The sequence below is a fragment of the Martes martes genome (assembly GCF_963455335.1).
Source record: "Martes martes genome assembly, chromosome: 11".
Lineage (NCBI taxonomy): Eukaryota > Metazoa > Chordata > Mammalia > Carnivora > Mustelidae > Martes > Martes martes.
In genome coordinates this window covers 39,429,734-39,501,822 of record NC_137899.1, presented here as the reverse complement: position 1 = coordinate 39,501,822, position 72,089 = coordinate 39,429,734, and the positions used below count along the sequence as shown (strand labels likewise).

The 72,089-nt window shown below is 39.1% G+C and overlaps 3 protein-coding genes across 3 annotated transcripts; 1 reads left to right on the top strand and 2 right to left on the bottom strand.

Annotated features, from left to right (window-relative positions):
* Nucleotides 1-40,906: 40,906 nt before the first annotated feature.
* Nucleotides 40,907-45,585, bottom strand: GNG11 (G protein subunit gamma 11). Its single transcript, XM_080818857.1, has 2 exons — nucleotides 45,072-45,585; nucleotides 40,907-41,327 (listed from the first exon to the last, which is right to left on the bottom strand). The coding sequence occupies exons 1-2, from the start codon at nucleotides 45,165-45,167 to the stop codon at nucleotides 41,202-41,204; spliced, it is 222 nt and encodes a 73-aa protein (XP_080674983.1). The 5' UTR covers nucleotides 45,168-45,585; the 3' UTR covers nucleotides 40,907-41,201.
* Nucleotides 45,586-51,729: 6,144 nt separating this feature from the next.
* GNGT1 (G protein subunit gamma transducin 1) lies at nucleotides 51,730-55,182 on the bottom strand (the record flags this gene model as incomplete). The annotated part of the gene is made up of 2 exons (XM_080818671.1): nucleotides 55,081-55,182; nucleotides 51,730-51,858 (listed from the first exon to the last, which is right to left on the bottom strand). The coding sequence occupies exons 1-2, from the start codon at nucleotides 55,174-55,176 to the stop codon at nucleotides 51,730-51,732; spliced, it is 225 nt and encodes a 74-aa protein (XP_080674797.1). The 5' UTR covers nucleotides 55,177-55,182.
* Nucleotides 55,183-66,828: 11,646 nt separating this feature from the next.
* On the top strand, nucleotides 66,829-71,430 carry TFPI2 (tissue factor pathway inhibitor 2; the record flags this gene model as incomplete). Its single annotated transcript, XM_080818717.1, has 5 exons — nucleotides 66,829-67,108; nucleotides 67,395-67,598; nucleotides 68,552-68,731; nucleotides 70,266-70,436; nucleotides 70,798-71,430. 5 exons carry the CDS (start codon nucleotides 66,829-66,831, stop codon nucleotides 70,857-70,859), a joined length of 897 nt encoding a protein of 298 aa, XP_080674843.1. The 3' UTR covers nucleotides 70,860-71,430.
* Between the last annotated feature and the right edge of the window lie 659 nt (nucleotides 71,431-72,089).

The following is a 72,089-nucleotide window of genomic DNA, read 5'->3' as shown; positions in this document are numbered from 1 at the left end:
AACTTTCCAGTTTTGAAGTTGAAAAGACTGAAGAACGTAGCCAGTTTGCAGCTTCAAAAAAATAAATGAAATGGAGAAGACAAGGCTGTCTCGAGGCGGTACAGTCATAGAGCGTCTTCCCGCTGAAATGTACAATTGCCTTTAAAAAATTGTTAAGGGCAGATGGAAGAAGAAAAAAAAAGATAAGGATGATGCCATCTGCCCACTTTTTTTTTTCTAAAGCAAGTGATGAAGATTTCTCAAGTAAAATAAGAATATTCAATTTTACCTCCATGCAGGGATTCTTGTTTTTTTTTTTTTTTAAAGATTTTATTTATTTATTTGACAGACAGAGATCACAAATAAGCAGAGAGGCAGGCAGAGAGAGAGGGGGGTGGAACAGCCTCCCCAATGAGCAGAGAGCCCTACCCGGGGCTCAATCCCAGGACCCTGAGATCATGACCCTCAAAGGCAGAGGCTTTAACCCACTGAGCCACCCAGGTGCCCTCCACGCAGGGAATCTTATTTCAGTCCAGTAGGAAATGGTTTTCTACCCATGTGAAAATGCTCTTCTCAGCCAGAGATCCAAGACTGGAGCTAGAGATGTGAGCAGGGGTGGGGCAGAAAGAGCACCCAGGCTGAATCAGGCAGTCAGGATTTGAATCAGCCCTCCATGACCATGGTCCCTCCATGACCAGCTTAGTGACTTTAAGGAAGTCACCTAATCTCGCCAGCTCTCTATTTTCCTACCTGTAAAGTAACACAGAGCTCACGGATTGTTATAAAGTTCAAATAAAACATTTGTGCCTGGGTCTAGGTTTTCTAGAAATGTTAAGTGAACCAGAAAATAACCAGTTATATGTGGTTCAATATCCTTTGCCTTTAAGGCAACGCCCATGATCGCCCTTCATGCATGTTGGTTTTTGTTTCCTGGCTACTTGACACTAAGGTGGACATCATAACTCAGGAGAAAGGAAATTTGTCTCCCATGGATGGCACCTCGTGCCCTAGAGCTGATGCTTTACAGCCAATCACATATGAATAGGAAGATACACTAATTTCTACAGCAGAATTATGGCCAAAGACTGGATGTAGAGAATGTCATTCTCTGGGTGGGAAAGAATACAACCATAGTCTGATGCCTCAGATTAAGCCCTATTAAACAAACAAACAAACAAACAAAACCACAACAAAGCCTGAGCCCTGGGTGTTTTATATATATAATCAATCCCTGAACTTTACTTCGGAAACTAGTAATACCCTATATGTTAGTTAATTGAAGTTAAATTTAAAACATGTGACAAAAAAATTTAAAAATAAAATAAATAAAAACCAAAGTCTCTTTAGGGAACTTTCTCAAGACTACTTTTTTTTAAAAAATTACAATTGGACTTAAAAAAAAATTGAAGCTGTTGAAAAGAGCTGCAAAATATAAAAAAGAATTTTGTTTAAGAGAACATTTTCTTGCCCCTTTAAAAGTTAGCTGACTTCATGGAAACTTACTGTTTAATTGAAATTTTCTTAGTTAAATCTCATTAGCAACAAACCCATATCATTAATAAAATTTCCTATTTGTTGCCTTAACTAAAATAGGATAACTATATAATTTATTATCCAGATTGAAGTGCTTTGGGGAGGAAAAGTGGGCTTCATTAACAATTACGCTGGGACCATAAAACATATTTAGAGATGGTTTTGGGAAAACGTGGACAGAGGGCTACTCTAACTTTCCAGAAAGGTCAACTCGCCTGATTCCTAATGTCTAAAAGGATTGCACAAGTGTGCTGTGAGAGGAAGTGCGGCTGTTCACAAACACACTGTGATTCTTTTTCTCCTTGAACTAGAAGATTTGCATGGAATTTCTAACTGTTATTCTAAGAAAAACTCTTCAGACCGAAAATGTCCCTAGATTTCAAAGCAGGAGCGGATTTCTCATACTGATGGCCTACACTTTGATTTACTGTTTGCTAATGCCTTAGAGACAGCCTGCCAATTTTGTGATGATTAGATTTGAACCTCATCATAACGGCACCCTCATCCCCTGGGAAGGGACACATTATTTTCAAAAGATCTGAGAGTACATGTTTAAAAGACAAATGTGAGCTTTCAGATCATGTGTAAAGGGAAATAGAGTGTCTATGTATATATTATATTATATAGATATTTCTGTTTAAATATTACAGTGTATACAGTATATATTTGAGTCTGTTAGATTTATCAGTTAGGTACGGTGGACTTGTCTTGATATTGTACAGTATTCCTTTTGTCAAATAATTTGCTTAATAACATAATAACATAAATATCCTCAGTAATTGTTATTATATGTAACTCACAGTTATTTAAAATGTTCTGCTAATGGCCTGTCCCCTTTTCCAGGATTCAGAAAAGGCCTATTCAAGCTTCCTATGTTCACTTTGAAAATTGACCACTTAGCTATACCTTCTAATTAGTTATATTATTGGAGACACTAAAAGATCAAAAAAAAAAAAAGACAAAAAAAGAAACGATCACATTTTAAAATCCTTGATTTATAAGTTTTTTGTCAAAAGCCACATACTGTATATTGAACTTGTTTATCCCCAGTTGCACTTCTAAATTCAATTTTCCCTTCTTTTTTATATGATTCACTCATTTTATAATCCAAGTAATATTTTTGAACTACCTTCTATGTCCTGAGCATGATTATCGGGGCGAGATGACAAAGGAAATAAGACATGGGTCCAGTGTCAAGGGGCTCACTACTCATTTCTGTTCTTTAGAATAAGGTAACAGGGTAAGGAATATGACTGTGTTTCATATGTGCTCAGGATTCAGGAAAAAAAACCTTGCAAAATATGCAAATTTTGAGCTACTTTTGAAGTCTAGCTATTTAAAAGGTCAAAAAAAGTGTTTTCCCCTCCAGAGCTAATAGAAATGGAGGGATATCTGCCAAGCAAAGAGCTTCAATTCGACCATGTATTCATCAGCTTCTCCATATCCTGCCACTCTCCTTAGACAAGAGGAGCTACGTACTGAATGTTCTGGGGGCGGTCAGGCTGAATGAATGCATTTCCCAAAGGAGAAATCCCATTTTTCACTGATATTTAATTATGTCTTTTATTTTTTTTCCCTCTGTTAAACAAAGGTCTTGATAAATGGTCTTTGCAAAACCCACCTGTTTACCTCCTTCATGAATGTTAGATTATACAAAATTTCATTTCAGAGTAAAATATCTTTAATGCAAATGTTCTTGTATAACTCCAATTTTGTCTAAGAGATGGGTTGTGAATTTAGATATTTCATTAACAAAGAACCACTGACTGAGCATAATTGGTCATTTATACTCTCCCTGTGAGGACAAAACGACTGGCCAAAATTCACCGAATTAATAAACATTTGGGTAAATATGACTTACCTAAGTTTGATTTAAAATATCGTATATTAAATTTCCTGTAGTTCAAAGTTGAAATTCAAAGCTAAACTCTGAGAAGCTGGCCAGAACATTTAAGAACAAACTGACATTTCCAAAATTATAAAGAGGCAAGGTCAGAAAGAAACAATATGAAAAATCAGCGCATAAATAATTTAAATAACCCCAAAACTAAAATACAGAGAGATAGGTTGTATGAGATTTCAGTAACCGATATAAACAGACAGAAATGGGAAAATCTCTCCATGAAGAGAGCATACCCTTAGGAGATTGTCTCGAGTATTATGGCTTGGGATTTTTCTGCTTCCCAGACAAAAGCAGGTCATAAATGGATCTTTATCCAAGGGGCAAAGTGGCCCAGCACCCATGTCTCCTTGCTGGTCATTCATATCCATCAACATTATACCAGACAAATCTATGAGCTGACTTGTTATATTGACGGTCGGAGAGTGACTACCAAGTGACGGTAATTTACAAGAGAGAGGGCATTCTTCAGCAGAGCTAGGACTTTCTCCAGGGAAGACAGAGCCTTCCTAAAGCTGTTCGATGTTAGGAGTCCCTTGTTACCAAATAATCACGCACTTCTCCTGTCTGAGTTTTGAACAAATTGAGAAGAGGGCTCGAGAGTCAGATAGTGATCAAACCATCTACTGAAATTTCATTAAAGCTGGATTAGAGCATTCCCTTGGACCCAAGAACAAAAATATGCCTCTAATTCTTTCTCCTCTGCACTCCCAGCTACTCACCCAGTCGGGGGCAAAGAAACTGGGCAGGAGGGCCGGCTTTCTTCTCATCAGGAAAGAGAGACATGTGAGGCTCCTAAAGAGAGACAGAAAGATAAGTGACACATAAGCTGGGCATTTTGCACCTTAATTTTGCCTAACATGACCCACTGGTTAGATAAATCACCTTCTTAGAGAAAAGGAGCTGTTCCTACCTCAACCTTTACAGAGGGCTGAAGTCCCTGGTCAGTGGGTGGGGGAGAATGTGAGAAGGTTACATAGAGGTTGAGGGAAAAAATGCAGATTCTCTAAACCAAATGCAATAAGAAAAAAAAACCTCTTCAATAGGTTGTACTTTCTCTATCTATATAAACTCTAACTACATACACACACACACACACACACACACACACAATGAATTCTGGTACAAAACATTTGGTTTCTCATTATTAAATGTTTCACATGTGTGTCTTTCTTCCCTGATTATAAATTATAAATACATAATTTATATATTATAGATTGTAAATATATAATTTTCAAAAGGAAGACAGTAAAGTGCAGCAAAAGCATCTGGGCTTCAGGTTCCCAGAGAACTGGGTGCACATTCCAGTTCTACCATTTGCCAGGTGTGTGAACTTGGATGAGTTATTTAACTCTGCAGAGGCAAAATCTCCTCATCTATTAAATGGGTTAACTCCTAGGACTGTTATGGGGCATACAAACAGTAATGAGTATAAAAAATCTACTGAATGTGCATTAGTCATACTGACGCTCGTATTTTTCCCCCACAGAAGGCATTAGCTATCTCTTTTGAATTCTGTGCATTGTCAAAAGTGTCAAATGATTTAATGAATAGCGAGCTCCCTTGTCCCTGCCTAGGAGCCAGTGCTGAGCAGATACCACTTTCGCGTGTATGGCTTTGGAATACTTGTATATCTTTAGTGTTTGAGTATTCTTGTCTGGTCAATTAGAAATAATCTGCTTTCCAAATCAGATATATTTTGTGAAACTATGCCAGTACATTTGCAGTTAATTGTTTCTAAGAACAATTGAAGGCTTATTACGAGGGTACAAATTTTCAGTTACACAAGATGACTACATTCAAGAGATCTAAGGTACAACCTGGTGACTATAGTTAACAATATTGTACTGTACCCTTGAAATTTGCTAAGCGGGTAGATCTTAAGTGCTCTCATGGTAGCTATGGCTACATTAGCTTCTTTCTGGTGGTCATTTCACAATGTGTATATTTATCAAAACATCAAACTGTACACATTCAATATATGAAATTTTGTCAGTTATAGCTCAGTAAAGCTAAAAAAATAGTTGTTTAATTATGTTGGCCAATATCTATAGATTTGATGAGCCACCAAGAGGGGAAGTAGAGGTGGTGGGAGTAGTATGGAGGAAATAGATTATGACTTAACTGAAATGGATACAAACTGAATGTGTCTGTTATTAAGTTAAGAAAATAGAAAGATCAAAGAAAATGGCATTTTACTGTGTCATGTAAAGCAGACTACTCTCAAGTAATATGTTCTGGTCAGTATGTGTCAAATGAGTTTCTCCCAGGAATAAATTTTGTTGTCCTTCATGGGTAAAGGAATTCTCAGTGGAAATGCTCCTCAGCAGTCTGGTTTTTCAAATACTCATGGAATCTGGTGATAATTTTGCAGAGGTTTCACAAGTAGATCTAAATATGTGATAATTCTGTGGAATGAAATATATTAAACTAAAAAAAATGCAGCTCTTAATCATCTATGAATAACAGCATTTTTGGTCCTCTAATGTGAGAGGATACAGTAGAGACTATTAAAAATTTGTAAAGAAACAGAAATTTTGAGTTATGAATAGACTTTTTAAAAAGATGTATTTATTTATGTGAGAGAGAGAGAGAGAAAGAGAGAGAGAGTATGAGTGGGGCGGGGGGAGGGCTGTGAGGCCGCATGAGAGGGAGAGAGAGAATCTCAAGCAGACTCCATGCCCAACACAGAGCCCAACACATGAGCTGAGAGGAAACCAAGATGCTCAACTGACTGAGCCACCCAGGCACCCAGAGTTAGGAATAGACTTTCTCATGCAAAATTCAATTCCGCTTTTAAAAATAGATATAAAATCTAGTTTCAGTTTCTCCTAAATACATGATTTTCAAACAAACAAAACTTCTCTTGCCATCGCTACTGCTATTACCAGCATTATTAATACTTTTACACATACATGTTGTATGTGTAAAATGTAAATGTAAAATGTAAATGAAGCCACGGGAAGTTGAAAGTCAGCAGTAGATGGAATGGGAAGAGTGACATTAAGGGTAAACTTGCACACCTGTGATTGCCTCCTAACTCGCTCTCCTTTTCACTTCTGTGTCAGGTGCAAGGAGCAGCATACTTCTGGAGGACCTACTCTGCCTTCCGTTTCACACTTAGAGAGCATAAATGAAATTAGGTACTTGTCTATATTTACTACATCTGTCATTTTTCAGGTAAGGTTTTCTTTTTTCTTTTTTAAGATTTTATTTATTTATTTCACAGAGAGAGAGATCACAAGTAGGCAGAGAGGCAGGCAGAGAGAAAGGGGGAAGCAGGCTCCCTGCTGAGCGGAGAGCCCGATGCCGGGCTCGATCCCACGATGCTGGGATCATGACCTGAGCCGAAGGCAGAGGCTTAACCCACTGAGCCACCCCGGTGCCCCCAGAAAGGGTTTTCTTTACATTTAAACAAACTTACAGCTTTTTTCTAGGGTGAGTCCTGACTTGATTTATGAAATATATTATTATTATTATTATTTTTGAAGTAGAAAAATTATATGTACTGAACTACCTAAGGGATGTTGAGATATATTTATTCTTAATTATCTTAGAAAAACTTTGAGAGAATTAACATTGACAAACAAGATACAGAGCCGGTTTCCCGATCGACCGCCTTTGGTGGCTCAGATTCATGTTCCTCCCCCGTCATTTAGCAGCGTGCCTCCTGGCAGCCATGTTGGTCTTGAGGCTATCTTGAAGACCAGGACTAAAGTTAACAAGTAACCCCAAATAAACCAACTGGATTGTGCCAAAATTAAGGCAGGCTCTCCTTCTCCCTCCCTCCCTCCCTCTTCCTCCCTCCCTCCTCACCTCCCCCCTACACAAAGACACACACACACACACACACACACACTTTTTCTCTAGCTGGAATGTGATCCATGGAACAGTTTCCATCACTTAGATGGAAAAGCCGCAGGGAACGCTGGCCTGCAAGTGGGGGGTGGGCTGGGGGACAAACAACAAAACAGCAGAATAGGGGGAAAACGTGGGCAAGACTATCTGGAGCCCATTTTAGTTCTCAGTTTTAGTCCTTATGTGTCTTTGGCATTCTTAGGACATTTCTGTTTAATGATTTTCTTTTTAGCTCAAGCTTTTTCAAGTTTCTTTCTCTCACTTGTAATTAAAACAGTCCCTACTAATAATCCTCCAGTCATACCCACTGGCACAAGATAACATGGATTGGTTGCCAGGATTTAGCTCCTACTCAGAGACTGGTATAGGTAACTGCCGTTTCCCCTAGAGAGCCTCAGATTATATCTCTGTGAGTAAATGAACAACACGGGGGTTCTGTCATTTGCTTTCTGCTTCAACTTTCTTAGGAGTCACTGTGGCAATACTAGATCCTCTGGGCCTGTTCTGTTCTGCAGTCACCTCAGGCTTGGCTCATTTATCAAAACTGTCTGGTTTTCTGTCCCCTGCCTGACCAAAGTCTTTTTTTTTTTTTTTTTTTTTTTTGCAACTTTGGCGAGAGGAAGGTGGAAAGGAACTAATGGGCAGAAAATTAGGAAAAGTTGAAAAGTGTGGAGAATGAGAGACGAAAGGAAAACAAACAATAAAAGGGAAGGAATGTCAACACCAGAGACAGTGGGCTTGGTTAGAAATAATGGAAAACAGGTGGACATAATAAGAAAAGGGAGTAAGGGGTGCCTGGGTGGCTCAGTGGGTTAAAGCCTCTGCCTTCGGCCCAGGTCATGATCCCAGGGTCCTGGGATCGAGCCCCGCATCAGCTCTCTGCTCAGCGGGGAGCCTGCTTCCCCCCTCTCTGCCTGCCTCTCTGCCTACTTGTCATCTCTGTCTGTCAAATAAATAAATAAAATCTTAAAAAAAAAAAAAGAAAGGGGAGTAAAATAAATAAGGGGAGAGAGTAATGCAAATGACCGCATCTATCACATAGACAGTAAGTTGCATATTCATTGTCCTTTTTTTTCTCACTTCTACCGTTTCCTGATTTTCAGTGAAAAGATGTTATTCCTTAATGAGTCTCTAATCTTAGCAGGTGTTCAAACCTTCTCTACCTTCTCTACCTTCTGTATATATGGCCACCCTAGACCTTCTCTCTAGTCCATGGTTCTCAACCCTGGCTGAACATTAGAATCACCTGGGAAATATTTAGAAATACTGATACCTGGGCTCCACATCAGACCACATATGTCAGAATCTCTGGAAATGTAATCCAGCATTGATACTATAATGAGCTTCCCAGACTGCTCACTTCCTACTTCTTGTGATCGGAAGCATATGATACATCGGGCTCTTTGCTCAGCAGGGAGCCTGCTTCCCCCCCGCCTCTGCCTGCTTCTCTGCCTACTTGTGATCTCTGTCAAATAAATAAATAAAATCTTAAAAAAAAAAAAGCATATGATAAAAACTCTCTTATTGTCGTCATCGTTGTTGTTGTTGTTTTGCCTCAAATTTCTTCAGCTAGCGTCACTCATACATCCTTTCTTCTCTGAGACCTTAGAGCTTACCCATGCCCTTTCCAAGATCATGCCTCTCTGTGTCCTGACCCCACCGTCTATTCTCTATTACACTAACTTCCTTTACTGTTACTTCGCTTCCTCATTTTAACTTCTATTTTTTCTGAACCTAAAAAGAAACTGCCTCCAACAGCTTCTCCTTAAGGAATCTTCTATTTACCTTACTACCTCATTTCATTCTCTTCACCATCTTTCCAGATGTTTCAGTTAGGTTTCATGTTCAACTCCAGTGGCATTGTTCAAAGGCCACTGGTGACTCCTTGGTGCCCAGATCCCATGCCCTCCCTCCAGCCTCATTCCACCCCAGCTTCCTCACCATTTGAAGTGCTGGTTCTTTTAGTCCTCGGGATGCTCTGCTCTATCTATCTCTCTGGCCTTCAGTTAACGTGTTCTGTCTGCCTCCCCATATCAGTCCCCCAAATTCTCACTCATCTTTAACCCTCATTTCAATCTTTCCCCCAACCATAAAACTTTTATGTCATTGAATTCTTACAACATAGAATTATCCTCTACCACTGTTAACAGTAACCCCCTCCCCGCCCTTTTATAATTCATCATTTAAGGCTTTTTTAAATGCTATCTTAGCAAAACATATCTATTTTTTTTTGCAATAAAACTTTTAAAAATTTTATAAAGAAATACCAACAGGTCTAGGGGGAACTATTTGGATGTGAGGAGAAAAGAAAGTGTAAGGGTCAAAGTTGGTTTCCAGTATTTGGGTTAAGCAAATGGCCTCTGACAAGGAACATGTTAAAAGAGTGAGAGACATGGGGGCACCTGGGTGGCTCAGTTGTTAAGCGTCTGCCTTTGGCTTGGGTCAGGATACGAGGGTCCTGGGACCAAGCCCCTGTATTGGGCTCCCTGCTCATTGGGGGAACTGCTTCTCCCTCTCGCACTCCCCCTGCTTGTGTTCCCTCTCTTGCTGTGTCTCTCTCTGTCACATAATAAATAAAATCTTAAAAAAAAAAGAGCGAGACACAAAAATTATTACATTTTAGAGTGTGTTGTATGCAAAATGCCTGTGGGCCTTTGATACAGACTCATAAGCAAGACAAAGACGTGTATTTTTGTTGGAGTTGGGTCCATGGAAGTAAATCTGTTTCTTTGTTAAAAGGATTTAAGTGAGAAGAGGTGAAGGATGAAAGCCTGGAGATGCCAATATTTGAGAATCAAACAAAGGAAGAGATTCAAGCTTCCTATTTAGATAAAACGCAAATACTGTGAAATGTTTAATAATATGTAGACATACTGCAACTTTCTTCATATTCATCTTGTACCCAAAACAAGGTACTGTACCATAAAGGAAATTATATCAATCTAGCAGAAGCTGTGTCTTCATGAACTCACTCTAGTTTTTAATCACCCCCTCCTACCCTTCCGCTGCCACTAAATTTTTGCTGGTGGCTCTGCCTATGACACTTGAAGTTCTCTGTCTCCCAACAGAAGCCAGCATTCCCAAAGTATGTGGTCCCGTCTTTTAGAACAGTCATTGTTCCTACAGACACCTAGGGATGGCGAGCAAGCCCTAAAGTACCTGTTGGAATGTGGTTCTGTGTTTGCTAGAGAATTTTTCCAAGCTAACAACCACAGCAAATGCTGCAGGAAAACATGGAAGAAGACAGTACGTGGGGAATAAAATATCTGAGCAAGTATGACTGCATCTTTTTCGTTTTAAAGTTTTCTCTGATATTTCATTACCATTCATCCTCCTCCCCAATATTTTGGAACATCATGTGTGCTAAGTGCCTTTTCTCCTTACAACAACTCAATTATGATCATCTTAAAAAGCAGAAACAGAGGTTTAGAACAAGTTGCCCGAGGTCCCATAATTAATTATTAAATGCAACGATCATCATCACAGGTCAATGTATCGCAAGGGCTCCACCACCACGACCACAGGAACATCCCCTTTTGGACTACCGCCAGAACTGGACACTTATTAAGAGCTCTCTTAACCAACTTCCACTTAACAAGTGGACCAATGCTCTCTGTCTCCTCAACAGCGCAAGCTAACTGATACCCAAGGTGCACAGCACCACGTGGACAGGACATCCCTGCACTTCTGTTCCCACAAGCTAAAGCTATAGGGTCACCAAGAGTCAGTTTGTGGGTCTTCTCCAGGCGGTTTATGCCATTTGTATATGCCATTTTAATGATGTGACTTAAATAAACATGGCGTAAATCAAGGATAAAGGAGGGTTAAAGAAAGGAGGTTGTTGTATAAGGAAAACGAAATTGAAAACATTTACAAATACTTTTGAAGAAGATGAATTGTCTCATAATGCTATTAAGTTAGGGATGGGTAAGACATCAATAAAATTTCTAAAATTTCATTCAGCATTCAAATTGCTTTTCAAGCCTCTGAACTCTTGTTTCATTTCTCTTAAAAGCTAGAATGGGTCACAAGACATTGTATATGGTTGTTGTTTATGAGAGAAAAAAAAAAAAAAAAGTAGGCACTCCAGTCAGCAGAAATTCATCCAAACATCAAATGAATATACCTTTGTAAGCTTTAAATTTAAATAAAATATTTATAAAATACATGTATCAGTTTTATGACTTATAGCCTTAATCAACTTTTTTGATTACCTGACCAACTGCGGGTCCCATCTGCATCAGATAGCAGGGTTTCAACCAAATATCTAATACCACACTTTTCACAATGTATTGTTTGCTAACATGTTTGTCTTCTTACTAGCTTGCGAACTCCTTGATTGTAGCATTAGTGATGTCCCAGTTGTTACATATGACCTTGAAATATATCTTTGTACTTAATACTTTAATAAAAAATAAGTCTGATAATCTGATAACTTGCAATAGCACAAAGATAAAATCAAGCCATTTTAATCTTGATCCCAAGGAAACAGGCATTTATATAAAGAAACATTACAAATATTACCTAAAACACAGTTGCTCTTCTCTTTTTAAATAATATTTTTCATCTGTCTTGACATGGTAAATAATTAGTTCAATCTAATACCTCCACCCCATTTAAAATCCTTCCTAGGTGACACAGGGAAGGGATCTAGTATTTATTATACACCTACGATGTGGTAAAAATGGGCTAGGTACTTTACATGACATTTAATTGTTATAGCAACCCTGCGTGGTAGAAATTATTACTCTCATTTTACGGATGAGAAAATTAAAACTCCAAGGAGAGAAGTATTGTTCAGTGTCACACAGGAAATAAGGATTCTAACACAAGTGTGCCTAATTTCAGATTCTACAATTGTTCTGATGCACCATGGTATTTGCGTCACCAAAGAATAATCACATAATGCCAGTAAATAGCAATAAGAATTTGAAGGAAATAAGAGTTTTGTACAACCTGCTTGTTATTTGTTTGTTTGTCACTTAAAGATCTCATGCTGTTGTTTAAATAGGCCTCTGAAGGCTAATGCTTTAAAGAGGAATGATTTACTTATTCTGAGACTAGAAGTATCTTCATCCACAAATGCTGTGATTGTGAAATCCTTGACTAAAAAAAAGAGATAGATTAAGTAGATGGACAGGTAGAAGGAGAGAAGAAAGGGAGGAGGGAAGGAAGGAAGGAAGGATTTGCAGGCCATTAATAATGGATATGTAATATACATACAAACATATATATGTGTGTGTTTATACATAGACACACACATATGTAAATATGTACGTATCAACTTATGTTGCCATTTTTCTAGACTAAACAGTTTGAGCAAGGAAATGTGTATTATATTTAGATATTAGCACCTGTATGTCTCTGCAAATTCTCCACCTGCAACTCTTTTTAAGTATTTGCTACAATGTGTTATATAAAGTATGTAAACATTCCTGCCAATATACATCTGTGATTTTCCACCTAGCCTGCCAGGAACTGCTTCCTCTCCTCTGAGTCCCCTTGGGTGCACTCAATTTTGTTTTCAACAGAAGTGCCATGTCCTCATCATGCCATGCTGACAGTCCATAAAATAACTTGTGTTGATGAGTAGCCCATGTTTTAACATCTCGGGGGCTCTCTTTGTGCTCTGTGTAACTCTGTGGAACCATTACGAAAACAGCTGAAAGCAGGCTCCTGGTTACACATTTGTACATGTGTAAGAGGGAGAGAACATTCAGGCTCAGCGTAAACTCCGCCCTGCTCCATGGTTTTCCAACCAGCTACAGGTATGGTGCACTAAATGTCCATCACCCTATCTTCAACAAGCAGAAGGAGAATGTCTTCCTTTCCATTGTAAAAGTTCTAATCATCGAAGTTCTCCTTTGAGAGTCGGTCTAAATATTAGGGATATCTGTTTTTGCCCTGCTCCAATGTGCATATTCTATTAGTAACTGAATAACAAAAACATAGTTTAGAAGGGTAAAGTTACAAACCCTTCGGCAGGAAAATGACTTATATCATGAAAATGCTACCAGGCACTTAACTAAAGCAGATCTGGCAGGGACAATTATAATATAATTTATCACCAGAAAGCACACTTAGATGCAGAATACATAATCATCTTATCAGTAAGCTAAGAGCGATGGCAAAACTCATTTGAATTAAGAACCAAAAATGTAAGTCTCAAGGAAATTATAAGGTGTCAAGCAATCAGCAAAATTGAGATGAACGCTAACAGTCTTTCAAGAGGTATATTTAATTTAGGGGGGAACTGAAGTTTGTAATTACACAAAGGGTTAAAAATGTACTGAAAGTTTAGGAGTAAGAATGGCTTAGTAGGGATGTACTTGAAACAGAAAAAAGCTTTCTACTTTTTTTTTCTCTTTTAGAGAACAATATACTCAAGTATTATAACTATGAAAATAAAATTTTTTTCTTGTGTGTCAACTATGCTCAAATAAAAGAATTAAAAAAAATAAAATTATTTCCATCACAGAGAGCCTAAAAGTACATCATCCAGAGCCTAAACTGCATTAAATGCACAACATTTAGGTTTTTTCTTCTATAGTCCCAATTTTGTGTTGTTTTTAGGGGATTCTGTGTTGTGTATAAACCACCATCATGTTCTTTTAGACTCAATCTACCCACAGTCAACTGCACTAAAAATGTCATATCTGGCACACTTAAGTAGTATTTTGTCCTTTTCAACCATTTTCACCTGTGTTTTTGCAAGAAAATTGCCCTGGGTAGGTGAGAAAAGAACAGTCTTTTTTTTTTTTTTTTTTTTTGTCCCATCCTTTCTCCAGGGAGAACTTAATAATAAATGCCCTAGCCCTGGGCGTCTTCCCACCTCTGCTTGGCTGCAGCCTTGGAAACCAGGGGTCCCTGTGGGCACGACATGGACAAGTCTGCTCCTTTTCCTTTTTCTCTTCAATGCAGTCGAGCCAGGATGTAATTTCCAAAAGAAACTATTCTAAGAAACAACACGAAAGTAAACAAAGGAAATGAAAAATATAAAAATAAAATGCATTATAAAGCGGCAGTGTCCAATCTAGGCTATCTAAAGACTACAGAGAAATTGTGGTGGCAAAGGAGCAACGACATGAGACGCAAGTTCAACTTGCCTTGATTGAAAGTCTTCGGTTTGCCTTGCCTCACACTGGATGTGCATGCTCAGCTCTAGCGTGTAATCTGCACGCCCTCCATCTCTGCTTCAGTTTATTCGTTTCAATGTGTAAAATGTGCTCAGTAACTCCTACTTTACAACCAGTTATAGAATTAAAGTTCTGGATGCTAACTTTTCTAGAAACTCCCAAGAGTGATCAAATGTAAGGTATTTGTTACCTTAGCACCTTTGAATGGGAAAACTATGTCATACACTGTTACGGTGGGCACTGCCCTTCAGGGATGTAGAGTTTCCTTATTGTTCTTTTAAAACTCTCAAGTAGATTGAATCATAGTACTCTCTGGGATCTCTCGTGAACAGGGCCATGACCCACAGTATTAAATTAAACAAAAAACTTTACCTGGTCCAGCAACCCTGTACCTTCTAAAGGCACACTCCATCCCAAGAACTTGCCCTCCCCTCTCTATCCAATTTCCAATTTATCTCCCAGGGGGAGACTCCAGAGTTTACCTCATTTGGATAGCCCCGAGGTTGGGCTCCTACATAACCCACTGAAGCCACTCCCTCCCCTGATTAATTTTTTCAATTCTATATACAGCTGAAAATCTCTTCCTTTTCCCTCTCCCATGCTTCCTGTAAGGGGGTGTTCTTCTTAATTGGGGGCTGTTTCCCAATATTGCAATAACTTGGGCATTTAAAATGAATCCCAAGCATATATTCACTCCTTCGTATTGCCTTAGCTCCTTCCTGTGAAAAAAGCTTTGCTCATTTGTCCTCACACAAATCACTGCCATGATCAACCCAAGGCAACATTCAGGACATAAAGAACCACTGAGAGAGACACTCTCACCCTCACCACGGGAGGCCGGAGGTTTTCCTACAATTGAGGCAGAGCAGGAGAACCAAGAAACAACTTTCTGTTGGCTTGGTCTTGCTCTAAGTACAGGGCAGTGGCGGTCTACCTCAGAGGGAGGAGCAGCCCTACAGGGAGGGGCTGAAATGAGGTGCGCAAAATGGAGACCCTTTTGTGGCTGGGGCTGGAGGAGAACCTACAAGGACTCTTCAGCACTCCCTACCTTCTGCTAAGTATGCCTTTTATACACAATGACCCGCATTCAATTAAAAAAGTTCAATATACACGAAAAAGACAAAAAAATTACATCATCAGGAATGAAGAGTCAATAATCGAGAATCCAGGCATGGCACAGATGTAAAAACGATCAGACCGAGACTTTAAAATAACTCTCACTGTAGACCAGCAGCAACAGAACATCAATAGCTCTCAAGCTGTGCCAAAAGTGCTTCTCCAAGTGTGTGTCTGGAAGACCACCGCCAAGAGCATGTCCTGGGAGCTTATTGGGAATGCAGATTTGGGACCTTACACCATAACTACTGAATCGTGGGAGGGGGCCCAGCCATTTGTGTTTTAATAAGTCGGCCAGGTGACTGTTACAACCTTCTAAAACTTATGAACCACTCTACTAAAGAAATTGAATTCACCACCATCAATAAACACAAGACTCAAAACAGCAGTGCAACACAAAGGTTCTCAGAAAGTAGAGCAGTTTTGAGTTCATTCATTGCAGGAGACCAGCATAACCCTGGTACCAACCTGATGAAGACATTACAGGGAAAGAAAATTAGAAACGAGTATCCCTGAAGAACTCATATATGAAATATTTCTTAAAACTCTTAGATAAATTAACCTAATAATATATAAAATGATAATACATCGTGACCAATGAGATTTATTCCAGAAATGCCAAGTTGGGTTGACAATGAAAAAATCAACCATGCAATTCACACTGACAAAATGAAAGAGAAATATCATATGGCCCATTTAATAGATGCAGACAAACCATTTGACAAAACTCAACAGCTATTAATGTTAAGAATTTCCCATCAAAGTAGGAGTAGAAGGAAAAATCCTCAATCTGATCAAAGGACAACTTCCTACTTACATGTGAAACACTATGTATTAAAACTTTCAGAATAGTACCTGGTACAAAAGTAAACACTAAGAAGTATTTGCAAAACAAGAAAATTACACACATTTTTAATCTGTCTTTTCAGAAATGCTACAAGTAACTACATGTTGTGAAAATTTATGATACAATATTAACTTTCATCCTGGCAGAAAGTAGATGTTCAACAGATGTTCTTTTATATTTTCCCTTGGATCTCTACATTTTTTTAGAAATTGTGTTTATACTTAGTTTTGAAATTTAATGATCTTATGAATACTTTAGTACAGGAAAAGAGAGATGTTGATTCATAAAATTAATTTTAAATACTTTTACTATTTTCTCCTTCTCCAAAGAACGAGTAATGCCTTCATATTTTCATAGACTAAAAGCTTTGTAGCAAAAATACAAGTTTCTCATATGTGTGTGTGTGTGTGTGTGTGAGAGAGAGAGAGTGAGTTTCTGAGAGAGCTTGAATGTATGTATCTGACCTGTCTGTTCATTGGGGCCCTCCCTTTTTTTTTTATTTAATAGAGGTTTTATTTATTTATTGGTTGGTTGGTTGGTTGGTTTATTTTTAAGATTTTATTTATTCATTTGAGATAGAGAGATACAGAGAAAGAGAGCATGAGCAGGAGTAGAGGGGGAAGCAGACTCCCTGCTGACCCAGGAACCTGACATGGAGCTGGATCCTAGGACCCCGGGATCATGACCTGAGCCGAGGCAGATGCTTAACCATCTGAGCCACCAAGGCACCCCCATCGGGGTCCATTTTTATCTCCATTATGTGTCCATCTGCATGAGGCCTGGACTCTGCTTTCAGCATCACACATCACCAAAGCACATACATTTACGTGTGGCTCAGTGGCTCCAGCTGGACTTCTGTGTCCCAGGAATATTTCCCAATACAAACCTTAAAAATCAGAAACCCATTTATAGAAGCACAGTATTTCTCTACTTCTCTTTAGGTTTCTGAAGGATAAGAGGTTTTCTTCCTTAAAAAGCTGCCTTTAGAGATATGAACTACTCCTAACTCCTTATTTCAAGCTCTCTGAATTTCCATTGTCTCCTCAGAAAAAAAAGCCCCAACTTTATCCATAATAACTCATATCCTCACTGTAGTCCCATGATATGGTATTCATATTATCCTCATTCTATAGATAAGGACACTGAATCAAAGGGAGATTCAACAATTTACAGTGCTCTGACTAGCAAGTTTGAGTTTACAGCTCTTAATGCACATACTGCCACTCACATTAGTCATTTCCTTCAAGCCATCATTAAACCATAGAATTCATAAAGCCACCAACTACTTACCTTGCTCACAGGGCTTCGCACATGGGAAATATCTAAGAAATAGATAGATGTTAAATGAATGAAACTTATTGGGTAGCTATTCTTATCCCTGATCTACCGATGAAGAAACATAGATTAAAGAAGCCAAAGTAGTCTACGCAGAGTCAAACAAGTAGTACATCCAAAATTGAACCCGGACCACTGACTCTGAATCTTTCTCATTCCTCTTAAAGCATGTCATTCTAACTCCTCTTTAGATATCTGGACATCTCCAGCAAATCAACAGACAGCAAAAAGGCACTGGAAAGAATTTGGCCCTTTTAGGGATTATATATGAAATTACTTTGGGCATGAGGCCTTTATAAAAGGAGGTACTCAACATCACCTTCTGGTGATGGCAATGGCCTTGAGGTACTTGATGATGATGACAATGATGAAGAATTAGAAAAAAAAAGGGGGGGGGAGGCCATGTTCTACTCCTAGAACATAAAATTGTGATGTGTTCTGTCAGATAGATCTGTTATTTAATGGTCAGACATTATCTGGGCAAGTGAAAAATTCACACAATTCAGTAATAAAACATCAGATATTGATTCAATACTGTCATTAAGATAACACTGCACAATCCAGTTCACAGTTATTTATTTAAAAAATTGTTTTAAGCTTTTTAGTTTTTAACTGCATCTTTGACACTATATAAAATGTGTTCAAACAGGAAAATGGCAAAATGAATGTAAGCGACGTTAGAGTGGACTGAAAGACAGCAATACAATCATAATAAAAAATATAAAGGAAGTAAATCAGATTTGCTTGTATTCTCTACAGATTCAGAGGTAAAAATGGAAAAATTCACATTTTAGCAGATAACTAATTATTAGTTTTAATAGGAGCAGACTTCTTGTCTACAGTAACAAAGTCAGAAAGCCATTATCTTAACACTGATGTTCAGTGTGGTTCTATCTTGTTATATCCAATTGTTTTCTTAAAGAAGGAAGCTAAAAAGGAATTGGAAAAGCAGCTTGCTACCATTCAGGGTCAGCTGCAGGCATTGCCACGGGGTCTGTCCATGTAAATAATGGTCTGTTGCTGTCCAGACAAGCTGGTGAGTCATCCCCAGACTTGCCCTCTGAATAGAATCGCAATTACTGGAAAATTTCACAATTTTCTGCCTCATGATGTGAATAATAAGAAAGCACAAGTGTATGTTTAATGAACAAATAAAACATTTGTTTTGTTGGTTTGAGTGACCTAATCTAATGCTTCAATCTTTTGATCGATAAATGACTAAAATACCTTCCACTAACTCTGAAAGTAGCCAGAAAAGGCAAAGGCATCAGTAAGACATGGGTTGACAACAACCTGTGAATAAAAAACAAACTGAAATATAGTGTCCTTACTTTTATGCCTTCTTTCCTTCCTCACTCTCCTTATTCATTCATCCATTCAACAAATACGATTGGAGCACCTATCATGAGCAACACGGAGTGTGGCCGTGAATGCTGTGTAGCCAGCACACTTGAGAAAGCAGGACATTACATGGAAATATGGCAGCATATGGTGGATCACATTAGAAGGAGGGATAAGCAGGGCGCCTGGGTGGCTCAGTTGTTAAGCATCTGCCTTTGGCTCAGGTCATAATTCCAGGGTCCTGGGATCAAGCCCTACATAGGGTTCCTTACTCAGTGGGGAGTCTGCTTCTTTCTCTCCCTCTGCCTGTGCTCCCCCTTATTGTGCTCTCTCTCTCTTTCTGTCAAACAAATAGATAAAAATCTTTAAAAAAAAAAAAAAAAGGAGTGATAAGCAGTTCAAACAACTGTGGTAAGTGAGGCTGGATCTTTATCCAGAACTTCCAGCTGGGGTAATGAGATAAGGCGTTTGAGACCCTTCTCGACTCACATCAGGACCACCAATCCAGTTACAACATCTTTAAAAAAAAACCCCAAAACAGACTAGTCTTCTGTTTTTCTTTACCTTCCTCTGAACCAGAATACATGTATTCTATTATTCAACATTTCCATAACACTCTTGGTCTCACTCTAAATATACATATGTTCCTACATTTTGATCTCATTGGTTTTGTAAAATACCATTCCTGGACAAACCCACTGACTGACCGTCTCTTCCTTGTATTCCTTGTTGGCACTCTGATAACTTTTTTTTCATTACTCTGTAGTCACATTACTCAGCGGTGACAATTTTAAACCTTTCCTATTCTCCTGAAATTTTCATCTCTGCTACTTTCCACTTCTTCCTTGGTGTCAGCATGTGACATTACTTACCATCGCAGAGAGAAAATACACAACCATCAGCGGGGCACTTCCTCAACTTCAAAATCACCAAACACATTCCCTTTCTCTTCCTCCATCTGTACCCTCTCTTTGCAAGAGAGGAAGTAGTCCTCCTCCCTCTAAAATTCAAAATCTCCCAGCTGTGACTTGTAGCCTAACATCTCCCAACTTCTCAGAAACTTTAGAAAATCAAGTGTTTCTTTCTCTCTGCAATATTTTCTAATTTTCTCTTTAAACTTGAGTATTTTCAATTGCTTTTAAGCTTTTTGAAGCCTGTCCTAAAGAAAAAATTAAAATGTTTACCTGATCCTTCATTCCCCTTTAGCAACAACAAACCTGTCAAAAACATTGTACCTATTTTATTGTTTCTAGTTGCTTATTTCCTGATCAACCTTCTATGTGGCTTACCCCCACCATTCCACCAAAACAGCTTTTGCTAGGTCCCTAGCAGCCTCCATGTCACTAAGTACAATTATCTTTTTTATGATTTAAGTTTTAATCTTATTTGATTTCTCAGTAGCATTTTACAATGTGGAACACTGTCCCCTTCTTGAGACACTTTTTTTCTATTGATGTGTCATATCATACTCTCCTAGCTTTTCTCCTATTTTTGGCCATAGCTTCTTGGTGTCCTTTTCATGTTCATTCTCTTCTACCCAGGAGGTAATGGATAGCTGTCCTCTAGGCCAGGCCCAGGCTCCCTTCCGCTTTCACTTCTCTCCCAGAGCAACTTCATGGTTTTAATCAGCATCAACGTCCCTATTGGACATAAATCTTGTGTACCTCCTGAGATGTCCCTCAATTGTCTCCTTCCTACGTTCTTGCTCAGCACCCCACCTAGACCTGGGCATACCTCTCTTGCATGGTGAATACTGGGATTGTTTAATTTGGGTACTAAAGGTTGGGGAGACTTTTCTGAGATGATGTATAGAAGTAGAGAAAATTATCCCGGATATAAAAAATGGCAAAACAAAGGCAAAATTCATAAGAAGAAAAGATCAAGTTGAATTTTGGAATCAGGAAGTTACCTGCTTATATGCATATAAGCTTTACAAATAGGTTGAGCCTGGGTCATAAAGCAGATAAGGAGCTCAGGCCCCACCCAACCAATCATAGTAATCCCATGATGGTTTTCAACAAGGGATAGAGGATATCAAAACAGTGCTTTAAGATGACAAAACTCAACTCAGGTCCTTATGCGAAGTGGCTCTATGGAAAGAGAGAATAGAATCTAGAACACGAAGTTGGAATATAACTATTTTAGGCTTTCTGTTTTGGGGTAATAAAGACCTTAATCAGGATGGCAATGAGAACTAGAAGAAAGAATGGGCTAAAAAACATACTGAAAGACAGACACCAAATTTGACGTGCAGGATATATAGCAAATGAAAATTCAGGCTAAAAGTCTTGTGAAGGTTGAAAGTAATTGGAAAAAGAGTCACTCTTCAATATTCAGAAGGGGATTTCAAGACATGAAACTAGCCTCTAGGAGAGAAGCCTGGGGTATTCATATGTATTTAAAAGTCACACTCAAAGAGATGATAGCGGAATATTCGAAGTTGGGTTTTCCAAAGAGGAGGATGTAGAAAAAAGGGAAAAGAAGAAGGTTGAGGATAGGACTTTAGAAGGTACAGAAAATGTTGAGGAAGGAAATGAAGAAAGGACAAAGGAAGAAGAAATTTAATTTGTGCAGGGCCAGAGAAGCCAAGGAAAAGAAGCATGTCAGGAATGTTCTGAGACACCGAGGGGGAGAGAAAAAGCACTTGGCAAGTTCTGAGTGTTTTTAATCCTTGTAGAGGATTAGGAAGGGTTTGATGAAACAGCCCAGCCTTTGAAGAAATGTTGTGGTTAAAGGGGAAAGAAGTTATGTTAGTTTAAGGAGGGAGTAGGATTGCTGAAAAGTTGGTATTTTTGCTTATTTTAGACAAAGGAAAAGCTGACAGCATATTTATACAGTGTGGAAGGATAATTATTGGAGAGAGGAGACATAACATGGTAAGGAAATGATGAAGTGAAAAACGGTTTAGAGGATGGGAGAAACTAATGGAATTTAAGGAACAGGGAAAGATAAGTTCCAGAAAAAAGGAAGGACGCCTTGTCCTTCCAACCATTGCTGAAAATAGATCAGTTGTGAGGACCTGAGAATGATGTGCTCAGAAGTCTATTCAAAATGGATGAGATCAAGTTTTAAGGCACTGTTGGAAAAGAAAGATAAGGGAGGAATCGGATCACCCGCAGTCATTCATCTCCTAAAATGGCCATGTACAAAATAGAAAAGAGGGACTGCCAAGATAGTCTTCCAGCATTTTTTTTTTTTTGAGAAGTGATTAATGGTAAGTTTTGCCCAAATAATTGTTGTATCTGTTATATTTAGAAAAGTCTAAACCTGAGAAAGCAAATGGGTTTAATCTGTCATGTCAACTCCAATTGATTAGTGAGCATGCAGTGCTATTGAAAAGGACTATGAGACCTGTTCTAGCTCGGCAGGAGAGCCCCTTGTGATTGATCAGCCATGTCTACTTTGGGCCAAGCATAGAGGGTTGATGTATTTGCTAACTCTGGAATCATAACTGTAAGTTATTTAATCCAATTTCTGATATACAGATCAGGAGCAAGACAGCATTTAGATAGATTTTCATCACAGGTTTATATAAAAGTAGAAATGTCAGGCAAAGCCACCCAACTTTAAGATTCCTTAACTGAAAGATTTGGATTTTGGAATCCAAGTTTTGAAACTACAGAGTTGAAGCAGAAATACCAGGCCCCTGTCATTTCTCTAAACTGTTTTCTGATTTCTTGTTCACTCTTTCCTTCCAAGTTCATCTGGGACTGATGTGGAAACACATTTGAACTATCCAAGATCGGTTGCCTGATTTTTTCCCCCAGTGGAAGGAAACACTATTCTGAATCAGATTGCTTTCAATATGTACTCTTTTTAGTGAGATGAAGAGAGAGAAAGGATGGTAGGGAGGGAGGAGAGGAAGAGTATCTCTCTATACATAGAGAAGTAGCTACAGAAATGGTGGGGTAGGTGGGATCCCAGTGGCAAAACACACTCTGTAGTGTCATCTCCTATCAAAGATGTAAATAAATGTTGGTCAGGGACTTGGGAAGACGAGTGTGGTTGGGGGGGTAGCAGTCCTCTTCATCTGCTTCAATACCCCAATTTAAACTGGATATAGAAAGTGGCTATAGAAAAGCAAATCAGAAGGTCTATCATTTCATTAAAGACATTTTACTAAGAATATATATATTGAAATGTTTCTTGCATATAATTAACTTTTTGATTAACATTGTTGAAAACTAATTTCCATGTTTAATGGTTACATTCTTGTTGCTATACTTGTGTTATAAAATTCCTCTGCTATTATGTAGTGTATTGTTCATGTGAAGCTGTTTTTAAAGGAAACACAGCTCTGTCTTGATAAATATCAGGAAACTACCAGATGTTTCCTACTGTCTAAGCCAAACCAGTCAACAGTATGATCACGCTTTCTCTGACACAGTCGTGAACCATAACATCACCCACAGCCACCCTATAATACAGAGTCCAGTGCTTTAGCTCACAGCAAAACATACAGCTTTAAAAGTTTTAAAAAAACAAAAAACAAAAAATGAGGACCATCATTCTAATATTACTTTACCTTTCTTACCAAAAGAAAATGCTGTAGTCATATTTGAATTCTTAATCCAAAAAAGGAATAGACTTGCTTTCTAATATCATGTAACACTTCCATAAGTAGAATAGAATTTACATTTTTTTCTCTTCCGAAAGTAGGACATTATTTAAGAGATTAGGCAGAGAAAAAGTTAACCTGTTGTTTAAGAATAATATATTAAGAAAGGCTAGTATCTAAGCAAGATTCTTATTTGAATAACCTAGAACTAGTTGTAGTTCCCTTGCTGAGCAGGCATGCTAATGTTGATGCCACGTGGGTAGGGGGTGAGGTGGGGAGGGAAGACAGGTCTTCACACTGAGTAAATGGCATCTGCAAAAATTGGGTTGCAGAAAAGCTTAAGGCTTACTTGGCTATCAGCCAGCAGTCCCCTGGACAGGTATATTCAGAAAAACAATGGGAAGACAACGGTAGATTCAAAATGTTTGGAGTGGAACTTTGAAGTCAAGCTGAGTCATTTATACCTACATCCTCAAGCAGGCAAAATAAGGCCATGAAAGGTTTCTGAAAGAAATATATTATACGATTGCTATTGAGATTCTTCATGAAGAGGGGTAAAGAGAAAAGTGTGAAGGGCAGAGGTCATGGCATGTCTTTGTATAAGAGCCTGGAAAGAATGGCTATCAACCGGCTGGAAAAGCTCCAAGAGGCAGATGCAGGCAGAGAAGCATGGTAGAAAGTTCCGAAGTGGAAGGAGGAAAGGGCTTTGAATAGAGAGAAGCTTCCAGCATCAAGAAGGTCACCAGTGAATGAGAATTTAAAGGCACTGGATTTGACAGAGAGTCACGTGCAGAATGTCGGCAGTAAGAATGGGAGTGGGGTTGCAAGATTTCAGAAGAATGAGTAATTAGTAAGGGACAGAGTCAGGCAAATGGTACAGAAAGTGCTCTCAACAGTCGAAACTGAATAAAAGCATGGAAGGTATTGCTCACACAGGAAGCAGAACAAGGGAAAGTTTACTGTTTCTTTCATTATTATAATTGTTGTGGTTATCATTGATTTGGGTGGAGGGGTCAAGTTACATTTTTAGGTGGAAAAGAGGAAGCCCATTGAGGTTAAGAATTAAAAAATCTAAGGGAGACAGCATAACTTATATAAGTTCCAGGAAATCCAGGGATATAAGAGCTCAAAAAGATAGGCCTAGCAACAGAAAAGGAAAATGCTTGCTTGTCCATCAGAAAAGAAACGGACCAAGAAGGAAAGAGGAACATTTGACACATTTTCCTATAGGAAGGAGGAAAGTAGGAGAGTGTACATGTGATGTTCTCAAACTTTTCTCCTGAGTAAGAGGGTAAGACAAGTACCAGCAAGATGGCGGGCTAAAGCAAGGCGGGACTCTTGAAGAGAAGAGAGAGAGTTGGTGACGGATACTGTGGAGAATTCAAAGGACAAGTAACAGACAGAATCGCAGTCAGCAAGGGGGCTAGCCAAGGTTAACCGGGTTTTCTCCATACCTAGTCAATAGCCTAAAAGCAGAAGAAACTTCAGATGATGATGGTGGAGAGATGGATTTTCACTAGAAATTAACTGGCATTTGGAGGTGAGAGAGAGCAGAAGGTAGGGGATACGTAGAAAGAGGACTGGATAGTGAAGCTTGCCGAGAAGGATGGCAGGAAGACGATTCAACTTAAGGTTGTTTCCTCTTTTATCTGGGAACTTCCTCTTCATTGAATCGTCAATGGTATTTGCTACACATGAAACTGCTTTGGGACAGCACTTGGGGGAGATGAAGAAAAGACTCAGAGCAGAGCACAGTGGCAGGAGGTGAAATGTGAGGGATCTGGGGGGCATGAGTGGGGTAGGATTCCGAACCACAGGAGACACTGAGAAAGTAAGGAATCCACATCCGTGGGCCATGGGTTCCCGCAGGACTCGCCACGCGAGAGCTGAGTGAGCTCTGTCAAACTCTTAAAGGATGGTGTGAAATTATCTGACGCTGGAGCGATACGAGAATGGTGTGAAATCGGCCGGCTGCCAGGTCGGACGGGGGCAGTGAAACCCAGATGGTGGGGAAAATGGGGGAAAGTAAAGGGGCTACAGAAGGAGGATGTGGACAAGCCTCTGGGCTTCGGTAAAGGAGAGGGAGACGAAGTCCCCGAAAACTCACCAGTTTGGGATGGAAGACGAATGTGTTTTCAGGTAAACCCGCGATGGCAGAGACAAAGGGGAAGAGAAGGGAATAGAAATGGACTGGCCCCTGCAACGGGGAAGCACGAGGACAATGCTGGTATTTTGATATTTAAGTTGGTGATTTATCACAAAGCAGGACGCAGTTGTCATCAGATTCTATATTCCACCCGAGGTGCTGCTCTGCCTGAAAGAGGGTCAGGGTCCAGGCCTGAGGTGCCTTTGACCTTCTGGCTCAAATGATTGATGAAAAAAATCCTGGTTTAAATAAATCATCTAAGAGCACCAGGGGTCAGGCCCCTGACAATTTACCAGGCTTCGAATAAGGAGAGGAGGAGAGTGAAATGCATCAGTAATCAGCCTGCAGGGCTGGCCTGGGAATTGGCCGAGGTAGTGACCTCCCACCCTCCACTGCTCTCTTCTGCTCCCATAGCCCCTTACCGCACACCCTCCTGATCTCCCTGTTGTCACTCCCCCGGCCCCCGATTTTTAAGATCCTCTTATGGATCCCAGAAAGTGCAGGGCAAACTGGCTTTGGGAGAACTACAAATGATTAAAACATAAGATTTGAAATTCACTGGTAACCTGGGGAGTCTGAATTAAAACCAGAACATTATCTCTTAGATAGCTTCAAAGGGGAGAAAGGACCTCTGAATATTTTCCGTGATGGCAAACAGTGCCTATCTCATCAGAGAGTACAGCACAAAGAAATATTTCACAAAGTGAACATAAGTATGAAATGAAGGACCTCACTCACCCTACACCAAAAACATTACCAGACTCCCAGAAAATCCCCTCCTCTTTGTTTGCACTCAGTCACACTCTACGCCTAAAAGCAACCATAATCTTGACTTCTTACCCCATCTATTAGTTTTACATTAAAAAATTCACTGCCACGGGGCACCTGGGTTGCCCAGTCCTTAAGTGTCTGCCTTCAGCTCAGGTCATGAGCCTGGAATCGAGCCCCACATGGGGCTCCCTGCTCCGTGGGAAGCCTGCCTCTCCCACTCCCCCTGGTTGTGTTCCCTCTCTCATTGTGTCTCTCTCTCTATCAAATAAATAAATAAAATCTTAAAAAAAGCACACGGCCAAAGAACAGAAAAGATATGCAACTTGCTCATGATTAAAGAACCAAAAATCAAAACAACAACACAGAAATAAAAAAGTAAAAAGTTCACCATCATTTTGCTCGTGTTTTTAATACACTCTGGGCATAGCTCCAGATAGAAATTATTAATATCTCAGATGGGAGATATGCCAACAAAAACACTAGTACTTTCATGCATTGAAGTAGCACAAGATAATGGAAAAGTGGGATGTACAAAACCAGCATTGTAATCCCTTGGGTGAAGGAGATGAGAAATTCTAAGTTTGAAGTGTTAAGAGGGTCATCGTCTTAGAAGTTAGCAGGTGAGGGAGACAGGAGGAGTCGAGGTCTCTGATGTCATCAGGGAAGAAGCAGGTAACTGATTGCATGCGAGAGAAGGGCAAAACTGAGCAGCCTGAACTTCAAACTTGAAGTGAGGGCATTAACGTCGTGGTCAGGATATGGCAGCGGAGGCCCCTCAGCACGTGAAAGAAAATGTGTGGAATAAAGGGCAGTCTCTTGGAATGACTGAGATAATAGGAAAAGCTCATGGAAGGAGATAACGGGGAACATGGGTCAGTTTGATTACTGTGGAATGGGAGAGGGACGGCACAGAGGAGGGTATGCGGGGCTTGTGCTCTAAGTCTCCCAGAAGCCCTCACTGTAGTGAGAGGGTACCTGGTCTGGACTAAAAGCCCAACACAACCTCTTTCATGTGGGTTATGTAGGCAATCTACTTCCTAAGGTAAATACTTATTGACACCTTTGAGATTAAAATAGACTGTTTGGGGGCACCTGGGTGACTCAGTCTGTTAAGCATCTGCCTTCGGCTCAGGTCATGATCCCGGGGTCCTGGGATTGAGCCTTGCTTCAGGCTCTCTGCACAGTGGGAAGTCTGATTCTCCCTCTCCCCCTCTCTCAAATAAATAAGTAAATGAAATCTTTCCCAATTAATTAAGTAATTAATTAATTTTTAAAAATGGGCTTTCTTACCCTGGGGGGTAGGGTGTTGAGCATATGTACATAACATATCAAATGGAATTTCAGGAGGTTAGCTGACTCCTGAAACTCATACATATTCTGCATACATATTACAGCTTAAGAGCTCCCAGTTTTTAAAAAATAAAAATGTGTTTTTGAAAGAAGAGTTCGCCAACTGAGGATATTTATTTAAACAAAGGAAGGTCAGAAGTCCCGACTTAGACATATGACCTTCAGAAACTCCTTGACTTGGAGCAGCGGGAAGGGGGAGGCGTGAAACACTTAATCTTGTCTTCTCTAGGATGAAAATAAGTCATGAGGTCTTTAGGTGTTCTGAGGCATTTCAGTGTTGGGGGGGGTGCGGGGGGGGAGGGCTCCCTCACGACACCAAACAATTCTTGGACGTCAGCTGGGTATGTCGGAATTCAACGAGATCCTGACACTACCCACCTGAGACAGCCTCAGATCCCATAGGTTAAGCGCTCAGTGCTTCCAGACTGATGCTCCCCACCCCCCACTTCAGATGCTGACTGCAAGTCCAGATTGTTACCTATGCTTCTGACCGACTGCCTATAAATGAGAGGTTTCCATGTCCTCCTCCTTGGGTGGGATTCATTTGCTGCAGAGGCTCACAGAACTCAGAGAAGCATTCCTTACTAGATAACTGGCTTATTACGAAAGGATAGAACTCAGGTACAGCCAGGTGGAAGAGAGGCATACAGCAAGGCTCGAGGAAAGGCAGCATTCTCTCCTAGCACACATTTCCTCAGTCTCCACTTAAACAGCAACAAGCAGCTCTCCAAACCCTGTCCTTTTGATTTTTTAAAAAATAGTTTGTTTACCAGAGAGAGAGCACAAGTGGGAGGAGGGGCAGAGGGAGAAGCAGACTCTCTCTGAGCAGGGAGCCCAGTGTGAGGCTCGATCCTGGGACTCCAGGATGATGACCTGAGTTGAGGCAGTCTCTTAATCAACTGAGCCCCTCAGGTGCCCCTGTCCTTTTGATTTTTTAAGGAGGCTTCATTATATTGGCACAATTGAATCATTGGCCTTTTGCAATTGATTCAACCTCTAGTCCCGCTCTTCTCCCCTTCCCCAGGTCAGGGGGTGGGATTGAAATTTCCAATCCTCTACTCACATGGATGGTTCTCCTGTCAACAAGCCCCCACCCTTAGGTGTTTTCCAAAAGTCACCTCAGTCACATAGCAACAGACACCTTTGTTGCTCTCATCACAGAGGAAGTGCCAAGGGTTATGGGAGCTCTGTGTCAGAAATGGGAGGAAGACCAAATATGTATCAACTTATAAATCACAAAATCCCATGGAGTTTAATACCTACACTGTCTCCCTCTCAGGATCAAATGAAATAATGGATTGTGCCCAGAAAGTGTCCAAAGACCATACAAATAGATAGAAGTCACTATTAGTGTTATACTTATTTATTGCTTGTTGGTTTATTCATCCCAAGAATCTAGCTTTTCCTAGGATATTGACTACATGAGGAGCAGGAAAACATCTTTTTTCCTCCTACTAGTGAGTAAATGGTTAAATCTCCCCATCTCTACTCTGGAATTAGGACTGGGAAAACAAATTAAATTAAATACCTTTCAAAAGGGAGATTTCCTTTAGACTTGTTAAGTGGCCTGAATTATGAATTAGATGGTTAGAAAAGTCTTCGTGACTTTAGATTTCAGAGCATTATAAATATGGACAGAAATTATACAGTGCCTATTTTTCCATTGCTGCTTCTCAGATTTCCTTTTCTGGGTACCCTTACCCTAAATGCCCGAGGCAGGGGGAAGGGAAAGTTTGGGTTCCATTATGTACGAAGTAGCAGGAAAACACTGTTAGAGAACATCCAACCAAATACCCCCGTCAGCTGCAATTTTGGCTTAACTCATTTTTTAAGCAATTAAGAGGTTTAGATTAGTCTAATCAGAATTTGCCAATAATAATAAAAACCATACAGATGGAGGATGAAAACCAAAGGAAGCAAGAGAAAGGGGAGAGGAAAGTGGGGGAGAGAGAAGAGCAAGAGAAGGAAAAGATGCAGAGAAAGAAAACCAGTCAACAATGTGGAAAACCAAGAAGATACATGAGAGGCTAACCCAAAGGCCTTTATTTTTTATCCTCATTCATTTTTTTTTCACCCTCTATTTGTTACAGGTTAATTATACCAGGTACTAAGGGGAATACAAAAGATGTGTATGACGCAGGTCTTTGTTATATACATACGTCCAAGATAACCTGATGGTTTCATGTGAAATAAATTAAAATCAGCTTCTCTAGAGAATACAATGTACAACATCCAAGAAAACAATATTAAGCAATGATACAGGATAGGATTCCAGTGGAAACAAGCTCTCTGGCTTTGAATCCTGGTTTCGCCACTTAAAACCTGTACAACCCTGGGAAATTTACCTGAGCTCTCCAAACTTCAGTTCTCTTGCTGTAAAATGGGTGTAATCCTACTAAGATAGGAAAACTGAGGGACCTCATGAAAAACAAAAAAAACAAAAAACCCCTGCTTTCTTGCTCCTTTTCCTGCTTCCATTCTTGCTAGGACCTGCACCCAGACCCTAATGCATGATTTAGAGTACTGGTAATGTCTTCCATGAAAAGTCAAGGAGTTAATGATTTCTTTGGAGTTTTCCAGCACAGTTGATAACATCTAAGGAGTGACCATGGGGTCATCATGTATGTCTTCCAAGACTATACACTCCAGCCACCTGGATGTCCAAATCCCCGGCTCCAGGGCATAAGTGACTTATGGAGGTGACCTGAGTTTTCATCCTCATTTTGGCCAGTTCCTGGATGCTCGAGAGGACACATACCACTGACCACTCCCATATAAAAACCCTAGACCCCCAAGCAAATATGAGATTCTCTCTCCTTTCCTCTCGGAGACTCTCATGTGCTGTGTCTATATCTGCTTTCTCTCTTCAATAAATTTCAGTAAACTATCCTCCCACTTCCTCGGGGCTCACATTTGACCTGCATGAAGCCAAGGACCCTGTTGACTGGTCCTGTGGAACCACCTCTGGGTCCTTGGATGGGGCCAGCCTGCATCACTGGTATGAATCTTATAGGGATAAAATAGGTTAATGTGTACAAGGCCCTTGGGACAAAGTCAGATAAACTCAACAAATGTCAACAAGCGTCAGGAATAGGCACAGGAATAGGAAGAAGCCTCCGAATAAGGAGTCTGCAGACTGCATACGCTTGTTGTGGTTTTGCTGCACTAATTTGCTGCAAGACCTTTATAAATGCCACTGATCCACAGCTACCGCAGCTTAGAAACTCACAGGACATAGTCCACAGTACCCCCCTTCACTTCTGATACCAATTACAAGTTCAGGGGTACCCAAGACCACTCTTAGAGTCAATAATTTGCTAGAAGAACTCACAGGGCTCACTGAAAGCTATTACAGTCAGAGTTGCAAGTTCATTACAGCTGAAAGAGACAGAGAAAATCAGCCAAGGGAAGTGATGCCTGGAGCCGAGTCCAGGAAAGTTCCAAAGATGGAGTTTCCAGTTGCCTTCTCCCAGGGGAATTATGGACAACATGTTCCTCTTTCTCTCAGAAATGATGTGTGACAATATGCATAGGGGATTGTTAAGCAGGGAAATCCACCAAAGCTTGGCATCCAGAGTCTTTATGGGGGCTCCATACTCAACTACCCACATGCTTGGGCCCCATCTCTAGCCTCTCCAGAGATCAAACTAACACAAGATTCAAAGACTCACCTTCAGTTACATTGTTATTCTTCCTGGCATAGTTCAAAGTCCCCAGGTAAACAAAGACACTCTTAGCAAGCAGGACATGCAAAGGGCTCAGAGATCAGCTTGGGGCTGGAGGTGAGTAGTAAAAAGCCAAGCTTCTTCTTTGGGCAAGTTTTAAGTCATTACTATATACTATCAAAAGCCAGACTTTCAGCTCTAACACTCTGGACTAACGGTTTTCAGACTTTCATTACCTGGAACCTACAAAAAGAGATGAACTTTTACATGTTGATTTGGACAACTATGTTTTAAAAGATAAATACTTACCGTTTTACAATATGGAATGTGTCCTGATATTTTATTTTATTAAATCATTGGTACCATTCCACTAAATTGATCACTAAGTGAGACAATGATCTAGAGCTGGGCCCTGTGGGCCAAATCCAGCCTGAGGCTGGTTGGTATAAAAAGGGTTTTATTGGAACACAGCCTCACCCATTTGGTTATCTATTCTACTGTGTGTGGCTGCCTCCATATTGGAGTAATTGCCACAGAGATTTTATGGCTTGCAAAAGCTAAATTAGTTACTATCTGGCCCGTTACAGAAAAAGTTTGACAGCCTCTGCTCTAGTGTGCCAATATGACTTAACACCCCAGGAAAATACATTTATAATATTGCCTTATAGCCCTTCTCATATATGACAAATGCATAACCCTGTGCCCAGTTTTTAGTTTATACAGATGCAAGATGGCGACACAAAGTTCAGATTACAGGTACCCAAGTAAATTTTGTGAGGGAGAGGCTCTGGCATTGCTTTAGGAAATGTCCTTCTAAAAGGATAAAAGAAACACTTATTTCCAGGCAGTGGACACACCAAGACAGTCTAATACTTTAAGCTCATGATTTGTGTGCCCTCAAACTTGTGATTGTGTTACTCATTAATCAAAAAGTATTTGCAGGGGCGCCTGGGTGGCTCAGTGGGTTAAAGCCTCTGCCTTCAGCTCAGGTCATGGTCTCAGGGTCCTGGGATCGAGCCCCGCATCGGGCTCCCTGCTCAGTGGGGAACCTGCTTCCCTTCCTCTCTCTCTGCCTGCCTCTCTGTCTACTTGTGATCTCTGTCTGTCAAATAAATTAATTTAAAAAAAAAAAAAAAGTATTTGCAAATTCCTTCCCTTCCAGATAAACTGCACTCTTTCAACTACAGGAAAGTATGAGGAATTATGTGAGAAACGTCTGGCATAACAAAAGAAAGCAGAAGCCTCAGAAAACACTGATCAGGATTAAAGAGAAGTTCAACTTCAGTAAGGTAAGTGTTATGCAAAAAAAAAAAAAAAAAAAAAAGTCCAACATAGACAAATACCAAAACAAGTATCAGTAGAAGTCCCTCTCAAGTCCAGATTCAAATGGAGTGTTCAGAAAAATTAAGACAAGAGCAAATTTGGGAGGTGAACTCTAAATTGAACAGCAAACTGAATTCTCTAGACATCTCTCTCACTGCAGCCACCTAAGTTTGAAAATTTGGAAAAGATTAGAAAGAAATGCAGACTGCCAGAGGGTGAACTGAGAGTGGCACGTTATCATCAGTTTCTGAAATATTGGCAGGATTGGCTTATTATAGCCCTTCCACTCACCAGATTGGCTGCCTGTGCTGGGAACACATCTTGTGACTTCTTGGAGGTTGACTCTATTGAAAACGAGTCCCTCTACATGAAGGGGTCATCAAGTTGCAGGAGTCTTTTCTGTTCTGTAACATAAGAGAAAAAGGGCAAAATCAGAACCTGCTGTCTTCTGCTTTCTAGAAACTGATGTTTTTGTAGGTTGAGTTAGTACAATTGCTTTTTGAGAGGCTGATCATTTTCTCTTACATGTCATTTGGATTTGCCACAGTAGCTGTGAGAATTGGTCAAGTGGCAAATTCATTGTCATGTTTCCCCTCTCACAACAGATTTCTAACCCATTCCTTCCCAACTTTTTGAATTACTAAGTGTGTGCCCTGACCATCCCCATGTTTTGCCTTTATCATCAGAACCTTCTGGCTCTTATCCTAACCAAATGTCTTTGACCACGTAGCCCTAGGTTATTCCTACTGTCTTTCCGTTGCCCAAGGTTAGAGTCAAGATCCTCCCCCAATGTAATGGATAAGTTGTAAACTGTCCCTAATATTTTACGCTTCCTACTATCTATGCTTTGGCTGTATGGCTTTGCCACGCCTTCACTCAAGAGGGGTCAACTGTTTTCTTGCACTATGCATCTGTGTTTGTCTTGTGTCTTCCTTTGTACAACTCAATGCAGTGGAACGGATGATGCCCTAGCTCTTTTTCTCCGCCTTAAGACAACTCTTATGCTTCTACTCTTTTTAGAATTCTGCCATGCCAAGAATAAGCCTAGGCAAGTCTGTTAAAGGATGAATGACATAGAACCCAGTCACCAACTTTGCCCTAGCCAACTCCTGGCCAACAACCAGCCAACCAGTTGGGCCCCCACTGATTCATCTGCTGATTGCACACGAACCAACAAAACCAGGCACCATCAACAGAGCAAGGCCCAGCTACATTGACTGGTAGACTCACAAACAATAATAAATGTACTGTTTTAAGTCATTGAATTTGGTGTAATTTATTTCCCACAATAACTGAAACAAGAATTTCAAAGACTTTTTTTTTTTTTTTAACCAAAGACAGTGTATCCAATTAGCTATAGGTTCCTTCTGTTCTTGTTCTATACACTTGGCAAATGCTTTCTTAGTCTGCTAAGCTCTGCACTCAACAAGTGATATTTCTTTCTCTTAGTTTCATACTTTACAAATTCTTTCCCTTCATTTAAGCTATTATGTCTTCTTCCATGAAATGTTCCTCCAAAAGATAGAAAATGTCCTGATCTTACTCTACTAATCATTCACTTGTTATCCCCTTTTTCTCAAGCACTTAATCCACTTACATTTTGTATATAAATTGGTTTAATTAATTGGACTTGATAAATGTCACTACTATTTGTTTTGACTGCTAATTCCTAGGATGCAAGAAAAATATTGGCTGAACTTATCCAAGAATGTCGTGTTTATAGGTCCTTAATCTATTTGTTGAATCAAATTAAAACAAATTGTTTTTAAATGTCTAAATTATTTCCTGCCCCAAATTGCAAAATCCAAATGTTAATAAATATTAATTTATTCTACCTGATACCTGCTTTTTAAAAATTTTATTTATTTTTATTAACATATAATGTATTATTAGCCCCAGGGGTACAGGTCTGTGAATCACCTGGTTTATACACTTCACAGCACTCACCTGATACCTGCTTTTATATTAATGTATGTAAATAAAAATCAGCTGAAAATCCAATTGCATACGATCTTTCAAAGATGAATTAAAACCAAAAAAGAAATAAAGGCAAGCCTCAGTATTAGCAATTAAAGAGCACCTACATCCATATTGTGGTGTTCCTTGCTAACGTATTACTTCAGTTATAAAGATGAAACATTTAGCAACAATGGCCTTGGAACTGTTCTTAAGCAATCAGTGAACTATGTTAATATTTATAAGATTTTTTAGATTATGTTTCGTATTATTTAATATAGGTTGAAATGTTTCTCTCTTCTCCTCTTCATCTTTCCTTCTTAGGTTGAGACACATACAGGTTTCAATGCTATTTCAAAACACTCAGTAAGGCGAGACCAACTCCCTTTCTTTCCTTCCCTATCCTGTACCAAACAGAGCTGTGAAAGTTTGAATGAATGCACTAATTCTGTAGAATAAATATATTTTTTATATATTTGTATTTAATCTGGTTACTTCCAAAAGGGATTTGGAAGTATTTACTGATAAATACTGGTCAGTGCTAAAAACATGAGGACCTTTTATGCATTAAAAGAACTCTACTCATAGCCTAGAGAATCAGGCTCAATAATTCCCAAACCAACTCTGGGAAGTAGATCATTCACATTGTGTCTCAGGCTGGCTCTAAGAAGAGGCTGAGATGACATAAGTTAAAGCCAATGGGTAACTTTATTAAGGAAAGCATACAAGTTTTTGCAGAGAATGAGCTCAGTCACTTCTTAGGAAAGATTCTTTGGTACCTATATGCAATTCTCTAGGGCTAACTATCATTTAATAATTTTGGTAAAGAAAGTCCTTACAGAATATGATTTATTTCTTCTAGACACTCTAACATAATGCATGTAGCTTTTATCAGACTAAATTCTGGTACTAAACTGAGATATTATATTATTCAGCATATGAGCAAGTGCTATTTAGTATATAATTGGAGGTTATCACTGTTCCAAAAATTTAGGTTGTGATATGATTTTTACTAAGAAAGCAAAATCCACTCCCTTGGTATAGGTTAAAATTTTTGTATTAGACTGTGATTATAGAAAACCAATCAGCCAACTAACCAACCTACCAACCAACCAGTAGAAACAGCTAAAATAAGCTACTATAAAATGCTGTCACACACAAGGGCTAACCATTTCTGAGGCTATAGCAGCTGGCTACATGTGTGCCAAAATCACTTCAGAAAACGACTGAGCTAATAGTTCCTTTCAGTCTGCATCTATATTGATTTCTGCAAGAGACGTAGTGCTGCATGTTGTTTAGGACACAGTCTCTGTGTTGCCAATTAAGTAGCTATATGACTTTGTGTAAATTATTTCTCCGATATTTAAGGCACTTGTGAGAATTAAAAGACATAATCTATGTAAAAAGGCTTATTCCAGTGCCCAACGGATATTAAGCATTTCACATGTGTAAGCTACTGCCATCATCATAAACGTCATCACAATGCCATCATCAGCATTATCATTAAAAAGTAGAAAAACCACTCTCCTATTTATCCTAACCTATACATTATAATATACTCTGTAATTCCCACCTACATCTGATTAATTATGATTCCTGTAAATTTCATGATGCTAAGGACTTTGTCTAATTCACCACTATATCCCTTGGGCCTAAACCAGTGCCTAGTACATAGAGCTCCAAATATTTTTGGTTTTGGATAAATAAATGCATACATTTTTATATATGCCAATGTGAATTATTTTTCATGACTGTTAATTTTATGAGGACCTTATCCGTTCATTTTATTTTTTTTCTTTTCATCTTTTAACAATTTTATTTATTTATTTGACAGAGAGAGAGACAAGAAGAGAGGGAACACAAGCAGGGGGAGGAGCAGAGGGAGAAGCAGGCTTCCCACTGAGCAGGGAGCCCTACACGGGGCTCGATTCCAGGACCCTGGGACCATGACCTCTGCTGAAGGCAGATGCTTAACTTCTGAGCCACCCAGGCACCCCTCCTTTCATTTTAAGTGTAATTTTTGCACAATAACTTCGAGGTCAATTTCTGAAATTTATAGTCCACCTATTTTAACCATTTGTGCCTTTTTATGTCCAACGAAATTGCTCTTTAATTTAAGTACTCTTTAATATCAGGTTGAAAAAAAAAAAGGAGGTCATCATTTAATGTGTGTGCAAACCAAAAGAAAAAGGAAGAAATGGCATCAGTATGTCTCTACATTCTCCTAGTGCCAGTGGATGGTTTTCAATGGTCTGTGGATTCATCACCTCAGACTGAAGGTAGCCCAAGTGGAAAAGTTGCTGATGATGCCCTGGTTTTCCCTGGTTAGGACGGCGGACATACAGATTAAGGTATCAGGGTTTATTCTTTTTTAATCTTTTTATTTATTTGACAGAGATAGAGAGAGAGAGAAAGAGAGAGATAGACACAAGTAGGCAGGCGGGGTGCGGGGAGAAACAGGCTACCCGCCAAGCAGAGAACTCGATGGGGGGCTCGATCCCAGGACCCTGAGATCACAACCTGAGCCAAAGGCAGAGGCTTAACCCACTGAGCCACCCAGGTGCCCCATCAGGGTTTATTTTAACGGAGAGATCCCACAGCACTTTCCTTCTATGACCATTCTACTCCTCCATGAAATCAAAGATATCTTCTGACGGGTCCCTACTCTCCTAGACTGTAATACTAGAAATAGGAACTTATTTTTCATTTGTTGTCATCCTTCTAAGACTCAATTAGAGAAGGGTAGACTATAACTATTACTGACTTAGTTTTTCTGTCTAACTCAGTGGGATGAGCTGAATAGATTTAAATGTACTATTAATCAGATCATGTTGATGATACAGACTCTGATTCATAAAGACGTTAATACCAAAACATACTTAGTCTCCAAAGCCCAAGCATAGTAATATAAAACTTCTTCTATTTTTTATTTTTAAATTAATTTTACTTTTTAAACTGGATAATACACTTACAGGTTACACAAATCAAAACTTTATAAAAAGAACATTCCTTGAGAAGTCTCAATCTCATCCTTTCCTACATAGTTGCACCCAACTTTGACCCTAATAGGTAGCCATCATTGGTTTCCTGTGTAACCTTCCAATATTCCTTGAAACAGCAGATAAAAGCAGATAAAAATAGGCACTTGAAAAGGTGCTCAACATCACTAATCATCAAGGAAATGCAAATCAAAACCATAATGAGATATCACTTCCTACCTGTCCAAGTGGCTTTTATCAAAAAGACAAGAAATAATCAGTGTTGGCGAGGATGTGGAGAAAAGGGAACAACTGCACACTGTTGGTGGGAATGCCAACTGGTGCAGCCACTTTGGAAAACTGTATGGAGTTTCCTCAAAAAAACTACTACTAGAACTACTCTAAGATCCAACAATTCTACTTCTGGCTATATATCTGAAGAAAATGAAAACATTAATTTGAAAAGACTTATGCACCCCCATGTTCACTGCAACATTATTTATAATAACCAAGATATAGAAACAACCTAAATGCCCAATGGTGGATGAATGGATAAAGAATATATTGTAATTAGATGGAATATCTATACAAACTGGAATATTATTCAGCCATAATGAAAGAAGGAAATCGTGGCTATTTGCAACAACATGGATGGATCTTGAGGGCAAGTGAACTAAGTCAGACAGAGAAAGACAAACACGGTATATAATCTTTTTTTGTGGAATCTAAAAACAACAATAACAACAACATCCCAAATAAACCAAGCTTATACACTTGGGTATAAGTGTAGTTGTCAGCAGTGGGGGTTGGGAGGGTTGAAATGGGTGAAGGTGGTCAAAAGGCACAAGGAATCTATTAAATATACGGGAAATCAAGGAAATAAAAATTTAGAAAATAATGAGATGCCAGTTTGCATCCAACATGTAAAATAAGCTCTTAAAATACCAAGTACGAGGGAGCTCGTAATGTAGATTCTGGCTGGAAATAGGAAAGTCAATTTTGCTAATTTAATGAGTTCTATGAACCTGAGTCTCAATACACAAAGGATAGCAACTATTTAATCAGATACCAAATGATTAACACAACTATATACTTGGAAGAAATTGAATACATGATTTAAATTCTACTTAACAAATTCCCATTTACTAAAGGTTACTTTTATAATACACCCAAATATATAGTTACCGTATTTTTCATTTTCTTCCTAATGTAAGCTAATAAGTTTTTAGCAGCTGAACGCTTGAAAATCAAGAGGATTTTATTACACTTCTGCTTGTTTGCCAAATTACTATGATGAAAACAGTAAGAAAATAAGAACAGAATTAGATTTAGTAGAAACATCTACAAGATTGGGAATTTATTAAGGAAAAAGCAGAGGTGGGCTAAGTTGTCATCTGGCTGAAAGTACATGAAAAGCAGAGGCTAGGACTTGGAGGTGTACATGAACGGATAGCTGAATGTGGCTAATAGAAACTCAGGGCACAGCCTTTGAAGCCGTAACTCTGAAGAAGTTACAGGATAAACATGTTGACTTGGTCCTCCATGAAGAAAGCAGGTCGTCTGATCTGCCTTAGCAAGAATGAGATGCTTCCTTCCTTATGCAACACAAGAAAACTCCATGGCTTGAGAGACATGAAACAGTGCGTTAAAGTCAAAACTTCACAGGCCCCAAAGTATTAAAATCCCAGGTCACCTTAAATGTGAAATGACTGATAGTAGCAACACATCCCTATACAAATTGTTCTATGGCGTTTGGTAAAATTATGCCTTTACTTTTCTTAAATCTCACCTTGGAGTAGAGTGTGATTTGGGCTAAAATTATCCCTGGGCTCTCAGTAATCCCAATTGACGTCAACACTTGGAAAACGGCAGGAAACTGAAGGAAATAGTCTCTGCTCTTGGTTTGTTGTAACCTGCTTGGGGCATCCTGTTCCCTCTCAGAGAGGGAAGGAAAAGCAATTTCAGAGTGAGGAGGCTGATGTGCTTTAGAAAGCTGCTAGAAGTCACCGGCACATCTCTGGCTTGATAAGTTACCCTTTTGGGTCTAAACAGGAGAAAAGAACCTAATCAAGCCTGGGTTTCTGGTGTCACATTTAAAATTGCAGGGCGCATTAGTGACTAAGCCCATTTGAACTGGAACTTGCCTGGAAGGGTTTCTCGTCTTTCTTTAGGCTCAAACATTGAACAACTGACATTCAAAAGTCAGAGGGAAACAGGGAAAAATGCTTCAAGAGAAGAAGAAGAAAGGTTGCTTTCTTTGAGGTCACTGCTGCAGGTGACTTCATAAAGAACTCCTCGAGTGGGAGTGGGCCCTATACCTTGGTGCATTGCACCTTGGGGCTAAAGCCGAGGCAGCTACCATTCTGCCATGAAATGTTAAGCCATGGACTGGAGAAAGTATTGGCGACACCCATCACTGACAATGGCCAAAATATATGAAGAATGCCTACAAATTAATGAGGGGAGAATAAAACAAGCTGATTTTAGAAATAGGCAAAAGATTAACTGGTCCCTTTGGAGGAGAACGACCCTGGAAAGGTGGTGTGGTTTGCCTGGGCTTGCTGGAAGACACTGGTAAGAGTAGGTCAGAGCCCAGTGTCTCTGCCAATGCCACTGGGCCAGAGGGTCACCGTGCCAACACCTGCATCCTGTGGGAGATGAAGCTCCCTGAGGATGGACATATTGGGGCTGACCTCCTGGGGGCTTCTCACAGGCCCCACACGTGGCCCTTCCCCACAGCACCACTGCAGCAACACTTTGACCAAGATCTGTATGGTGACTGGTAATGTGGGTTTCGAGTGCTAATGTGGTTCCTGTCTCAGCTACTCCGTCAATGTGAGGAATTCTACTCCCTTAGTTCCCTCATAGTTAAAATTAGATCAGAAACATTCCAGAAGTCAGAACTCAGCATCGTAAACCAACTGAGATTTGAAGGAGAGAGCTAGATTGGAGAACTGATCTATCAAATCCCCTAATCCTTTGATAAGTGTCCCAAACACGTGAACAGTTATGGGAAAAAATATAAAAGTAAATGCAAAACAAACACACAAACAAAAAACACCAAACCACTCCCCCAACAACAACCTGCTTTTAAAAATTGCCAACACTCATTTTCCAGAGATAAAACTTTATTTAAGGCATCAAGCAATATACTGAAAGAGGTGAGTCATGCACAAGTAATGTCCTTATTTCCATAATTGTACATTTGATACTCTCTGCCCTCTTAACAAGGAGGTGTAGTGAGCAAAGATGAGAAGCACACAGCTTTTATACATAACCATATCAATATAAGTGTTTAAGAAAGTCTTTAAATTTTGTTTTCCTTCTTTGAAAGGAATTTCGGTTTTATTTCAGAAAAACAAAACAAACTAGTTCTTCTACTAAGGATGAAATTTCTCTCCAGAGTTATTTATGAAATAATACAGCTGCCTTTCTCTTTAAAAGGATTCTTGTCTTCTGGAATTCCTTTCACCAGAGGATCCTCTCCAGAACGTTCTTCAATGTAGTTCTTGATTTCCTCAGAACATTTAGACACCTTAAGAGAAAAAAAAGAATGAATTAGGTCAAGATTGTCTACACTTCATTAGCACCCTTTAGTGAAATTAATATAATTGAGCACAACTAGCATTTAAAAAAATAAAATAGTATAAAAATAGTTGTACAAAGTATGTATAACATATATGCTATATATGAATGACACAATCTATGTAAAATATATTTCTCACTATGGTGAGGGTCAAAAAGCTTGAAAGTCATTGTATTAAATAGCTCATCCCAGCGATTTCTATCCATCGTGCCTCATGTGAATTCTCTCCTCTGCTGAAATATAATTATGATCTATTCATAATATTTTACAAACCAAAATATACTGCATTTTCAATTTCCCATGCTAATGAACAGGTGCAGTAATAGATAATCCCCAAATGTTTTGGGCTATGTCCTGCCAAAATTCTCACTTACGGGTGTGTGCCATGTTCTGCAATTTTACAAAATGATAGAAACATTGGAGAAAGTCTGATGCTGGAGAGGCTGAGGTTGCCCAGTCATACCATTTGTGTCTCTATTCAGGATTCCTTCGCATTGCTTGAGGGCAATGATCATAACAAAAGATTTATCTGAGGTTTATTGGGCTTATCTGAGATTCTTGTGTTTATGTAATTAGTTGAAACTTTTTCTATAATGGAGAAAGGACTGAATAGTTTTTTTCAAAAACTCTATCCTTCAGAGACAGATTGCAAGAGTGAATTTAAAAAAGAAAAAGGATGAAAAAGGAAGAAAAAAAAAAGGATTAGTGTGTTAATGAAGGCCTGCATTGTTAAGAAGAAATTAGAATTAAAAATTACAGAAGCTCCAGCAAATTCTAATAGAGATCTCTTAACCCTGGGAAACTGTCCCATTGAATTTGTAACCTAGATTAATAATCTTCAAATTGTCTTAATGGTGATCACAAAAACATGCTTGCATATATATATATATATATACATATATATATATCCCAAAATGTACATAATTATGTAATGATATCTAATTATTTACTTATAAATAAGTATTGATTCTACTGTGTTACACTTAATATGTAATTATAAAACATAAACTGGAAACTGTCAGAAGAGATTTAAATCTAACCAAAAGTAGAAATTTTTAATATTTTACTCCCATACCCCACATATTTTTTGCACACAAAGTGAAGACCACTGTTCTAAAATTTAGAATTAGGGATGCCTGGGTGGCTCAGTGGGTTAAAGCCTCTGCATTCGGCTCAGGTCATGATCCTGGGGTCCTGGGATGAAGCCCCGCATCGGGCTCTCTGCTCAGCAGGGAGTCTGCTTCCCCCTCTCTCTCTCTGCCTGCCTCTCTGCCTGCTTGTGATCTCTGCCTGTCAAATAAATAAATAAATAATCTTTAAAAAAAAATAAAATTTAGACCTAGGTGATGGAGTTAGATGATTTAAAGTGTGGTGAAATAAAAATCTTTTCAAGTGCTGTTCTCTTGGATAACAACTGCTCTTATTTGTTGCTGACGTTCATAGTGCACACATTTTATGGGAATTGTCAGAAGTACAGATGCAAGTAACCACAACCTGGGGCCTGTCTCCCCACAGATATTTGCGGGTAAGATTAGAGTTCCCCCAAATTGTATCTGTTTCTATAGAGGCTTCTTCACTAGGTTTCCAAAGAGATCTGTAACCTCCAAAAGTGAATAATTACTCCTCTGAGCATTTCCTTCCATGATCAAGAAGATGTGTTTGAGCAACAGTTAGCTGGAGCCAGAATTCAACCCGTGGATTCTGTGTCCTTGGCCTGAGCAGAGCACACAGCTCAGACATGAACAATTTATTGACAGAATAATGAACTGGTTTATCAGAACACATGTGTTTTAGTACACGTCTGTATCATTACCTATGAGCTCTTAAATAAGGAGGTACTTAGCCTCCTTGGGATTCAAGTTTTTGATCCTTAAAAGGGAGAGCACTGAATGATCTAAGAGCCATAAATGGTTGTAGAACACTAATAATCTATAAACCAAAGTGTGTGGTAACATATGTTTGAATATTATCATTAGGATTCAGATGCCTCTCCTTGTATCTGCTAAGGCTCTCTCTGAAGTTTTCTCTCCCATTAGCATACACTTGGAGTTGGAAACTGATGCAGCAGGGTGTGTCCTAAGGAGAGGAGGTGGGGAGCTGGCAGGGAGGAATGGCTCATGAATGACACCTTCAATTTCTCCACAGTCAGCTGCATCCAGGTCCCTGCCCAATTTCTAATTTGAAGCTTAAAATACCTAGAAGACACTTGTCTCTTTTTTCTCCTAGAAGTTCTGTATACTCTGGTATTAGGATATTCCAACTTTGTACAAGGCTATGCTTCAGTATATGCAACTCTGTTTGATATGTAACTTTTAAGATGCATTGTGTGAAAAAATCTCAGTGGCCAACACAGACTGCACTTTGTCATCCACAAAATGGGTTCCTTAAAGTTTTAAGAAACTACCCTATTCTTTGGGTACCATAGCTTTGTTTATTCCTTTAAGCACAGCAGTATTTTTAAAGGTACAAAAACTTTCAACATGGATAGAAACAACCTTTGCACTCAAAAATCTAGGAAGAATAGGGATTTGGAAGTGAAAGATTAAATTTCAGAAAAGAAATGTGTATAAAGTAAAACTCAAAAACACCCGCATCTTCCAAATATCACTCAAATGTTCATCTCGAGTAACAGGACTCTGTCATGAGCAGATTTACCATAATTAGAGCAGGAAAGTAAAGGAGCTTATTTACTATAACTGCTTAATTTCCATTGTTTTCCTTTTCTATTTTTAAAAAATATTTTCTAGAATTAAACCACAGAGAAATGAAATCGGTTTACATTTTTCTTGCTATGGAGAAAGGAGTGGATCATTTCCTTAAAAAAAAAAAAAAAAAAAAAAAAAAAAAACTATCCAAAAACCTATTCCTGGACTTTAGGTTGCCTGATTGAGGAAAAAAAGGAAGAAATGCATGCTCAAGCTACCAGTAAAAAGTCAAAAGTACAAAATCTCCAGCACGTTTTGGCGGAGACTTCTGAACACTGAGACATATGTTCTCACTGAATTTGTAATCTACTTTGGTGGTCTCTCAAATTTTAAATCATGACTAAAAAGAATTTTCATATGTACCCAAATATATGTATAATTATTTATAAATAAATGCAGATACTACTGTATTGGTTCACTGTGTATACCTATAACCAAGTGGAAGGTATTAAAGGGATGGGAGTTATGAACAAATAAAAATAGAAATTGTAATGTTTTGTTCTCAAGCCCCAGTGAGCTGTTCATTGCATACCTCTGGAGAGGCCTGGTGAAATTCAAAATTATGTAATTCAAATTACCTAAATTAAATATGAATTAAATAGTGATTAAAAAGCACTAAAATACCATTCTTTCCCATAATGAAAAAGATCAAGGAACTAAATAGCCATCTATTTCCCTTCATTTTGAGTTTGTAAAACCAAGTAACAGCAGGCAGAATTTTCTGTCCATTTGCCCAGTCCTAGGCTCAGATGTTCTGACATTTGGCTTTAAATTACTCAGCCGACCCTTGCTCTCCTTTACCTCCGACGATTTCCCCACACCGACTGGCAGTTCCCAGGTACCAACAAAGCCCTACTTCAAGAGAAGCTGGGGCGGGGGGGGGGGGCGGATAACAAAAACCAGAAAAGCAGTACTGTTTTACTGTAACAAACCAGGAAAAACTGCCCTTGGTTCATTTCAGAGAAGGAAATGCTCTGGGACAATTTACCTGTTGCCTCTGCAACTTCACTTCTTTGCGAAGTTGCTCAACTTCCATCTTCAGCTTTTCCTTTTCGGGCAAATCTTCGATGTGAAGGGCCGGCATTTTCGCCCCAGAACCGGGCCTGGGGATAGCTCTGGAAGCGGAGAGGCTGGAAATGCAGCAAACTAGGACGCGCCCCAAAATAACTGCGGTGCCCGCGCACCCCGCCCGCCGGCCGGCGCTGGACAGGACCGCCTCCCCACCGTGCTCCGCAGAGCCCCGAGAGCTCGGCCGCCTGCGGGGCGGCCCCTCGCGGCGACCCTGCCCCGCGTCCTCGGCTCTTTCTCAGGCCCCCTCGACCGCGGGAAGCCTGCTCCAGCGAGCCCCGGAGGGTTGAGTGGAGAGGGAGCCCGAGAAGCTGGGCGCTGCCGGAGCTCCCAGCGGGATGCTGGCCCCCTGCCGGCTCCCAAGCCTGCCACGCCCGCGGGGGACTCGCCAGGGCTGTGGCCAGACAGCTGAGGCTGCACTAGCCGACTCTCCTGGAGAAACAACTAAAGTTTTACTTTTTGTTCCTTTTTTTTTTTTTCCTTCCCAAGTCACATCCGGGTTTTGTTTGCGAAGCAAGAAAAGGAGGACACTAGCCTGCAGGAAATAACGGCCCTTCTCCTCTCCAAGTTTCAAAAATATACAGCGTGTTACTTTTCCCTAGTTCCATGCGTGTGGCGGGAAAAGGCCCCGCAGGAGAACGAAACTGAGCTGTCATCTCAGATACACCCACCACGTCTGTTGATGTGTATCCATCCCGTCTGTTAAATGCCCGAAACACAGTCACACATCGGCGGGTCAAGAGGGCATCGGGATGGGAATATTGTTAACAATTTGCAGGGCCGTTTTCAGACATTAATGAACTGTCTGCAACGTCCACAGCAGAGCTCTTACTCTTTCTGCAGGGGCATGTTTTGTAATGATTTGGAGGACACACGGATGATACTAGAGAAGACAGAAGAAGGAATCTGAAAGTTCTTACCAGGAAGTGTTTCCCCATTCCTCATCGACCACGGTTTGGGTGACTGTCGACACCAAGGGTTAGGAATTCCTGGCTCCCACAAACTTCCTGGAGGTCCGCAGCGGATTCACTCAGCTTGGGTTTCTCCACTCTCTGGAAAGCAGTATTCATCTTGCTGCCATTTTGTAAAGCCAGGAAAGGTGTGGGACCTGACATGTTTACCTGAAATATAAAGTTTCTCTTTGACTATAAACTAAAACTTTATGTTTGGTTTGCTATAGATGCTCAAGAGCCTAGAAGAAAACTAAAGCACGAACGTAAGAAACCTTCCCAAGCAGTTAGATATTTCTCTCTTTGGAGATGACCTCCTTGCCTAGAGAGTCAAATTCAAGTTAAGTGTGGTGGCCTGAATGGAGAATTTCAGGGTGCCTGGGCTTAGACACCCCAAGCCACTCCCTATTTTATAAGCACAGGCTTTTGTTTGTTCCTAATTTCTCTCTAGGTTCTACCTGCTTGTCCTCAGTGAATACATTGGAGGGACAGGAACAATAAGCTACTTGGTGAGAACTCTGGGTCTAGTCCCAACTCTGCCACTGGCTATCACTGGAAAAGTCATTTATTTTTTTCTGGATTTTGGTTTTCTAATTTATAAAATAGATGATGGGCCAGGGGAACAGTGAATTAGCTAAGGTAAGTTACGTTTCTAATTGCATTTATGTATCTACATCTGATAAATCACGTTGGTGAAGAAAACTGTTTGGGAGCTTTTCTGTATTTTAAATACCACACATTCTAGGATCTCCCAGGCTCAAAGAAGTTAAATAAGCTTCCACAGGGCCCACCCCCACCCTCCACCCCCCTTTAGTTTGCAAGGTGAGCCAAGCCAAAAAACTCACATCTGTCTCCAAAAGCAATTAATATTTTTTGATTCCCCATTGCTCAGATTTAAAAGGTTGGTTAAAAATAAATAAGTTAGTGAAAGTAGTTAATGTGGCCCAAACTAAATAAGTTTTCAGCACCAAATCAAATAAGCTAGTTAAGTAACTTAATGCATGTCTTTTCCAAATCATAAAAATAGAATTATTTTGACCTGGAAATTTCTTCTTTTTGAAATCATCTACTTGCAGACCGTGATAAATAGTTATAAATCCATAGTGGTCGTTTAACTTCTTCCCCGTACTAGGCGAACTTAAATTGGAGAGCAAATGCGTATTAGTCTTTTTTTTTTTTTTTTTTTAGTTTTTATTCTTACAGAATAATGCATGATACTAAAATCACTTTAAGTGAACTGATTAAAGTGAATTGGGAAATGCTGAAATCCTATGATGACACAGCATTCTGAAAAATGTCTTGTTATTGTTTGGTTTTAAATGGTAAAGGATGGGAACACTTCTTTTTAGAAGAGCATGTAGCCCCCATCCCTAAGCATGGAATTTACCTCTCAGAGAGCAACCATGGTAACAATTTCTTGTCTATTCTCACAGAAATGTTCTATCAACAAAACTTATCAGATAAACAAAGTTTAAAATCCATTTGCGTTATAGCCAAATGTCATGTTAGCTTTTTACTTATATTTTACGTATTACTTTTAATAAAATTTGTTTTACAAAATAGTATGTGTGCAAACCACTCTGCAATGAAAGATAATAGGTATAATTAGAAACTTTTATTAACCCACTGTCTTTTGACAAATGTTTTAAAGAAATCTGCTTAAGAAAATTAACTGTGTGGTTATTTCTACTTTTAAATTATAAAAGAGCAAAGACCATGAAATATCTACCGTGACCTGCAAAAAAAGGAAAAACAACTCTTTGGTTACTTTTCTGACGTATTAAGTGTGTTGTTAAAAAATCCATATAAAGGAAACTGTATAAGAAAATATCGAGGGCGGTTATATTGGAGTTGATTTAATGCTAGGCTGAACTCAAAAAGACAAGTGTTCTTGTCTTACTCTATCTTGTGATTTTTTGCAAGACATAGATACTCTCTGCCTTTGTTTTGTTGGTGGAAGTAAACTAGGTTATTTCCCAAATTCTTCTCCTCTGGAATTTATAAAGTTAACGGTGACTGTTTAGGCCATTAAAATGATGGTTTCAAAGGAGCATATTTAACGCATATTTGATCCACCCAGTTAACTTGTTTTAGTTCAATTTATTACAACAATCACATGGAACATTTCATAAACTCACTCATTTCATGTAACTATATGCATAAGCTTCCTTTTCTAGATGGAGATAATGTAAAGTTACAGGATGGCCTATGTCTGATGCTCTGATCATCTTAACTACTTATAGTTCATATAAAAATGATTTATTTTATCAATTTTGGTTTCACAAGACTTAAATTTCATTGTAAGTGGTCATTCTTATTATTCAGTTTACTCTTTTCCTTATGTTAATACATTCTTTTAGGAATTTTATAAGTTCAATATTAGCATTGTTTTGAAATCTGGCTAAAATAAAATCAACACAAATTAAAATAATCGTTTTTCTTTCCTTGCTAAAGCTTAAACTCACCTATGTGTACAAAATACTTTCAAAGTGCAAGTATCTCAAATGATATATTATGGTAAGTATATATGCTTTACCCATTCTCATTACTGGTACTAGGAAATTCTGTGGATGAGCCAAATGTTAAGGCTATGCCTAGAGTACTTTTTGTTTCCCTATAGTCTTACCTCACTCATTTTAACCTAGTAATCTGTGGCCCCGAAATAACTTCTGGAAAAAAAAAATCACTCACTGTTGCAACTGTGTAGCCTGTGGGATAGTCATGACCTCACAACCTTCTTCCTAGACCATCTTTCTCTATATTCCTTTCTATGAACTTTATCTTATTCCAACTCCTGCAGACAGTCTGTATTTTAAAACAACACAAATGTTACCCTACTGTCAATTCATTCCTTAGTTAAGGTAATAAGAATTCTGAATTCTCCAAAATAAAAACTAGCGTCCTTCCTGCTTTTAATTGAACACTTATTAAGTCAATTAAATTGTAGAGACAATTTATGAGTTGTTAACGGCAGTTTCAAAGATGAACAGAGCTTCTGGCTTGGGAAATTCATAACACAGATTTGAGAGTAAGACAACCATATAGACTGTAATAAAAGAAAGCAAGGGAATGTTAAGTGAGTTAAAAGATTTTGCAGAATACTCTTGGGCTGGAGTGAGGGACAAAGGAGATAGTTTATAGTGAGCCTCAGAGAAGGAGAAGGATTTCCACAGGCTGAAATGAGTTAGAGTGGAGGGACACTTCAGGTGGAGAGATCAGTCTGACTAACTGCAGAAGGTGGGGAAATGGGGTGTCATGTTGGGAATTATTTAATACTTAAGTTTGTTGACTACAGGAAGTCTCCAGGTCTACTGTAATAGAGGACCTTGATAAGGTTTTTATCTATATCTGTTCTAAGTGACTTTAAATTTTCATATAAGAATCCATTCTAGTTTCTCATTTTATTTTGAAAAAATAAAACAAAACAAAACAAACAAACAAACAAAACCCGTGATGTTCAAAGAGTTAAAGTAGAAATTGAATGAGCCAGGGTTTTCACTTAGAATCACCTGCCTTCCAAATCCATTTCCAGTGTTAGATAAAACTAGAGATGTGGTTAGGACTATACATGTTACTAAATGCGATAGCCACAATTCTGTTATACTTTTTTTAGTCAGGGAGGAAAAAGATAAATGGAACATATAATAAGCACTAAATTGCACACAGAAATACCTTTGAGACAGACCACAATTAAACAAATAATGAAGTAAGGTGTATGGGATGCTAGATGGTCACGGGTGCTATGGGAGACAAGAGAGCGGAACAGGGAGATGGGAAGGGCTGAGGGGGTGGCTGGAGAGAAGTTTTGCAGTTTTAAAAGGAAAATAGTGTCTCCTGAGGAAAAAGATAAACTCCAATAGTTTATCCTGGAATCTCTTAATACTCAAAGCATATATGATATGTGGTAGAGTGTGGTGTTAACCATTCAGCTAGAGATCCAGAGTCTGGACCTGAGAAACTTGCTAACTTACTTCTCAGAGCCTGGATTTCCTCCATTTCAAAATGAAGGGGTTGGACTAGCGTGCAACCTTAATCCTTGTTGAGCATTTACTACGGCCAGAGTGGAAAGGACAGTGCTAGGAGCTAAACTTGGGACCACCTTGAGATTCCCTTCCAGACCAAATTATAGATTAATTCTTGTTTTTAAAAAGGATGACAATCAATTAGCATTCCCTTGTATTCTGATCACTGACGTATCCAAAAATAGCACTGTAAATGTGAGATAGCAACAAGGAAACACAACGAAAACAGTTTCCAAGTTGCAGTAATCAGCACTCATCATTTGTTACAGATGAGAGGCAAATTATCTCTCAGTCTTTAGCACAAAGGTAGTGAAATTTGGCTTATGTCAACTTGGTGAGATGCCAGGAGGAAACTGATTAGCAAGATGATGCAGAAGACAGCTATTTTTCTATCATTTTGTTCTTAAGACTGTTATAGGAAAAAACGCTGTACTGGTGAGAGTCTTCTTAGGGATGGGATGGAATGGAATGCATGGCTCTCAAAGGGTTCTGGATATTTGTCTAGTTTCTTTCTCAGCAAAACGACTAGTTAATACTTACTGGATGTTGCTACTATGTGCCAGGCAGTATGCTGAGTGCCCTAATCCCCCGAAGGTAATATATAACTCCCCATGAAAAAGGGGATAGGACCATATTATTCCTATCCTACAGAAGAAGAAACTGAGATTTAGAAAGAGTAAGTAATTTATCCAAAGTCAGGCAGTAAAATGCCAGAGCCAGAACTCTCTGGCTTCTTATGACCTTTACTCTGGTGCTGGTTAAATCTGCTGTCTCCATGACCACAGACTGCCTCTTAATCCATTTGGTATTGTGGTAAAAAGCTACATCAAGTTAAAAATGGTAAGAATGTAGGAAGAGGTTATGTTAAAACCATCACTGCTGACTGGGGGTTGAGAGAGCAAGAGAAACAGAAAACGAAACATCCACAGTGAAAATCTTCAGAGCACACATTCTGTCAATAGATCTTCCATGAATCAAAAGAATAGAGTTCCTAATTCTACAAAGGAAGAGAAAGTTTGGAAAAAATATAAGGCTAACCATAAAATTTCCTCCTGCTAGAATATTAGTAGTGTTGAAAGAGAAGTTAAGAAACAGAAAACTATATGTTGGCAACCAGAATAATATAGACTCATTCATGAAACATAGTATTTGTTTGTTTGTTTGGGTTTTTTGTTTTTGTTTGTTTGTTTTTGAGAGAGTGAGAGAGAGTGTGAATGGGAAGAGGGAGAAGGAGAGAGAGAATTCCAAGGAGGTTTCATGCCCACAATGGGGCCCAACGTGGGGCTCAAGCTCACGACACTGAGAGCACATCCCTTAGCCAAATCAAAAGTCAGACACTTAACTGACTGAGCCAACCAGCTGTCTCCAGAGTAGTCATTGTTAAAGAAAGGGGTCAATCAATAGTTATTGCCAGTTATGTGCTAAACCCTGTGTTAAATACTTTAAGAAAAACAGATTTATGCATTATCACATCCCAATTTTTATTAAAAGTTTGTACTTATAAATCAAAAGGTTACGTACATGCTTAACGGTATTATTATAGATGACCAAAAATTAGTACTGTCATTAAAGCTCAAGTTATTCCATGGAATTTTTTTTTTTTTTCTTATGAAATCACACAGCCTCCTTTGAGTTCCTTGAAGGGATTTTTGTCCTCTGGGATACCCTTTACTAGTGGATCTTCCCCAGATCTTTCTTCAACATAATCCCTTACTTCTTCACAGCATTTGGAGACCTTAAAGGGAAGGAGAAAGAAATGACACATTTGGTTTAATACAGAATGCTGCAGAATCCAAGAATGTATTATAATTTCTGTGTTCTTTTTGATGTGTTCTGCTTTCCACCAGTGCATATGTATTTTCTAGGAGAGAAGAAAAAAATAGCTGCTCTTTTTCCTGTCCTCCTGGATATCTTCAGGTAAAGGAGAACCATTTGGCCATAACTCAGCTAAGGGTTCTCAGGAGAAACTGCCTCCAGCTTCTCTAAAGGAGATCAGAACAGGGATCAGAAAACAGCTGGCTACAGAGGTCACCAGGGTCACCAGAGTAAACATTGATTAAATCTGTTTCCTCATTCCAGAAATGTGACCTGTAAAGGTGGAAGGGAATGAATAATTTTTAAACTCTAGGCTTATCGCCACTCCTGAATTCTCAGAAGTATACACATATAATTTTATTTTAAATTCATTTACAGGGACGCCTGGGTGACTCAGTGGGTTAAGCCACTGCCTTCGGCTCAGGTCATGATCCTGAGGTCCTGGAATTGAGTCCCGCATTCAGCTCCCTGCTCGGTGGAGAGCCTGCCTCCCTCTCTGCCTCTGCCTGCCTCTCTGCCTGCTTGTGTGCTTTCTCTCTCTCTTTCTGACAAATAGATAAATAAATTTTAAAAAAATCTTTAAAAAAAGAAAGAAAAAAAAGAATTTAAACTCATTTACAATGATTGATCATGAGCTCCAAAGAGTCAAGGACCTTTGGCTGACTTGTTCACATGTATCACTGGCATCCAGAACAGAGACTGTGTTTAGGTGGTGCTCAGTAAACACGTATTTGTAGAACTAAATCATTATTTTTGTTTAAGAGCTTGCTCTTCACTCATCTACCATTATAGTAATGGCTTCATGAAAAATCAGGCTTTAGTAACTTAATGGACTCAGCCAGAGCTTAAATGGTCCATGTGCCACTTAACACACCTTTTAGAAAGAGTCAATGTTCTATAACACATAGAAATATAAATGTGTGCATCTGCGTATACACATATACACATGCATATCCACACAAGCTCAAAATATTTCTTTTAATGTTCAACTTATTTCCTTTTCACTTATTCTACTGTTCATGACATTAACATGAAACTACTTCGCTTCTGGCAGTCCATTAGGTGGCCATTCCATAACTTCTCTAATTCACTGTTTTTTTAAATAAAATATTTATATCATTTTTGTATGCAAATTTCCAGCAACATTAGACATAAGACTTAAGATTACTTTATAACTCTGCAAGTTCATTATCTACATATTAGGAAACATCACTTCTAACTGAGGCAAGGCCTTGGTCAGATGTCTACTTCATATGAGGATACTCGTAGTTTATACACAATTCTGAAATATGCAGTAATTTAGATTCACATTTTTTTCCTTTCAAAATTCAAAATTAAGATTTAGGAAGTTTGATTTCCAAAAGCAAGGAGATTTTGAGTAGCAGGCAAAAGGAACCCCCAAACCTGCTAGATGGTGATGTATATGATGTTCACCCAAAATAAAAAATCCCAGATGAGCTGGCTACAAATGAATAATAAACATGAATATGATCCAACTGCCTTTCAAACAACAATCCTAAGGAAATAAATAATGAAACAGCATTTGGATGTTTCAAGTCAAGAAGAAAAAATGACTTTCCTTTATTTCCCCCAAAATATAAAGATTTTAACTGTTCTGTTGTATGTTCTAAGCTTTTTGTGCTGTGTATATATTTAATTTTATTTTTACAGCAAAATATGTTTTGCCTGTATGGAAAGGGCAAAAGAGAAGTTTGAGACAATTATAAATGTCAAAGAAGCCAAAATTCCAATTTTTATTGGGAATAAGGGTCTTGAGCAAAGTATGAAGATAATACAAACTCCTTTTCTGCTTTGGCTTGATAAAATGTGTTTTGGAAAAAATATAAAATATACTCTTATCGCTCGTAGAGGAGTTTTATTCTACTTACTTTCCTAAAATGAAGAAATCTAAAATACATATCTACATTTTCCAAGCTTCAGTCACTGTTTGTTTGGAGGAAGCTTTTATTCCTTTGCTGCTCCTCTCCTTTTAATGGCACAGAACTCTTGGTAACCATTTCCAAGATCTGTCAGATGTTTTTAGGAGGAACGAGTAAATTCTTGAGCTTGAACTCATTTTTATTTGCAAAGAAGGAATAGCGTGTACTCATTCATTACTAGCCATGACAGTGCTGGAGGAAATGAGGTCTTGGCTAAAAGTATTTAAACATCAAAGTATTACATTAAATAAAAAGAAACTTATCAATTTAGAAAAGGAAAAATAAAATGCCTATGTATGCATTGCTTCATTTCACTGCTTAACTAAAAATATGGTCTCTGTCTCATAGTCTTTGTTTCCTTTTTCTTTCCCTCTCTTTCTTTCTTTTTTAAAACAATTCTATGAAAATGGAAAAACATTTTTAGTTTAGTGGTCATACAAAAACAGTCTAAGGATTTGGCCCATGGAAAATAGTTTGCCAAACCTTCCATTTAAAGTCTGAATCAAGAGATAATTATGATTATTAATTTTCTTATTCTTTAAATGCATTTTTACCTGAACAATTCATTTTTAGCTACATTGAGACTCTCCAGTGAATGGTGTGGGGGAGGACAAATCATTTTCCCTCTACTCTTTTAGGTTCTTAACTGAGACACCCCTGTTAATGAAAAAGGCAGATTAACAGGAGAAAAACACACAGAAATTTAATAGCATGTATATCTCCTTTGTACATGGAAGAGATCCAGGAAAATCAAAATGGCCCAGGACACCCTCTTAAATACCATCTCCAGCTGAAGACAAAAGATGTTGGGGGCTGGGGGCAAAAAGGCCAGTTATGGGAGGTTTTCAGGGAAAGCAGTCATCAAAAGCCCACTTAATTCAAGTGCATTTAAGTCCTTGCCTTCTCTCCTAATAAGAGTTTTAGAGTCATCCTTCTCTTCTTGGTACAGAGAGGGAGACTTTATAAATGGAGACTTCTCTTATAACTGTAAATGTCTCTTACAAAAGGACAACTTTTACTTGGTTTTCAGATATTCTCCTATCTGCTGTTTCTTAAAAATAACCAGTCTAAAACAATACTTATGTTAAGGAGGTATATTTTGTTTAGGGTGGCAAATTCTGCTTCCCTGTGACAGGTCCTGACCTGGCAGTCCTACCATATCTATAGTTTAAAATAAAATTCAAAAGGGAGCAACAGTTTACCAGCATTCTTTCCAGGGTCACTTCCTTCTTGAGCTGGTCAACTTCCATCTTCAATTTGTCCTTTTCTGTCAAGTCTTCAATATTGATCACTGGCATCTTTTGCCTGCTGAAAAAAGAGACAGTTCATACATACACCCAAATTTCTGGACATGGTTCAGGTCAATATTAGCCAGCCCTTCCCTCTGCTCTTAACTTACTAAGGGAACTGTTTCTTTGTTTCAGCTTTCTATGATAACTGATTTCTTATGAACGCTCTCTGAACAATTCCAGCACTGCACACTAGCCTTGCAATTTTAAAGCTTCTTTATAATCTTCACTAATATGATTAAACCAAGCATTTGACTCTAACCACCTGCTAGTAAGTTTGTGGGGATGTGGGAGAGGTCAGTTTAGTCAGCATATAGTCTTAAACATCCAAAGCTTCTCCTTTTCTCTGTTTTGTTTTGTTGTTGTTGTTTTGTATAGTGTAAATATTTGGGTTTCCAACACTCAATCTCCAACACCAAAGCCCTCCATCATATGATATACACCATTTAAATGAGCTTGAGGTCATTCTGAGGACTGGATTAATCCCCTGAAACGTTAGAGTAATCTGGTATTAACAGAGAACTATACACAAACTATTACTATAAGTTCTTTACAAATAACAGGTTGAAATATGAAACAATAGAGTGGAGATAGAGCAAACAACCTCATTAATCAGAAATAAATGAGCATGTTACTTAGAATGTGTCTCTAAACAATACCAGGAAGTTCTGTGTATCCGTCACAATGCATTGGAAAGCAATCATGACCAAATGTATCAGGTTAAAGGTGACATAGTGGGCATACTGTGGACATCATAAAAGAAGGATCTTCTGCACTCTCAGCAATCTCTTCTCCTTGATTAGATCAATGGGCAATGGGGGAAAATGGTGCAGTAGCTGGTGGTACCCATATGCAATCATCTGCAAAGTATTTCATTGTAGCCAAGTGGCATCACACTTAAAACCTCTCCTTTTTTGGTATTCTCTTTTTCTCCTTTGTCTCCTGGTCCAGTTTTTATAATGATATATTTTTATGAGAGTAGACATATTTAGGTCACATGTTATTTCAGCGAACAAAACATTGCATATTTATATACAAATACTCTGCTAATAATTTGTCAGCAATTAACTTATTTCCTTATAGTGATATAGTGTTATCATTTCCAAAACCTTTGAGGAAATATTATTTCCCTTCTCAATCTTATAATGGACTCTTCTTCTTTGGGAAACAGACATTTTCACATATTTTTAGGGGCAAATGCCTAAATATGCCAGCACAGATATAGAAAAGAACACTCTATGAGGACCCAAAGTCAATGTTTCCCTTACCTTTTTATTTTTGCTTCTCTGTTCTTAATTTAGCAAACAATATGACATGAAGAGATTGTTCCTTCAACCTGTGTAATTGTGTAATTGTTGTTTGGTATTCGAGAGAGGTATTCATTCTCCCCTTTCTTCTTACTGCGTTCAGACTATCTGTAACCATTCACAAGCAAATCTACGTCTGCTGATCATTTTTAGTGGTTGAGATTATCCTTTGCACATTTTTTCTCCATCTTGAAAAACTAATTCCACTGGCAATGACTCTCACACTTCAGTGTGTATAAGAATCACTTTAGGAACTTGTTAAAATATGAGCCCAATTGAAGAGGTTTTGATTTGGAATAGGGCTTAGAATTTAATTTTCTTTGTTTTAGAGAATCCCTACCATGTTATCGACAATGAAATGATCACTCTTTGGCTCTTGCTAGGGGTGTGGCCCTGATCAAGTTACTTAAATTCTCTGTGTCTCAGTTCACTAGGAAATTGGAGCAATATGATTATGTAGGTTGCAGATTTCTTGGGAGGAATCAAGATTGCATAATGGTATGTGGCACGGAATACGTGCTCAGTACACGTTAGCTGGGTTACCCACTTATTCTGCACCTCTAGACTTTCAAACTCTGATATCTTACATGGCACTCACTGATAGGTGGCTTTATAAGTGCTCTTAAGGGATATCATGTGGACCTGATTTGGGTCCCTTAATATCATGGGTAGCAGATGCTGTTGGTGCCCTTCCTAGATCTCCCTTTCCAGAGTGGGGTGTTCATTTTCCCAGAGGTGCACATGTTGACTGCCAAGGGCAAGCCTTCTGCATAGGTTTATTCTTGGCTGATGAGAACCACTTCGACTGGTGATGTCTGGGAGATTATGGTTTATGTCTGGGAGATTATGGGAGATTATGGTCTGGGAGATACTGGTGATGTCTGGGAGATTATTGGCCCCTGTGAGTGACCTGTAGTGTAGAGCTGGCTGAAGCGAGGTTCTAACAGTTCAGACCAGGCACCTCTGGGCTGAAAAATCCTGTAATTGAGAACCTCCCAGAGCTCCCCACGGAGTTAGGATATGCTGGACATCTGAGACTATACCTTTGCTTAACTTCTGCTTCATCTTGCTTTCTACCTTCCTTCAGAGATTTCTTGGGAGAGCTCATCCTTGGTAAATCACTTGGACAAGGATCCCTCTCTTAGGCACTGATTCTGACAAATCTAAGACACAATAGGTTATAAGGACTTTTATAAGAACATCTAAGTCTTTCACAACTTTTCTGTCCTTACTCCTGCCCATTGTTCAATATATAAAAGAGAATCATGGAGTGTAGATAAAGTCACTAGCAAACTATGTCATAAATATTCACCTAGCCATAGAAAAAAGTGCAAAGTATCTAACATCAATTTACTAACAAATGATCTCCGAACTCTAAAATTCAATAATACTTTAAGTAAAACACATTTCATTTGGTGGAGGCGAATCTTAGAAGATGAGGGAATGCTTGCCAAACTTGATGCCATGGGACTTACATGAGAAAATTCAAAGAGTGAGGATTAAAACTCTAACTTCCTTCAAAGACAGCCAGACAAAGAATGGGCAGTGTATATTGTCTGCATGGAGTCCCAAGGCTCAGAGTTGCACTGAAGGGTTTAAATGAATTCAGATATGGCATCATCCAATCATCCTTAAACCCATTTTACAGATGAAGTAAAGGTGGTCCAGACAGTTGAAGTGACCCAAATCATAAAAGGGGTGGTAACAGAGCTGGGCTATAACACAGATGTTTGGTTTTTGGTCTGGGGTGTTTTCAAATCGAGCACACTTCTGTTACCCTTTCCAAATAAGTGTAAAAGCATAGATTTGTTGTGTCACACTTTAGAATTACACAGGAAGAAAGCACAGAATTGAAAACAAGGGGCACTAAGCCTCCCTGTCCTGACCCCCCCCCCCCCAATCTCTGAGCAGCTCAAAGCTTCCAACTGAGCCACCTCTACATGGGAAGTTCTAAGACGGGCTAGATCATATTACTGGCACTATTACCAAGCATCCTTACCCCCCTTCCACCAGAATATAAGAGAGGACTGAAGACTCAGTCCAACAAGCGAAGGCAGCAATTATAGCTAATTCATGGGTGGGGGGCGTTACCTACCCCTTTAAGTAGAAGATATTTGCCCTTTTACTTCTTCCATCTTGCCTACTATCAGGAGAGGTAAGGTCCAACAAAGTAAAGAGATGAGAAGGGGGAAAAAGTACCTCAGAGCTGTACCCCATTCATAGAGCAGGGGTTCTCTGTGGGAGGCAATACTGCCCCCTCCAGGGCTTTTTGAAAATATGTCAGGTTGTTTATGGTTTTCAGGGGTTTTGTGGGTCTGAGTATGGGATGTAGAGAAGATCGAACGATTTAGAGTAGCTCAAGTGTCTCACTAATATCGTCCATAGCTTTCTTTTTAATCTATTCAAGAATTAAAGTGGGCTAGTATAAAGTTCAAAAACTACCTGCTTTCTATTTGTTTTTACTATATAGATAAGCATATTTTGAAGTAAGGCAACTCGACAAAGTATTGAACTTACAAAATCTGTATTAATGGAAATTATTAAAATTATTTTTAGAAGTCCCCTGTTTTATACAGAAGATAAATCGCACATTCTTTGAAATAGAAATGTTGCTAACACACTTTAAATATTTTGATTTATAAACATTCCATTTGACACATTTTTTTCAGAAACAAATCCACTATATTATGTATAATAAATTTGCAATCATAGGGCTATAAATTTTCTTATTTTGTACTATTCTTTTCCATCCTGACATTATACTTAGGACTATAGAAATAGCTAACATTTTATTCGTTCATCCAACAAATATTTACTGAGGACTATTATGTGCTAGACTCAATTCCAGATGCTTGAGGGTAGAGCAGAGAAAAATACAGAAAATGTTACCCATGAGGAACATACATTCTAATGAAGGGGAAAGGCAATAAACAAGATAAAATGTAACATATATTTATTGTGATAAGTACTAGGGGAGGTATAATAAGTAATTTGTTTATTCCAAAGACGCTTATAAGATTCTACTTTCCATAAGTCTAGCTCTCAGCACTGGGAAACAATGGTGACTACAACAGGAAAGTTTCCTGCTGTCACAGAGCTTACGTAATAGTCAGAGGACCAGACAAGTAAAACAAAATGAATAAACATAGCGATTTAAACTGATAAATGCTATAGTTTATGATAAGGAGTGACTAGGATGTGAAGCAACATCATCTAGACTGATTAGAAGTAGCCAGTGGGACCAAGATTGTCCAGAAGGAGACAGTAAAGGTCAGGAGACAAGCATTTCATGCAAGGAGGAGGGCTAAGCAGAGGGAACAGCTCATGCAATGGGCAGGAAGTGGGAACAAATTTGTTGTACAAGGAGAACAGAAAAAAACAGTGTAACAAGTAGAGTAAGATAGAGGGAGAGTGATGGGTTGAGGTCAGGAACGGAGACAGCAGCCAAGTCACATAGAGTAACTCAGAGGAGTGGTAAGGAGTACAGTGAGGAGCTAATGAAGTGTTCAGAAAAAAGTGAGGAGTGTGGGGTTGAAGGGTAACTACAGCGGAAACTGGGATTTTATGGAAGAACGTAACCTAAGAGTCCCTTAAGAACAGATAGATTTGAACAATATTGGTGGCCACGGATATAGGGAAATATGGGCAGATTAAAAATGTGATTTGGAGGTAGAATTGACAGAACTATTGATGGGTTGGGTGATGAAGAGATGGGAGATGTCAAGAGTGATTCCACAGTTTTGGACTTGAAAGTCTAAGTAGAAGTGTCACTGACAAAAAGAAGGAAGATTGGGGCATATGGTCAAGACTTCAGTTTAAGACATATAATATTTGAGATGTCTATTAGGTATCCAGATAGAGATATTTAGAAGATGTAAGCATTTGGAATTCAGAGGTGAGGTCAAGACTATACACAAATGTGTGTGTGTGTGTGTGTGTGCACACTTAAAATCACATAAGAAGAAAGTTGGATTAGAAAGGAGTTCTCAAGGTTGAGCTTTGAGTCATTCCACTTTTAATGGGTAGAGGAGAAGGAAGATTGAGAAGGAATAGTCAACTAAGTAGGGGAAACCAGAAGAATGTGGTAAAGTAAAAACTAAAAGAAAAGCATTTCAAGAGTGAGGCAGAATCTGAAATGGTTAAATACTGCTGAGATGGAAAAACATGGTCCCTGGTGACCTCAGCGGCAACAGCTTTGGATGTTGTATGAATTGAGAGGTCCAGTAAGATGTGGCAAAAGTGCTTCCCTTGATGGGAGCACTTCCTGTTCTTCCTCTTCCCAATGTGGAAGTTGAATCAGAGTGCAATGTGGGGGGTGGGGGGTAAGATGAGGAAGTGGAGGCATAGTGAAGATAAGATTTCTGATGAGTTTTACTGGAAAAGGGAGCAATGAAATAAGGCTCTAACAAGAAAGGGGTGGGAAGTCAAATATGAACTTTAAGTTTTGGATGGGAAAAAAAAAATCAGAGATAGAGCACTCCAAATGGAAACTATTGAAAGAACTGATGTTACAGAGGAGTGAGAGGAGTAAAGTCCTCTAGAAGGCAAGAGGTTAAAGGACCCAGGGCAGTAGCTACAGGGTTGGTGTCTGGTTGGACCAGGGCATGTCTTCTACTGTAAGGGAAGGGAAGAGAGTGCCAGACATCCTGCTGACCAATAAGAAGAGCTCACACTTCTCTGGCTCATTCAGTAGACCTAGTCCATGCTAGTGTAGTCAACTCTCTTCCAATACGACCTTTTAGTTTGACTCAGTTTGCTTCCTTGGCCAGTAGCCAAGAAAGACACCCCCCCCCCCAAAGAAATAGTAAGAGTCTTAAGAGATATACTGCCCTTTCAAACTGCAACTATGGCCTCCCCCTGCCCCCAAATGGTAGGTTGTCCCTCCTGTTTGACTTAAGAGATGAAAGCTTTTCTATATAAAACTAGAACAAACGAGCATATGCAGGGTTTGTGACAGACACGTTAGTAAGTAATGTATAACTAACATGAGATTTGGGCTAGGGTATAAAAAAAGGACAATATTTTTGTAAGAAAGAGTGTCATTATACTTGAAAGGTCAAGCTCCATCACTTTCTGCTAAATATAACCCTGAAAATAAGGATTTAGTGATTAACTCTCTCAATCCTCTAATCTGATTATTAACTTTGGCAGATGTTTCTCTTAGAGCATTATAGCAATGTATTTAAATTGCAGTGATCTGTTTGTTCTCAATTACAAACTTCATGTTTGAGTGAAAAGGAATTCTGTAATCTAGCTGTCCAGGTACTGAACTGAGGTCATGAGCATGTGTTATATATAATAAACCTGACTTCGGGCCCCACTAATATGTAAGAGAAATACGTTTGTACAGGCAATGAGACCAGTGGATCAGGATTCCAATGGCCTGAACTAACTGTATAGACATGGCCCCATCATATATTCACCTTAAGTTTCAGTGCTCATTTGCAGAGTGGGAAGCATAAAATATCACCCTCAGTGGTGATTGTGGGAGATATAAACTCTCAATAAACATCATATTCATTATTATAGTGCTTGCTATTCCCACATGATATGCAGGAGTTAGGGGCAATTTTCTATGTCTTTCCCCACTTCTTGACATGCCACTCTCTGGTGGATTAGTAGCCCAGGCTAGAATTCTGGGCAGGTGGTGGTTAGGCCATACTGTGCTAGGAAAGTCTTGGATAAAATAGTCCAAACTTTGTCCCAACATTTTGGGTGCCCTACATAGTTAAGTATGCAGCAGTGTTAGTAAAAGAAAAGATGGTTTGCCTCTTAAGTGGGCATGATAGCTGAATGAACATAAATCTAGGTAGAAGAGAAAGGGGGTTTCTGAGATTCTGCTTTTCTACAGAAGGCAATGCTTTGCTAGAATCATAACACCTTAAAAAAAAAAAAAACGAAACTGACCAAAGCAAGCAGCTGTTGAAGGAATGAGTCTCTGTGTCCCACAGGCATAAAAGTTACAATGTTAGATATGTTTGTGTAGATTGGCTTTTGTTTTGAACTGAGCTCTTACCAAAATTTTATTTCCTCCTCTATGATTCCATAAAACCTAGTACATATCTTTAATATTGTACTGAAAAGGCTATATTGCAGTTGGGTTGTGATGTTCATCTGTCTACTCTTCTACTCTATTATGCTAGGAGATCCCTATATGTATTTGTCTTTGAATTCCAAAACGCCTAGCACAAGGTTTGGCACGTATTAAATAGTAATTCTGCTTATTTTTAAAAAATATGGATGAAGAAATGATCAATGTAAGAGACACATTAAATACTCCATTATCTCGTTCCCCCTAAGGAGAACAAGAATAATAAAATTGGGCACAGGGAATGTCTCATCCTCTTACACGGTTCCACCTTAATATACACTGCTCACAGATGCACTCTGTATCCGACAGAGGGCGCACTAGAGTAAACATTTCCTACGTGACCCAACTCGCTAGAAAAACACCTTGTGGGTGAAGGAGTTGACTAAACTTGAACAAAATCCTCGTGATTCCTAATCTCTCAGAAGAGATGAACTGCCTTTCTTATCAAACGTGTAAAATTCTTGCTCGTGTCAGATGCCAGATGGACTCACTTCAGATTTTATTTTGACAGGACTTCAGCTAACAGGCAGCAAGAATTTTGCTTCTTGAGAAGTTAATCAATGTAACTCCTTAAGTGACTATGATATATAATATAGATCCCCAAATCATGGGCTCAGTTAATTCACCTCATTCATTTATGAGCTAGACATGCCACTTCTCTCTGAGGTGTCTGACAGAGAGGAAGACCATCTGCCTTAATCCTCTTGTTAAATTCATAATCACCGTCCAAGCCTGTGTGGCTCTCAGAAGATAGAACGTCTTGCTCGAGACTTGGGACTTCTAGGAACTAATGTGTTCCAAATCAACTTAGTCTCCATTTTGGGGGAGGGCATGTGGGAGATGGTGAGAAAGATCTAGAAGCAAGGATCTGACGCACGCACAGGTGTTGCTGAAGCTTCCGTGTATTTTCATTCTGATATTTAACGTTCCACTCTTAGGTCTCCGTACAGTAAAAAGAGTCCAGGTACGGGAATGTAAGGAAGAATACAGGGCTGAATATCAAGAACCTGGGTCCTAGTCTTCAGCTCTGTCAACAACTAAAGTAAGGAAACATGGCCAGGTCTCAATATAGAATTCTGTAAAATGAAAATAGTGGAATGGAGGATATTTATAGTTCCTTCAACATTCAGATTATAAGAACTCCATGCCTTATTTCACAGAACTCCAAACTATTTTGAAGCTCTATTTTTAGCCACAGCCACTAAAACTAATACTTGGTGTAACAATGACAAATCAATCTGGGTGACTGTTCTTTGTGGTTCCCTCCAGCCTTCCACTTCCTGTTGACTTTGGATAAAGGACTTCTTTTCCTTTGCTATGTGGTAAACTTTTGGCCTAGATACTGGTTTAAGGATACAGAAGCACTATGACATCCTTATGGAGGCTGGTTGCTGTGGTCACATGGCTCCTTCCACATGGTGCTAAAGATGAATTCAGTAATTTAAAATAATCCTGGAAAATTTAGATTCCCCTTACATTGGAAGATACGTTTTTCATGGATATAAAGATACTCAAGTGGTTTGCAATTAAGAGGCATAATTTCCTTCCTGATAACTTGGCCTGATCATCTCAAACTTCTAACCGGCCCCATTTGTTGAATTCTTCTTCCCTGTCTCTGCTCAGTGGTCACAGGGGTGTGAAAGATGCACCTGATTAAGCAAAGAATAAGGAAGGTAATTAACATTTCTTGAGTGCCTCTGAACATGAATTTTGCCCTGTGTCCACAGACTCTACACCTGGCGGGGGTGGGGGGGGTGGTGAAGGGCCTGATTTTGGCCCTTTCCCCATTCTCCTTCCCTTCCATGGGAATGCAGCATCCTGTGCCCTTACTAGGACTAAGGCCTCTGCTCTGACTCAAAGAACCCTAAGCTCATTTCCCCAGAAGAAACCATCCCAAAGTTATATATGATTGTGTGACACCTTCCTAGGCAGAGAGGGCACCGCTGAGCTCAGCCAAAGAGGAGAGCTGATGAGAGCAATGTCACAGGCTTTCGTCCTACGAGGCCAATTCATGTTGCTGTTTCCTGGCTGTAGCTGACACTCCATCTTAATGTTTTGGGCCAAGGCTCTCAATTGGACTCAAAACATGGACAATCTGGCTGGATCCTGTGCCTGTGTGTAAGGCACTGAAGCCTATCTTTTTGAGTGCTGAGGCCCTTGTCCTTTAATCCTCCCAACATGCATGTAAAAGTACAGTCATTATCCATTTTACAGATAAGGAAACCAAGGCTTAGAGAGTTTATGTGACTGTCCAAAGGAACAAGGGATAAAATTCATTTTCCCATTGCATCCTGCAATTTCCCCAAATCACCTGCTCTAATATAAGAGATTCCTCTTTTTATATGAAGCTAAAAGATGATCAAAAAGTACCAGCACATGAGAACAAAGAACAGAAATGACAATAGTCAACGCTGAATGGCAAGTTTGAATCAGTCCTTGAATTTATTGTAGTCCATATGGGAGATTTACTTAATCATATTCAGAAGAATGAAAATTTGAAGTTGAATTAACTTCTTCTGAAAGTGATACTGGCTGTTTGGTAAAACTTCCCTTCTCTCTTAATGTTTGGGAAGGGCTCATCTGATTATCCTATGAATGTGTCTTTCCAAAATAGCTGGCTGTTGCAGTGGCTGGCATGCTAAAGCCAGTACATGCTGGCTCCGGTGAACTGATTGTACCTATTTCCAGTTCTGGTTGTTTGAAATTGGCCATAATGGGAGTACTGACAAACCATGGAAATCAGTAGACTATACAAATCAGCAAACCCTTCTAAGTTCCCCTCCTGAGAGCTGGTTGTTAAACATTTGTCCTCACATCTTGGACTGTTAATCATAGATATCTGGTAATCTGACAGCATCAGTTAACACTGAATATTTCCAGGGCAGGCTAGTTTTCTTAGGAATAGGATTCTATGGCATGGCACCAGAATAACTGAAAACTGGCACAAGGGATTTAGTGTGCAAAATGTCCCGGACTATTAACTCTCTGTGAGCACAGGGTTTCTCAGAAACTTTGAAGGGAACTCCTGTAAACTCCTTCCAGATCCTCAGGAGAAGCCAGGAATAATTGTTCTCTGGAGAATATTAAATACAACAAGAGGAAAAGGGGGAGGAAGACACATTCATCAAGAGAATCCATTAAAATGTTCACCAAAAGTATCTTCAGTATTTCATGTGAAATCCAAGCATAAATAATTTGTTTTGTATAAAGAAAAAAATCAGACTCAGGCTAATATGTCAGAGGAGCAATGAATGTTCATGCACTGACGATTAGGAATGGGCAGGAAGAGATCGATCTGGGATCCCCTACAGCCACCTTCCTATGGAGTTTCACGTTCCAGCTCAAAAAACACAGCCACAATACTAACACAGGGCTGATGAGGGGTGGGGAGGATATAAAATGATACAATCATTTTGAAAAAGTGGCAGTTTTTAACATTTATAAATATTTTACCCACAAGCAATTAAAGCTTAAACAAGTATGTTCGCACTAAGCAGCTTTATTCGTAACAGTCTCCAACTAGAAACAACACAATGACCAGTAACAGGACATTTGTAGTATATTCATACATTGGGCTCAGCATTTAAAAGAAATGAACTATTCAATAACATGGTGTGTCTTGAAAACAGTAGTGGAGCAAAAGAAGTACAAACAATACACACTTTATGATTCCATTTGCATGAGATTCAAGAACAGGCAAGACTCTGGTGGTAAGTGGTTGCCCCTGTCTGGGATCAGAAGGATTGACTGGGAGAGGGTATGAGAGAATGTTCTGGGGTGCTGCAAGAGTTCTAATTCCTGACTGGAATAGTGCTGTACACTTAAGATCTATCATGAGCCTTTTATTAAATGTAAATTAAATCTTGACTGAAAGAAGTATGCATGCATAAATGTAAATAAATACACATACTTAACTTTCCAATCTTTCTAATCTAACCTAATAATTCGTTGCAACGAATTAGGCTCCCCTCAGCTGAATTTCACACTTGCTCTCTGCCTTCAAATACTTGGAGTCGTGCTTTCATCATGGAGATTCAGGCTTCCCTGTGATGCTGCAAGTTGGAACCTTGTGCAATCACCCCCAGGTCATTTCCCTCTAGCTTGCCGACTTCCCATCACTCACATAATGCGGCATCTAGTCACTCCGGCAAAGCTAGGAGAAAGTTTGGGAGGCAGGTTCAACCTGGTGGGGAATCCCCCCCGCCCTTCCCCCGCCCCCGCACTTTCCTACACAGGGCTGTGACAGGTCACAGCCTGTGGGGCATGAATCAGCCTCCCGGGCTCCGCACAGGCACGCTCCGCCCCCGTCCGGGGTCGGGAGGACAATCACCCTACATAAAGCAGGCACCCACGGCATCGGCACCCAGGCTGCCTGGAGGCTGGACCTCGTGCACCCTCTTGCCGCCGGCACATTCAAGAAACGCCTCGCCCCGAGGGCCACTCAAACGGGACAGCATGGACTTTATGGCCGGCATAGGGGTTACGCTTCTGTGGTTGTTCCTAATGGCGAGCGGGCGAGGCTCCAGTGTTCAGAACTCTGAAGGTACTGCCGGGTCCGGGGACCCCTCCTCTTTGCGCCGGGCTTCCGCCCTGGGGTAAGCAGGGAGGGTGCTGCAACTGTGGGGTTCCGACTGCACCCGCTCTCTCTGCCCCGCTCTCCCCAGACCCCTGTCGCACAGGGCGTCTGGGAGCCGCGGGAAGGGATACTCCTGCAGAAGTTTGTACTTCCTCTCTCTGCGACTCCCCCTGTGTTGGGAAGCAGAGGGACAGAAGTCCTCGGGAAGCCTCTACCTTCCCGGAGACGTGGCAGACCTCCTTCCCTCTCTCAGGCTCTCCTGCTCCCCCAGAAGGAAACAACGCAGCGAACTGCCTCCAGCCCCCCTACGTGGGGCCCTGCCGGGCCCTGATTCGCCGTTACTTCTACGACAGGTTCACACAGAGCTGCCGCCAGTTCTTCTACGGGGGCTGCGCGGGCAATGACAACAATTTCGAAACTTTGGAGGACTGCAATGAAGCTTGCTGGAGGATAGACAGTAAGTGGCCGTGCTCAAACTCAGATCTCCTGGCTGCTAGTAACTTAATTTCCCAGATCCCATTTTCTACAGTAAGTTTTAGCCTTTATTTTCTCAAACATTAAGTAAGGCTCGCTTATTATTTCCAGAAAGTAATCCCAAGTTTACACTGGCTAACAAATTTCTCTCCTAAGTGGCATTTATCATAATTCAGTGTCTGTGCAGACTCAGAGCAAGAGTTCACCGTAGGGCATAATAATGCAGGGGTGTGATGTATTGGGTACCGCGTAAGTACTTTTCTTTATCCTTAGTTCTAAACCCATGGTTTTTTATGCCTCCTGGAGAGCCCCATTTCCTCCTGTTGATTATCCATCAATCTGACATACCTTTCAGCAGATTTTATTGTTAAGGTGTGATTTAGCTAACTGTAACTTTTCCTTTTGTCCCCTGACACCCAAACTTGTTTTGGGTTAGTACAGGGATATAGTAGAGATTCATGATCACGGTTTCTATTTCATTTTAATCATATTTATTATATCTGGTAAGGCTAGTAACAAAACATGGGACTTTGCCATTCAAGGAACTAAGCCAAGGAAAAATGTGTATGTATTCCTATGAATAAGTCTGATTAACTTCATATGTAGAAAAATCAGAACACCCTGAGAGAACAGAGAGAGTTTCCACTGTATTTCGCTGACTCAGGTCTTGAGCTGCTATTTAAAAAAAAAAAAAGAGCTAAATAACTGGATGAACGAAAAGTCTTTTGGGGATTTACTATCCCAGTACTAAATGTGATGCCATTTTCTCCCCAGTTGTTTCTGAAAATACAGTAAAGTTTTCGAAGTAATGCTAAGTAAGTATTACTTACTAATTACTTAAGTAACTTAGTAATTAGTAATACTGAAAGTAAGTAATACTAAGTAATACTAAAGCTAATTTTTGACTAGCATTTTTTTATGCCCTCCTTTTCCTAGAAGTTCCTCATATTTGCAGGTTGGAAGTGAGTAAGGGGCGGTGTGGAGTGCGCACAGGAGAGTACTTCTTCAATCTAAGTTCCATGGCATGTGAAAAATTCGTATCTGGCAGGTGTCACAACAATAAGAACAGGTTCCCGGACAAGGAAACTTGTATGGGCTACTGTGCACCAAAGAAAAGTAAATACTATTTTTATGGGGTTTCTAGTTCATTTCTTTAGATTTTAGGATGGAAGAAAAATAATACTTTGATGTGTAATTACATGCCTTGTGTTCTGATGATTTCATATATAGTAGGGTATCAGTCCTACCCTGTGAGGTAGTAGTATTATATTATGATTTCCCCATTTACATATGAGAGTACAGTAACCAGAAGTTAATGACTTGCCAAGTTCTCAGGGCTAGAAAGTCACAAAGGTGTGCATGATTTAAGTTTTTGCTTCCTGTTCTAGATTGTTTCTTTAGGACTATTTCTCATCTTCTCAATTTACATATAAAAATTACAGTATTCTGGGGGCGCCTGGGTGGCTCAGTCCATTAAGCATCCAACTCTTGATTTAGGGTCAGGTCATGATCTCAGGGTCCTGGGATCAAGCCACAAGCACGGAGATTAAGTTTTCTCTCTCCCTTTCCCTCTGCCCTCTTCACTCCCTCTTGCTCTCTCTCTCAAAATAAATAATACTGTTAGGGCACCTGGATGGCTCAGTTTGGCCCAGGTCTTGATCCCAGAGTCCCGCATTGGGCTCCCAGCTCCACGAGGAGTCTGCTTCTCCCTCTGACCTTCTCCCCTTCATGCTCTCTTTCACTGCCTCTCTCTCAAATAAATAAATGAAATCTTAAAAAAACCCCACAGTATTCTGAATGCCATGAATTCAGGTTTATAAAGAATCACTTGTGTATAGGATGTAGTAGAACATATCCAGACTTCAGATGGTGAATCTTGAAAATTTCTGTCTAAAGTTTTTGGCTAGATTTCTGTATCCTTTAGTAATTGCAAAGTGTAGGACGAAGACCTCTCCATCCTTCTTTTTTCTGCTCCTGTTTCTTACCTACATCCCCACCTCCTTAGTCCCTGAAATAACAGGTTACTTTGGCAATATTTCTGTAGAGAGAGACAATACAGGCATTTTCCCTAGGCATAGCAGAGACACACATACAGAAAAATACATAAACTTAACAAACAAGGAAAACTTGCTTTGGAAGAGATTTGAGGAAGCTCTATAATCGTACTGTACGCAGAATCTCAAGTTAATGAGAAGATGGTTGTTGCTTGTGTTTCCTTAAATATTTTATATAAAGATAAATGTTCCAATGGCTACTTGGGAATTACATAAATGTATTCTTAATTAATGATGGAAGGAGAACTGATGAAAACGTTTAAAATAAACCTACCAACACAAGAAAGTTTACTAAAGCATGTCATATATCAACCCTTGAAACACAACCAATTTCTACTTGACCATATCTGCTTCTTGGGTTTAATTTCTTAACACATTCAAATGATACAAGGACATAACTTCAGAAGAAATTCTCTCCAGTTTATAAAAATTTTAGAATTAACAAACTAGAGCATGCAAGCTTTCTTGAAAATTGAGATACACTTTTTAAATGGTTTGGTATGATATTCTGAATTCAGAATGAAGCTTCAGTAATCATCACGGTTTATTAATTTTGGTATTATTACATTTCTAATTTTGTTTTTCTTTTCATCAAGGTCCTTCATATTGCTACAGTCCAAAAGATGGGGGAAAATGCTCTGCTAATGTAACTCGCTATTATTTTAATCCAAGACACAAAGCCTGTGAGGCCTTCACCTATACTGGCTGTGGAGGGAATGACAATAACTTTGTTAACATGGAGGACTGCACACGTGTTTGTCTAAAAGGTAGTAGATTTTTTCTTACTCAATTTTTAAACTAACTTTATAAATAATTCATAGGCAAAATTATATTTTTATGTATCCATTGTCCTAATAGCATATTGCCATTTCTAGACCATTTCTACATCAATAGCACTTTAGTACCAGTCAGTTTTGTTAAATACTTGTACCGGCTAGCTTCAACAGGTAGTAGCTGTATCTTTGCATTTTAAAGGTAGAAAATTATTAACTTGAGTGGATAGTGAGTAAAACTGACTTTATAATCATTAAAAATAGTTGAGGTGAGTGTGTAAGCATATTGGAAATGTTGATTTAAAGTGAGTCTATGGACTGGAGATATGTGATATTTTTATTTTGTTGACTTTAGCTGTGAAGAAGGAAAAGAATGAGAAGACAACCGACACTGTTTTGCTCGTAGAAGACTACTAACTTGGAAGGAGTAATTTAACCTTTTCCCCTATATGTCTTCTTGTGGATGCTATTGGCTCTGTGGTTATATCTGAAGAATAATACGGTGATACGGGGAAATGAATCATTAATGATTTATATATCAGTTTTTATTGCTACAGGTTACTTTTTCATGTATTTTTACATATAACCAGCTGCTATTCAAATGTGAATCGATTATTTTTAATTTACCATTCACCTATATTTTAATGTAGTTGAATTCTTGCTGTGCGTAAGATATAAAAGCAAATAATGACTCACTCAGTTCTTGGAGTTGTTCTTCCTGATTTCAGCAGTGATAGTAACTGAAAAGAAAAGACGATACAGTCATGTTCTCTTAACATATATGATCATAAAAAGGACCAGCAAATACATTTTATTCTGCATTTAAAAGTTGGATTATATTTTAGGTCCAAGGAAACAAACTTGCAGATTTACCAACAGTTTAGAAAATATTACAAGTGCTATTACATAGACATGACTAACTTTTATATCTACTGTGTCATTTAGAAGATAATAAAATAACTTTTTTGAATAAAAAGTTGGTAAATTTATTAAAATCAGAAATGCTTTCTTCCGGGATAAAATTCTCTCTCTCTCTTCATCTGCCCTTCCACCCATCCATCCCCACTCACATGTATGTATTTGTTTATACATATAGATCTTACATTACTTCCAAAGACATAATAGACATAACACTAAAATTGTTAGAGCTTTTGAACTGAATGTTCAAGGCATTTACTTAAATTATACCAGAGACCATGCATGAATTTGATAATTTAAATTCTACTAATGAATTATTCTTGATAAATATGATCATTCCAGTTAAACAGTTTGTTCTTTCCTCTGTAATAAAAATATTTTTAAAAATTCCTACATTTTCATGGCAAGGTCCATATATTTAAAAGTATGCCCCCCAGTCTAGCAAAATTATAAGTGCATTTGCCTTTTGCTTGAGCAATCCCTCTTTTAAAAATCTATCCCAAAGGTATTGTGACAAAAATACATACTGGTATATTCCTGAGGGCATTCATTGATGTATTATTTGGAACAATCAATAACAGGAAACAAACCAGATAATCATAACCAGGGGATTAAAGATATGAATGTAAAAATGAACAAAATACCTATATATGGATATCATCTGATCCTCAGAATACATTTTTAAAAAGGGTCTAGAGCAACACGAATAAATACACACATCACAGAGGA

Coding starts and splice junctions, on each gene's coding strand:
- GNG11 (XM_080818857.1), bottom strand. CDS start 45,167: ATGCCGGCCCTTCACATCGAAGATTTGCCCGAAAAGGAAAAGCTGAAG. Junction 41,328..45,071: donor TGAAGTTGCAGAGGCAACAG/GTAAATTGTCCC, acceptor TTTTCTCTTAAG/GTGTCTAAATGTTCTGAGGA.